This window comes from Triticum urartu, chromosome 5A (genome assembly GCF_056163025.1).
Source record: "Triticum urartu cultivar PI428250 chromosome 5A, HENAU_Tu73, whole genome shotgun sequence".
Taxonomy (NCBI): Eukaryota; Viridiplantae; Streptophyta; class Magnoliopsida; order Poales; family Poaceae; genus Triticum; species Triticum urartu.
The window spans coordinates 303,227,122-303,299,210 of record NC_141877.1 but is presented as its reverse complement, the minus strand read 5'-3'; positions in this window follow the sequence as shown (position 1 = coordinate 303,299,210).

Below are 72,089 nucleotides of genomic sequence, written 5' to 3'. Positions count from 1 at the left end.
ATCATGTAGTTGACATCGTATTTGTGGCAAAGCCACCTTCATAATTCTTTCATACATGTCACTCTTGATTCATTGCATATCTCGGTACACCGCCGGAGGCACTCACATAGAGTCATATTTTGTTCTAAGTATCGAGTTGTAATTCTTGAGTTGTAAGTAAATAAAAGTGTGATGATTTTCGTTATTAGAGCATTGTACCATGTGAGGAAAGTTCTTTGAAAAAAAAGAGAAAGGCCATAAAGAAAAGAGGCCTAAAAATGAGAGAAAAAGAGAGAAGGGGCAATGTTACTATCCTTTTTCCACACTTGTGCTTCAAAGTAGCACCATGATCTTCATGATAGAGAGTCTCTTATGTTTTTAGTTTCATATACTAGTGGGAATTTTTCATTATAGAACTTGGCTTGTATATTCCAATAACGGGCTTCGTCAAAATGCCCTAGGTCTTCATGAGCAAGCAATTTGGATGCACACCCACTTAGTTTCTTTTGTTGAGCTTTCATATATTTATAGCTCTAGTGCATCTGTTGCATGGCAATCCCTACTCCTTGCATTAACATCAATTGATGGGCATCTCCATAGCCCGTCGATTAGCCGCGTCAATGTGAGACTTTATCCCTTTTTGTCTCCTCACACAACCTCCATCATCATATTCTATTCCACCCATAGTGCTATGTCCATGGTTCGCGCTCATATATTGCATGAAAGTTGAAAGAGTTTGAAAAGGCTAAAGTATGAAACAATTGCTTGGCTTGTCATCGGGGTTGTGCATGATGGGAGCATTTTGTGTGACGAAAATGAAGCATGGCCAAACTATATGATTTTGTAGGGATAAGCTTTCTTTGGCTATGTTATTTTGATAAGACATGATTGCTTGGTTAGCATTGCTTGAAGTATTATTATTTTTATGTCAATATTAAACTTCTGTCTAGAATCTTTCACTAAACATTCATGCCACAATAAAGAGAAATACATTGAAAATTATGTTAGGTAACATTCCACATCAAAAATTCTGTTTTTATCATTTACCTACTTGAGGACGAGCAAGAATTAAGCTTGGGGATGCTTGATACGTCTCCAACGTATCTATAATTTTTTATTGTTCCATGCTATTATATTATCTGTTTGGATGTTTAATGGGCTTTATTATGCACTTTTATATTATTTTTGGGACTAACCTATTAACCGAAGGCCTAGTGCAAATTGATGTTTTTTTGCTTATATCAGTGTTTTGCAGAAAAGGAATATAAAATGGAATGAAACCTTCACGAGGATCTTTTTTGGAACAAACGCAATCTAGGAGACTTGGAGTGGACGTCAAGGAAGCAGCGAGGCGGCCACGAGGTAGGGCGGCGTGCCCAGGGGGGCTAGGCGCGCCCCCACCCTCATGGGCCCCTCGCAGCTCCACCGACCTACTTCTTTCACCTATATATATTCTTATACCCTGAAAACATCCAGGGGAGCCACGAAACTACTTTTCCACCGCCGCAACCTTTTGTACCCGTGAGATCCCATCTGGGGACCTTTTCCGGTGATCTGCCGGAGGGGGATTCGATCACGGAGGGCTTCTACATCAACACCATAGCCTCTCCGATGATGTGTGAGTAGTTTACCACAGACCTTCGGGTCCATAGTTATTAGCTAGATGGCTTCTTCTCTCTCTTTGGATCTCAATACAAAGTTCTCCTCGATGTTCTTGGAGATCTATTCGATGTAATTCTTTTTGCGGTGTGTTTGCCGAGATCCGATGAATTGTGGGTTTATGATTAAGATTATCTATGAACAATATTTGATTCTTCTCTGAATTCTTATATGCATGATTTGATATCTTTGCAAGTCTCTTCGAATTATCAGTTTGGTTTGGCCTACTAGATTGATCTTTCTTGCAATGGGAGAAGTGCTTAGCTTTGGGTTCAATCTTGCGGTGTTCTTTCCCAGTGACAGCAAGGGCAGCAAGTCACATATTGTATTGTTGCCAGCGAGGATAAAAAGATGGGGTTTATATCATATTGCTTGAGTTTATCCCTCTACAGCATGTCATCTTGCCTAATGCGTTACTCTGTTCTTATGAACTTAATACTCTAGATGCATGGTGGATAGCGGTCGATGTGTGGAGTAATAGTAGTAGATGTAGAATCGTTTTGGTCTACTTGACACGGACGTGATGCCTATGTTCATGATCATGCTTAGATATCATCATAACTATGCGCTTTTCTATCAATTGCTTGGCATTAATTTGTTCACCCACCGTAATATTTGCTATCTTGAGAGAAGCCACTAGTGAGACCTATGGCCCCTGGGTCTACTTTACATCATATAAGTTTCCAATCTACAATTCTAGTTTACTATTTATTTTGTAATCTTTACTTTTCAATCTATACAACAAAAATACCAAAAAAATTTATCTTATTATCTCTATCAGATCTCACTTTCGTAAGTGGCTGTGAATGGATTGACAACCCCTTTATCGCATTGGTTGCGAGGTTCTTGTTTGTTTGTGCAGGTAATAGGCGACCTGCGTGTAGTCTCCTACTGGATTGATACCTTGGTTCTCAAAAACCGAGGGAAATACTTACTCTACTTTGCTACATCACCCTTTCCTCTTCAAGGGAAAACCAATGCATGCTCAAGAGGTAGCAAAGATGAAGAGGAGGACGAGGTGGAAAGTGGCTCTCCCCTCAAGGGAAAAAACAAAAGGGCACAGCCTCCGCAGACCCGGAGGAGGGGGCGTCCAAGAGGGAGAAGATAACCCTCTCGGATGGTTCGGATACGGATGCCGAACACACCCCTAAGAGGCGCCTCAGGGAAAAGCCCGTGGCCACATCGTAAATGTCAAAGGATACTTTACAGAGACCCAGTTTTTTATGGTTTTAATATAACATATTGTGTTGTGTGTATCTTAGTCCGACCCGCGACCTCCCCCAACCATCGCTATCTGAGGGGAACTCTCTTGTAGGATCGAAAGTATGTCTAGAGGGGGGGGGGTGATTAGACTACTTGACCAAATAAACATCTAGCCTTTTCGCAATTTTAAGTCTTGGCAGATTTTAGCAACTTAGCACAAGTCAAGCAATCAACCTACACATGCAAGTCTAAGAGTATAGGAGCGGAATGTAAAACATTTGCATATGAAGGTAAAGGGAGGAGTTTGGAGGGAGCAAACGCAATGTAGACACAGAGATTTTTGCGTGGTTTCGATAGGTTCTACTATCGTACATCCACGTTGATGGAGATTTCAACCCACGGAGGGTAACGGCTGCGAGAGTCCACGAAGGGCTCCACCCACCAAGAAGCAACCTTGTCTATCCCATGATGGCCATCTCCCACAAAGGACTTGCCTCACTAGGGTAGATCTTCACGAAGTAGGCGATCTCATTGCCGGTACAAACTCCTTGGTTCAACTCCACAATCTTGTCGAAGGCTCCCAAGAGACACCTAACCAATCTAGGAGACACCACTCTCTAAAAGGTAATAGATGGTGTGTTAATGATGAACTCTTTGCTCTTGTGCTTCAAATGATAGTCTCCCCAACACTCAACTCTCTCTCTCTCTCTCTCTCTCAAAGATTTGGATTTGGTGGAAAGATGATTTGAGTGGAAAGCAACTTGGGGAAGACTAGAGATCAAGATTCTTATGGTTGGATTGGAATATCTTGGTCTCAACACATGAGTAGGTGGTTCTCTCTCAGAAAATGAATGGTATAAGTGTAGGCACGTTTCGATGGCTCTCTCCACGAATGAAGGGTGGAGGGGTATACATAGCCTCCACACAAAATCTAACCGTTACACACAATTTACCAAACTCGGTGGGACCGAATAGTTAAACTCGGTCAGACCGATTTAGTTCAAAATGTGAACATTAGGATTTTCGGTGGGACCGACATGTCAACTCGGTGAGACCGATTTCATTAGGGCTAGGGCATAACGTAATCTTGGTGAGACCGATCACATAAACTCGGTAGGACCGATTTCTGTAATAGGTAGACACAGAGTTGGTCAGACAAACTCGGTGGGACCGAATCGCTCATTTTGGTGAGACCGAAATGTTATGAAAGGGAAACAGAGAGTTTGCGTTGCGAACTCGGTGGGACTGATCGCTCATCTCGGTTGGACCGGAACGTTACGAACGGAAACAGAGAGTTTGCAATCCCATCTCGGTAAGACCGAAGTGACTAGGGTTTCTGGCAGTGGCTATGTCAAGTGAACTCGGTGGCGCTGGATAGATAATTTCGATGGGGCCAAGTTTGACTTTTGGTTTGGGACATATGTGGATATGATAAAGTGGTTGAGGGATTTTGGAGCATATCACTAAGCATTTTGAGCAAGCAAGACATTAAGCAACACCTCATCCCCTTTTAATAGTATTGGCTTTTCCTATGGACTCAATGTGATCTTGGATCACTAAAATGAAAATGTAGAGTCTTGAGCTTGAGCCAATTTGTATCCTTAGCATTTTGAGGGGTCCACATTTCTAATCCATGCCATGCCAATCATTGAACTTTCTGAAATGATCATCTTGAAATAGCACTAGTTCAATGAGCTATATGTTTTTAGGAATTACCAAAACCACCCAAGGATAGTTTCACTTTCAATCTCCCCCTTTTTGGTAATTGATGGCAACATATAGATCAAAGCTTCAACAAATGATAGTAAGATTCAAATACATGGTCACTTTGAGAAGTATGTGATAAGCAAGAGCTCCCCCTAAATTTGTGCATTATTTGAAATTTGCTTTTGAATGCAAATGCACAATCGATTTGGATCATGGGTTACTCTTCCATGTCACATACATCTTGGTGGAGCGCTCAAAATGATATAAGGTAAAAACATGCACTCATCACCAAGCAAAGTGAATGATCATATATGGAATATAAGAGATAATATCATCCAAGCGAACATTAAAGTAGGATATGATCAAACACAAGATCATACAAGTATCTCACACACAAACATAAAGAGTAATAAACAAATAAGTGCATGTGCCCATCTTGGAGTTTATGAGCACCTGAATATGTGGAGCATACCCACAAGATCTCTTCTGATATGCAGCTGTCCTTTTGATTGTTTCAACAATCAAGCTCATGACCTTGAATCTGAGGCACATCAAATATCTGCAGCAAGTTGATTGAATTCCCTCTGATCATCTTGCAATCTCCAAATTTGGGCAACAATGTATGCCTCAAGATTGTGTTGATAGTAGCTAGACCAGATAACAAGTGATGTACAGACCCAAGCTTATGTGTTTCCAATGCTTTGTCCGGGATCTCCTTGTACATGTTGTCCATAGAGTTGTGGTCTTTCTTCTTCTTGGCATAGACATCCAAGTCATCTTCATGCTCTTCAGGGGCATTTATCAACTTTACCCACTCCTCAATAGTTGACTGGTACCTTGTACCCTCAGACATCCATACAATTCTACCATCTGGATAAAAATAAGTTGTGGAATAAAATTGCATAATGAGCTCATCATTCCATTTGGTAAGCTCTTGTCCCACAAAGTTGTCAACACCACATGCTTTGAAGCTCTCATGAACACCTGGAAAGTAATCTTCATTCTCAATGTATTCCCAATCAACCCACTTCATATCACAGACTATGGGATTCTTGTCAAGCAGAATGGTTTCATAGAAATCTTGTTGTTCTTTGGTGTGGAACCTGTAGTCCACTGCAGTTCTTCTCCTTGAAGCATATGGATCAAACTGTCTCCAGAGTCTGAGACCTGCATCCTTCCTGATGTTCATGTCTTCTGCCACTGGATGGCTATCATTATGATCTGGAATCTTTGGCTTAAGCTTTCTGAGCATTTGGGCTTCAGCATCTTCTTCGTCAACTTCAGGCACTGGGGCCTTGTTCTTTTCTGCAGCTGGAATGTTCCTAGTGCTCCTCTTGGGCTTTGGAGCTAGAGCAGAAGCTTTGGGGGCAGTCTTGGGCTTAGAAGGGGTAGCCCCAGACTTAATTGCATCCCCCATCAGCTTTTGGGACTTGGGTGCTGGTGCAACATCCTCTTCCTCTTCCTTAGCTGGATCTCTCATCATAGAGGATCTACCAATGACTCTGGCAGTGGTCTTCTTGACCCTCTCTTTCCTTTTCTTACTCTCTCCAGTAGCCTCTTCAGTTGGCTTAGAAGTTTCAACAGTTGAGACCATGGCCTTTAAGGTTGGCACCCTCTTGGCAGGGGCCTTCTTCTGCAATCCAGGCTTTGTTACAGTAGTTCCACTTTCTTCAACACTTTCTTTTTGGAACTTACTTCCTCCTTAGTAGCCACATAGTCCTCATCCTCTGAGTCTGAGGTTCTCTTCTTCCTCTGTCTAGTAGCTGCCTTGGGAAAATTGCTTGGAGTGCTCCTGCTGCCATCATCATAGCTGCTAGAGGGACTAGTGCCCTCACTCAAGTTCACTTGCTCTTCTGATTTGTTCTGGCTATCACTATGGCCAGACATATTATCAAGGCAAACTGACAGCAGACCCTGTGAATAGATGTACATGAGATAGAGTGGATGAGCATCACAAAGTGCAGAGTTTTTGCAAAACATATGAGTCAAAAACTTAGTTTTAGTTTTCCCCAGAACGCATATCAGAGCTACCGATTTGTTAAACTCGGTGACACCAAAGCAACTTTTGGAGTCTAAACTAGTGAACTCGGTCAGACCGAGTCACAGTTCGGTGACTCCAAGATTGCTAGGGTTTCACAGAGAGTTGAACTCGGTCGCACCGATTTGCAACTTTTGGTCAGACCGAAAAGTGCAAGTGCTATGGCCTAGGCCAAATCGGTGAGACCGATTTCCACAACTCGGTTGGTCCGAGATGGGTTCGGCGGAAACCTAACCCTAAATTTTTGAATCAAACTAAATTTAATGGATGTTTTCTCTGGATAGATTGATCTCATACGTGGTAAAGAACATGGCATTGCATTGTGCTAAGAATCGGAGTAAGGCATTAGCACAAAAGGTCGAACTCATACCCTAGTTCGGCGGTGAGTTCGCTACGGCGGCAATGACGGCGTTGAAATCCGTTGACGGTGATGGAAAGCAGCGGCAGGAGGTCGCTGGCGACGAGGAGATGATCCGGAGACCCAAGGTGGCAGAGTAGGACACGCGCGGGATGAAGGGTTTTGAAGAAATTTCCAAAATCTCACCCGTCGGTAGTTATATCCTGACCCTGTCGGTGTGACTGAGCGGAACAACTTGGTGGCACCGAGATGCGGAATCGCAAGCGGTTGCTTCAATTCGGTGTGACCAAAAAGTTCAAATCGGTTGCACCGAGATTGAAAACCTAGATCAACTCAGTGAACTCGATGTGACCGAAGTGGATGGATCGGCCAGACCAAAATGCATAGAAAGGTTTTGGAAGTTTAAGTCTATGACGAATAGGGGACTCCGAGTGCTCCTCACACAGAGTGGTTCGAAACTGACTTGATCAAACTTTGTGATGTAGCATGAATAGAGTTTGAGACGAGAAAAGCATAGATAGCTAGAGGGAGTTGTTAGGCATTCTTGTCCATCCATTTGGCAAAAGAGAAAGAGCGAAACAATCAAAGCAACAAATGGATGTCCTTGAATGAGTAAAAGTATGCACTCAACATGCTCACATAATAAAATGGCAAATGAAATATGTGACAAAGCATGCACAAACACTCTAGCATCTAGCAAGCAATTGGCGATGACTAGGTCATATATATATACACATACATAAACACTATTCTAATCACGGGATCAGAATAATATTCTGATCACAACATGAACTTCCCGAGTAACGCGCCTGACCTTCCCCGAGTACTAGGTTGAACTTCAGCTAAAAGGTGTTCAAATGGGGCTTGCGATATATCGTTGGATAGCTATGGACATGATTATCATGACCCAAGTTAAATTTTTGGCAAAATGTAAGCGGTTTAAGAGCAGTTTTGAAAACCGTTATTTCTTCACATAAAAAACGTGAATCGTATTTTCGATCGCATTTTTAAACCGTTTATCGGAATGAGGCAAATAATATGGCGTTGGAAATCTGCTGCAAAACCGCTCCTTCCACATGTTAAAAGTTTTCTCTAATTCCCTACGGTTAAAGAGTAATTCGGAAAATCTTAAAATTTCGCAAACCGAACACCCGAGTTCGTATTTTCGACGCCATTTCTAAACGTCTAATCCAATTGAGGCAAATAATATGGAATTGGAAAGCTCATGAAAATGCGCTACTTTTTTATGTTAAAAGTTTTTTCTAATTTTGAATGGTTTAAAAGTAATTTAGAAAACGGTACAAGTTCCATCGAGTTCGTATTTTCGAGCTAATTTTTTAACCGTATGTCCAACTGCAGCAAATGATATGGCGTTGGAAAGCTTGTAGAAATGCGAAACTTTTTTGTATATATTGTTTCTCCTAATTCATTACGGTTTTATGTCAGTTTTGAAAATGGTTAAAAACGTATTTTTGCCGTAATTTCTACAAACTTTATCGGAATGATGCAAATAATATACCGGTGAAAAGCTACGGAAAATGCGAAACTTTTTCATGTTGATGGTTTTCTCTGATTCCTAGCCGTTTTCAAGTAATTTCGAAAACGGCGAGATCATTCGTTCTGCCCTTTTCGCGAAACAGATTGTCAAAAATGCACCGCGTGAAGAACCTGAACTTCTCGGCGTGCGCACCTGAACTTCACTCTGTTTTTCACGTGTTTTTTTTGCTCGTAGCTCTCCATCCACTGCTCGTAGCTCTTCATCCACTCACCGGAATTGAGCAAGTGATATACCGATGGAAAGCTGCTGTAAACACGCAACTTTTCCGTGTTGATCATTTTTTCATACTCGCGACGGTTTAAAACATTTTCATCCAAAATTCATTTAGCGTAGTAGTTGAACTTCTTGCTGTTTTCACGTTGAACTTTTGTGACGTATTTTTGTTTGTAATTTTTTCATCCATTCATCGGTGTTACACAAATGATATTCCTTTTGTACAAACCTCTCTCACAATAATTTTTTTAACAAACCTCAATGGCGAGATCATGATTTTTGCGTTCATCACGAATGGATATGCACTGCGTGAAGTAGTTGAACTTCTGGGGCATGCTTGTTTGAACTTCACTCTGTTTTTTACATGTAATTGAAGGTCGGACGTCTAGCACTAGAGTTCTCGAACTTCACTCGGAGAAGCACATGGACTTCTTGCAACAAACATTTTAGGCTTTTAGTTTTACATTCTTTTATCCTCACCTGAAACGCATTCCGCGTAGTAGTTGAACTCCCCGTTGTTTTTCCCTTAAACTTTTGTCACTCGCTTGTTGGCAGTTTTTGCTCTTGGGTCGTGATGAACTTGCGTTTTTGCAATTTTATTGCCTGATTTGTTTGACCTGAACTTCCTTCAGTGCTAGGTTGAACTTCCGCCAACATTGTCCAAATGGGGCTTGCGATATACCGTTGGAAAGCTATGGACACTAGTATCATGACCCAACTTAAATTTTTGGCAAAATGCAAGCGGTTTAAGAGCAGTTTTGAAAACCGTTTTTTCTTCGCCACAAAAAACGTGAATCGTATTTTCGATCGCATTTCTAAACCGTTTATCAGAATGAGGCATACAATATGGCGTTGGAAAGCTGCTGCAAAACCGCTCCTTCCACATGTTGAAAGTTTTCTCTAATTCCCTATGGTTAAAGAGTAATTTGAAAAAACGTAAAATTTCGTGAACCGAACAGCTGAGTTCGTTTTTTCGATGTCATTTCTAAACGGCTAATCCAATGGAGGCATATGATACGGCGTTGGAAAGCTTATGAAAATGCGCTACTTTTTCATCTTGAAAGTTTTTTTCTAATTTTGAATGGTTTGAGAGTAATTTAGAAAATGATCCAAGTCCTACCGAGTTCGTATTTTCGAGCTAATTTTTTAACCGTATGTCCGAATGCAGCAAATGATATGGCGTTGGAAAGCTTGAACAAATGCGGAACTTTTTTGTATGTATTGTTTCTCCCAATTCTTTACGGTTTTAAGTCAGTTTTGAAAATGGCGAAAAACGTATTTTCGCTATAATTTCTACAAACTTTATCGGAATGAGGCAAATAATATATTGCTGAAAAGCTACGAAAAATGTGAAACTTTTTTCATGTTGATGGTTTTATCTGATTCCTAGCCATTTTCAAGTAATTTCTAAAATGGCGGGATCATGCGTTCTGCCTTTATCGCGAAACAGATTCTTCGAAAATGCACCGCGTGAAGAACCTGAACTTCTCAGCGCGTGTACCTGAACTTCACTCTGTTTTTTCACGTTCTTTTTTTGATCGTAGCTCTTCATCCACTGCTCGTAACTCTTCGTCCACTCGCCGGAATTGAGCAGGTGATATACGGATGGAAAGCTGCTGTAAACACGCAAGTTTGCCGTGTTGATCATCTTTTCATACTCGCGACGATTTTAAAAGTTTTTCATCTGATATTCATTCAATGTAGTAGGTGAACTTCCTGCTGTTTTCACATTGAACTTCTGTGACGTATTTTTCATTTGTAATTTTCTCATCCATCCGTCAAGTGTTACACAAATGATACTCCTTTTGTACAAATCCCTCTCACAATAATTTTTTTAACTTCTTGCCGTTTTGAAATAAATTAGAAAATGACGAGATCATGATTTCTCCCTTCATCGCGAATGGAAATGCACTGCGTGAAGTAGTTGAAGTTCTCGGGCATGTTTGATTGAACTTCACTCTGTTTTTGACGTGCTATTTTTTGCACTGCGTGAAGTAGTTGAACTTCTGGGGCAAGTCTGTTTGAACTTCACTCTGTTTCACTTTATTGTATTTTTCTTATATGAAACACACACCATGTAGTACGTGAACTTTCGGTTGTTATCACGTTGAACTTCTCTCTGCTTTGAGAGAGTTATTTTAAAACACAAAAAACAACATATTTTTTTATGTATTTTGGACATCTAAATACACGGTGAACCTCTCTCACAAGAATTTTTTAACTTTTCCTCGCCGAGCACTTGAACTTCTAGCAACCATTTTTTTGTTTATGAGATTGTTTTTAAAAGTGCAAAAAATGGCGTTGTGTTTTTATTTTTTGAACAGGTCAATCCTAGGTTTTAATGAACTCCGAACTTCTCTGCTATTTCAATTTGAACTTCACATTTTTATATTTTGAGTAAAGAATTGTATTCAATTTTTATATGGGAAAAAACTTAGTTTTGAAATAATTTTGGCTATTTTTTTCACGCACTTCACCATTTCGAATGAGCAAACCCTTTGAATTCCTCGGACATCCGCCTTCTATCGTAGAAGATGAAGTGGAAATTCTCGAACATATTCTTTTTTTCTACTCTATAATGCTTTTCTTGATTTTTTTGTAATTAATTGCAGCCATGCTATGACCAAATTGAGATGAACGAAATCAATAGTTTACATAGGCATAAAAACAAAAATTAATAGTTTAGCATAAAAATTGAGGTTTTTATATACTACGAACTTCTCTGTTATTTTAAATTGAACTTCTTTAGTCCTATTCTTAAAAATATATTTTTAAATAAGCATCAAACTTTTTAAAATTAAACTTCATACTTTTATTTTTCCTAGAAACGAAAATAATTTAAGTTTTTCATATACATCAAACTACTCCATTATTTTAATTTGATCTTTGTCATTTTATTCTTTGGTAACAAGGAAATTTTGACTTTTTATAAATATTGAACTTCTCTATTTTTCTAATTTGGACTTCTTGGTTTATTTTCTGTTAGTAACAGAAATACCCTTGTTTTTTGTAGCAAAAATTTTGAACCGATTCGTTAGGAAGGTCAAGTCGGCCGTCGCTAGAAGGTCACAAGTTGTTGTTGATCCATAGGAGCACCAAGCCATCGCCAAACAAGGAAGAGTGCCATGTCGTCATCGTCACTGGGCGGGTTACTAAGTTAAACACCCTAACTTTTCTTTTTCTGTTCTGTAGAATGCAAGTGTGAATAACTTGACAACATGATGTACAAAGAGTGCCTGTGTTCCAGAAAAATATACTTAACATACTTTTGACCTTCACGAATAAAACATTTTGACCTTTCAGCCCCTTTTTTTGTTCCAACAACTGATTAAACTAGGCAAAAACTTTTTTTTGCAGTTGAACTGATACACCAGGCAAAGCTACAATAGTGGCCAATTTTTCAGATAGATATACACAAAACATATGTTTTATGCACTGGAGTTTTGCTGCGGACACTTGAATACTTTTTTCCTTTTGCACAAACTACTTTACGAAGAATCATCACATTTCACAAAGGTCATTTAACCACAAGATTGTGGGCACACAGACTCGCAAACGGGAGGTGCACCATATTTTTTAGGAACACCAAGCTTGAGTGATAGTGGAAAGAAAGAATCATAAACTAAAGAGTATATTGATCAAAGTGTTTTACGTACACACAAGAGTCCATAAGCTTTTCAGACAACAACATGTTGCCTTAGAAGTTATCTAATCAATTATGAAGAAGTTAAGAAATGAAGAACAAGAGAGGAAAAACATGTCTGAATATACTAAAAAAACATCTCTGAACCTTCACATCCACATCACTCTGAACTTCACTCCTCCTTCAAACCGCAAACTTTTTCCTGGTACACATATGTGACCTTCTCCTGTCTATTTATTTGAACTTATTTTCAAGACAAAAAGTTCTGGCGTCAATTTTCCTAACATATAAAATGGAAGACAAACAAAATCATTAGCAAAAATAGACGGTGGGCAGAATATTGTTCCCACGTTATCCACATAAGTACACAAGTTGCTGAATTTTCTTTGATGTAATTTTTCAAATACAAGCACACAAAAAACCATCGAAGCAACATATTCTTAGACCATTTTCTACTAAGTAGCTATACTAATGCATTCTTTTTCCATTTTATTTGACTCTTCAATTTTTTTCGTAAAAGAACAATACAAGGACTAAACTGACAAAATTAGAGTATCAGAACTAAACGAAAGTTGCAGCATGCTCCACAGTGGAAGTCTGATCTGATCTGATCAGATCATCCAAGTTTGTGTGCAGTAAAAAACAACTTTGCTTTGGCCTTCCATTTCAGAAGTCCTCTTCTCTTGGGTTGGATCAATCAGACCCAGAGGAATCATCCATCCATCCTCTCACCGAAACACAAGGCACGGATACACTAGTAGTCAAACATGGAAGCAACATTGACCAAAACCAAAACTAACCGTGCAGCCATGAGTAATTGCACCATGCCTCCCCTCCCAAGTAAGCAATTCTTGCTAATAAATTGCTCCGGCGACGCACGCAAGGGACCAAAAAACTTGGGACATCTCCTGCCCTACTACCACCATCAGTAGTAATTCAGTACTATGCTCTGCTCCGCTTTGCTCTATTGTATCACCGCTACTGCTGCTGCTACTCCACTTCCTTGACAGGCCGCCTGTCAACACCACCGCCACCCTGCTACCGGCGGCGACTATTGGCGGCGTCCGAGACCCGCTACACGATCATCACCTCCGCCGCATCGACCGCCTCCCGTGTCCCACTGATCACCACCTCCCTGCACCACACACACGCTGCAGGTCAAAATGACATACAGGCAGGACTGATTTCGTGGGTAAAGAACATGCAAACCCGGCTGAGACCTGTTGTAGTACCTACCTCTCGCTCGTCCCAGCTTTGAGCTCCCCCTTAGAGATACCGATCTACACGCCCGTAACCTGCACTCTAACGACGAACCATTAGTACAAACCATAGCCTTGTCGGTTAACCATTTGTGGCTGCGCTTCGTGGTGCGGGAGATATGTACGTACCCGTTCGATCTCATGTATGGTCCTCCCGGCATAGCCGATGACGGCGCCCACGTACTCGTCCGCGACACCCATGGTGAGGTCCCTTGCACGTCATTGTCGTAGTCAGGCGATCTCATGGGTGTGTTAGGCTGGAGGAATTCAAGAGAAGATGGTTCAGGTTTTGCTGCAGAGGCCAATAGCACTAGTTGGTAAACTAGGGATAGTAGATATTTTGCAACCACTACATATGGAAAAATAGCTGCTGCAGGGGAGCCATGATGGATATCTCCGGCCATGGCTTGATTTTGCGAGTGGGGATGACAGCATGGTGCAAGAAACATGGGCGGAGGGCAGGCCGCGTCGGAGGGGAGGGAAGGTCGCGGTGGAGTGCTGTTAAGGTCACGCCGGAGGGGAAGTTGGGGGCGGGTGGAAGGGAGGTGGTCAGGGAAGAGGGCGGTGGTGGAGGTGGTCGGGGCGGTGGTTGGAGGCAAGGGCGGAGGTGGCTGGGGCGGGGTGAGCCGCCAAGGTGGCGAGCACGGCCGAGCTCGGCCTCCTCGCGCCGTCGGCCTGAGGCGGGTGCTGCCGGGGGAGCAAGGTGGGAAGGCGGCCGGATCCAGGAGTGGGGCGGCGCGGGGGCCGGCTCAAGCGCGGGAGCAGCGAGGCGGCCGGATCGAGGAGTGGGGAGGCGCGGGGGCTGGATCCCGGCCCGCGGAGTGGCGCGCGGGTTAGATGCGACGACAACGGTTCTGGGGGCTGATGGGTCGGAGTGCAGGAGGTGGGATGGAGGGAGTGCGGGAGATGCGGGATGGATGGTCATAGTATTTTTTTACTTCGTTCCAGCGCGGTTCGGGAGTTCGGGAACCTATGATCGAGCCCTTATAGGGCCGGTGTGATCCAAATAGTTATTCTAATCCCAAGATTAGAATAGTGTCACCATATATATATATATATGAGTATATTGACTTAGGAGTCAAATGAGAACATTTGATCATAGGTCATACTCACCGTTTAAGCACAAATGGGGTTACCAATTTTACATAAAGCATTGTTGTGTTCACACCATTAGAGTTGCTTTAGCTCAATTGATTAGAGTAAAGCTCCCCCTAGATGTGATACCCCCCCTAAGAGGGATGAACTAACCTTGGGTTTTGTCGATGATGACTTCATGTAGATGTTGAAGATGTGGATGCTCAATGTTGATGTAGATCATTCGGAGCAATCCATTGGAGTGAGTTGTACTTTCAATACCTACACGGGTTAGTCCCACAAGGAACAAACAAGGATATCCATAAACATAGAGTGAATTTCACATAAGATGATGTCAATGAAAACATTAGGTTACCTCGTCCCTTGTCTTACTAATAAGAGGGTTTGTGACTCCTTGACCTAGTGCAAGATGTGGAAGTTGTTTGCACTTGTCCTCGCCAAAATGATGTGAGTGAAGTATGTTGGCGGAGTCACCCTCAAGAACTCTCTAGTTCTTCTTCTTCAGGATCCACATCATCTTGATGGGAATCCTTGGAGTTGTAGTCGTACTTGATGAAGTAGAACTTGATGTAGTCTTGGGAACCCACTTAACCAAGGTCTTAGGAGCTTCTTCAAATGCATCATTCTCCTCTTGAAGCTTGTCCTTGCCTTTGTGATTGTGGTCATGTGGTGGACGATCATCTTGAGCTTGTGTCCCTTGGAAAGAAGTAGGATCATACACTACAAAAAAAATACACTTCCATGATGATACGTGTTTGTCATAGTAGGTCACATTTTCTGTCATGCATGTACATCCATGACAAATTTACGACATAATGAAGATAGTCATACCTGTGCTGTTGTAGAAGTGTTCCATGGCGTTACCAAAATTATCATCACGGAAGTTGAGGGAGTCCTGGATTAGGGGGTCTCCGGACAGCCGGACTATATCCTTTGGCCGGACTGTTGGACTATGAAGATACAAGATTGAAGACTTCGTCTCGTGTCTGGATAGGACTCTACTTGGCGTGGAAGGCAAGCTAGGCAATACGGATATGTATATCTCCTCCTTTGTAACCGACCTTGTGTAACCCTAGCCCCCTCCGGTGTCTATATAAACCGGAGGGTTTTAGTCCGTAGGACAACATACAATCATACCATAGGCTAGCTTCTAGGGTTTAGCCTCTCCGATCTCGTGGTAGATCAACTCTTGTAATACTCATATCATCAAGAATAAATCAAGCATGACGTAGGGTTTTACCTCCATCAAGAGGGCCTGAACCTGGGTAAAACATCGTGTTCCCTGCCTCCTGTTAACATATGCCTTAGATGCACAATTCGGGACCTGTTGGGGATATTACTATCAGTTGAGACCCGCCCAGGAGGGGCCGGGTCAGCTTCAATGGCGGGTTACGCAAGAAGCCAGTAAACATTCAAAGATTGTAGTTTATTAAGTCTTATAGAAGGCCCAAAGGCCTGGGGCCGGTTTAAGGCCTGATGCAATAAACCGCCGTACGTAAGGAAATACTTGTACAGAAAGGCATGTAAAGAAGGTCACCGAGCCGGACACGATTATGAGCCGGCCGGGGCTCTGTAGGCCGCCAGGCATCAACCCGTGCATATAAGGGGACGACCCGATGGCGGTTTAGGGCAAGAAACAAACAAGTCGATAACCAAGCCGTCGAGTTGAGCCTCTTGGAGATTGAAACCTCAGCAATATCAATCCCAACTAGACATAGGCTTTTACCTTCATCGTAAGGGGCCGAACTAGTATAAAAACTCTCTAGTGTGTCCTTTGTCCCGATCAACCCCTTTAAGCTTCCTAGTGCGATGGCCCTACGACTAAGTCCTTGCTCTAGGACATCTGCCGTGTCAACTCCACGACAGTTGGTGCCCACCGTGGGGCCAGCGCACGGTGGATTTGAGTTCTTGAAGGGCAACTTCGAAGGGCTCAAGGGATACGCTGTGGGCCGGATGACCAAGAGTTGTCGCGGCAAACTATACATCGACGATGAAGGCTGGGCCCCCGAAGCCGGCTCGATCGAGTATGGGTACCAGGTCCCCTTCGGCGGAATTCACGTCTTCATCGGCCGAATCGGCGAGTCAGGCCCTGAGCCGGACGTCCACCCCAACCTCATCGAAATGGCTCAGCGCGCCGGGTCTGCCTGTGTTCAATCTGTTGTGAAGCATGCCTTCGTAGGCTACGTCCATGGCGGTGAATACTCTGAAGGATTGATGGAAGGCGGGGAGACAGCCATCTACTCTGATACGACATCATCAACAGGTGAGACAGATTTGTTGTACCAACTGCAAGACGACATGCTCGGGGGCTGTTCCGATGGCAGCAGTATTCCGGACCCCCTTGAGCCGCTGAATTGGGCCGGAGTCTTCATGGCAGGGACACAGCCTGGCCAGAACTCCACTGCAGCGACGGCGGCGGCCGCCGGGTCAGCAGCCGCCGGGTCAGGAGACCCCGCGCGCCCCCGGCTCAGGTTCTAATGGACCTTATGGATAAACTGACGGCTCTGTTAACCGCCGCGGTAGAACCGGTGGATAAAGCCCAACATGACGCAGAAGTGGCACGCGTGCAGGAGGAGATGGTGCAAACTAAGGAAAATCTAGCCGCGGAGGAAACCTGGATGGCAGCGGAACGAGCAGCTTTGGATGCTCGTGCTCAGCAGCTTCAAGCAGAAACCTTCCGGCTCTCCGTGGATCTTAATGCATCAAACAAGGTCATGAGGAGGAGGCATCAGAAAACTCAGTCGCGTCTGCCTCTAACGCTGGATCCGAGGAACCTGTTCCATACACCCGGGAATGGGGGAAGCAACCCGCCAGAGGCAAATCAGGTCACAACGCCCAGTGCACCAGTTCAGCCACGCACCATGGAGCCGCCTCGCATAAATCCAACTCCTCCTCGTTATGTGACAACACCTCCGGGTCACTTCTCTAATCCTATGGAAAACCTCATCGCAGCGTCGGCTCGTTTAGCGGCTCTCCCAATGGAAGGCGACTCGCCAGCAGCAATTGAAACCCGGAGGGTAAGAGAACTGCTTCAGACAACTTTGGCCCAATAGGATGCATACTCCTACAGTCGAGACCGGATTCATTCAACTCCTCGCCCAAGCCGGAGCCCAAGTTACAGTAGGCACATGGAGTCCGCAGAGATGTCAAGTAATGCTCAACGCCACAACTGGCCATATAGGCATGAGCCGGTGCGGGCTGGAGCCCTTAACTTGGCGGATCAGGAGAGGATTCGTCAAGAGGCGGAATGGGTGGCTCACCAAACCTTTCCGGCTTATCCAGCAACCTCGATTGAGGCAGGAGTGGCCACAAGAACCGGAGGCGTACCTTGCCTGGTCCCAGCCATACGCAATGAGCTGTTGCCCAAGGATTTCAAGGGGCCTCGTAAGGTGCCTAACTACACGGCTGACTTACAGCCGGGGGCTTGGATTGAGAGCTATGAGATGGCTATGGAGCTGTTGGAGGTTAGCGATCCTGCCATGGCCAAGTATTTTACCATGATGTTGGATGGAACGGCTCGGACCTGGTTGAAAGGTTTACCACCCAATTCTATCGGTTCATGGGCAGAGTTAAAGGCGCGGTTCATCCAGAACTTTAAGGATACATGTAAGCAGCCAATGTCTATTGTGGACCTGACCAATTGCAAGCAAGAGGATGGAAAATCTACAACCCATTGGGTGCGCTGGGTCAAGGAGATAATACATTCATCTGATAAGATGGATGCCGGCTCAGCAGTTTTGATGTTGGAGAAAAATTGCCATTTTGAACCTCTGAAGCAGAAGTTGGGGCGGCTTAAATGTGACTGTAATGACATGGGAATGTTGATGGCGGCTCTTGTCAAGTACGGTGATTCTGACACCACCAAAGACCCGGTGTCTGACGAAGAAAAGGCAACGAAGGGAAAGAACAACGGCAATGGCAAGGGTCACCAGCATAACCCGACGAATCAAGGAGGTAATAAACGTAAGGCTGATGAGTTTGTTGCCAATACCAATGCACAGGGCGGTAATCAGCGGTGCAAGGGCAGACAACCCCCTCGATCGGGCGGGTCAGGCCCCACCCTTGAGCAGTTGTTGAATGAACCTTGTCCAAAACACGGCACCCGGGAGAAACCAGCCACCCACTTGTGGAAGGATTGCACGATCATGAAGGCGTTTAAAAATTCAAACGCATTTGATGGGGGTCACGGCCCAGGTGGCGGCTCAATTGGAGGCGGCTTTCAGGCCCCGGGCGCCGGTTCAAGCAGAGGAGGTTTTCACGGTCAGGGGTACCCTGGTCACAATAAGGATATAATCAGCAGCATGGCCAAGGAAATCAGCAGCAACAGCAATCCGGCTATCAGAGCAACCCGAAGCAGTTGAGTAGTGGACAGTATCATGTCTTTACTACCAGTTTATGTAAGAGGGACCAGAAGCTCCACAAGAGGGCCATTATTGCCGTTGAGCCGGCAATCCCACGTTATTTACGTTGGTCGGAGCAGCCTATTGTGTGGAGCAGAGAGGATCACCCGCCCCGGGTTGATAATCCGGGTCACTTGGCTTTGGTAGTGGCACCTCAGGTTGGTGGGTACAAGTTTACTAAGGTACTCATGGATGGAGGCAACAACATCAACATCCTTTACTATGAGACGTTCCGCCGGATGGGATTGACGGATAAAAATCTTAAACAATCCAACACTGTTTTTCATGGTGTGGTACACGGTAAGTCGGCATACCCAGTTGGTAAGATCGAGCTGGAGGTAGCCTTTGGGGATGAGTATGACTCCAGAGCAGAAAAATTAACCTTTGAAGTGGTTAAGATCAAAAGCCCATATCATGCTCTGTTTGGGCGGCCGGCTTATGCCAAGTTCATGGCTCGACCGTGTTACGTGTATTTGCAGCTCAAGATGCCGGGTCACAAGGGCACCATTACAGTCCATGGGAGTCGGAAGATAGCCTTGGAATGTGAAGAGGGGGATGCTGCCTATGCTGAATCTGTTTGTGCAACAGAGGAGTTGAAATTCTACAAGGATCATGTTGACCCAGCGGATATGACATCATTAAAGAAACCAACAACAGAGCATGAGCCGGAGTTAAAGTTCAAGTCAGCTGATGACACTAAGATGGTTGACTTTGTGCCTAGCGATTCATCCAAACAGTTCATCATCAGTGCAAACTTGGATCCAAAATAGGAAAGCGCGCTCATCGAGTTCATCCATGAGAAGCGGGACATCTTTGCATGGAAACCTTCAGACATGCCGGGTGTCCCGAGGGAACTCGCTGAGCACACTCTTAATATCGATCCAAAGTTTAAACCTGTTAGACAGTTTCTCCGGCGGTTCAATGAAGAAAGGCGCAAGGCCATCGGAGAAGAGGTGGCCCGGCTCTTGGCAGCCGGGTTCATTGTGGAGGTCTTTCACCCAGAATGGTTAGCTAACCCGGTGCTTGTACTCAAAAAGAATGGCACCTGGCATATGTGTGTGGATTACACAGATTTGAACAAAGCTTGTCCGGCTGATCCGTTTGCTCTTCCCCGTATTGATAAGATCATTGATGCTACGACGGGTTGCGCACGGTTGAGTTTCTTAGATGCTTACTCCGGTTATCATCAGATTAAGATGGCAGTCAAGGATCAAGAGAAGAAAACGTTTATAAATCCTTTTGGGGCTTTCTGCTATGTGTCTATGCCTTTTGGGCTTAAGAGTGCCCAGGCGACTTACCAATGGTGTGTGCAGAATTGTCTTCACAATCAAATTGGGCGCAATGTTCATGCCTATGTGGATGATATAGTGGTGAAATCCAGGGAAGAGGAAACCTTGGTCACAGACATGAAAGCGACTTTTAATAATCTTCGGGTTTACAAGATGATTCTTAACCCGGCCAAGTGTGTTTTTGCGGTGCCAGCCGGCAAGCTCTTGGGTTTTCTGGTGTCTAACCGAGGTATTGAAGCTAACCCGGAGAAAATCAAGGCAATCACATCTCTAGCCAAACCAATCTGCGTCAATGATGTTCAACTACTGGCAGGTCGTGTGGCTGCTTTGAGCCGGTTAGGGGAAAAGGCTATGCCTCTGTATCAATTGATGAAGAAAACAGATGTTTTTGTTTGGAGTGATGCTGCGAACGCCGCTTTTGAGGATCTGAAGGCACAACTGGCTGAGCCGCCGGTCCTAGCTGCTCCAATTGAGAAAGAGCCACTATTGTTATATGTGGCTGCCAACTCACGAGCTGTTAGTGTGGCTATGGTGGTAGAGCGCAAGGAGGCTGGCAGAGAGCGTCCGGTTCAGCGGCCTGTTTATTATGTCAGTGAAGTGCTAATTGAGTCCAAGCAACGATATCCACATTGGCAGAAGCTTGTTTATGGGGTGTTCATGGCAAGCCGGAAGCTTAAGCATTACTTTCAGGGACATCCAATCACTGTGGTTAGCTCTGCTCCTTTGGGAGACATTATTCAAAACAGAGAAGCTACAGGGCGAGTTGCCAAGTGGGCAATTGAGCTTGGGTCTCATGGGCTGAAGTATGTTCCATGTACTGCGATTAAGTCTCAAGCCCTGGTTGACTTCATCAATGACTGGACAGAGATGTAGATGCCAGAAGAAAAGCCAGACAACACATATTGGACTATTCATTTTGATGGGTCTAGGCAATTGGAAGGCTCGGGGGCTGGAGTTGTATTAACTTCCCCACGAGGTGATAAATTTTGTTATGTGTTGCGGTTGATGTTTCCATGCACTAACAACGCAGCAGAGTATGAAGCATTGCTCCATGGTCTTCGAGTGGCAAAGGAGATGAGCTTGAGCCGGGTCAGATGTCTTGGTGATTCAGATCTAGTGGCTCAACAGGTGTCTGGCAAGTGGGATTCCAAAGACCCTCTCATGGCGGCTTATCACCGAGAGGTCGATGCTGTTGCAGGATATTTTAAAGGTTATCGGGTGGAACACATTGACCGTCGGAAAAATGAAGCAGCTGATGCTTTGAGCCGGCTGGGGTCTCAACGTAAGCCGGCACCACCCAACACCTTTTTAGATGTTTTGCATAACCCCTCTGTCAAGTTGCCCACAGAAGAAGATTTAGCTGTTCCTGACCCGGAGGCGCAGTTGGTGGTGGCTCTTCACGTCATCCCAGATTGGACATGCCGTTCTTGGCTTACATGACCCGGGGAGAGTTGCCGGCGGATGAGACCCTGGCTTGACAGATAACCCGGCGGTCTAAGTCCATGACAATTTCGGATGGAGAGTTATTCCATCGCAGTGTTTCCGGAGCGTTTCAACGGTGTGTTTCCCCCAAAGAAGGTCAAGAGATCCTTCGTGAAATCCATGAAGGCGATTGTGGTCAGCACGCCGGGTCAAAATCTTTAGTGGCCAAGGCGTTTCATCACGATTTTTACTGGTTGACGGCTCACGCTGATGCAGAAGGTCTGGTCAGTAGATGTGATGGGTGTCAGAAATTTGCACGACGAGCACATGTGCCGGCTCAAGAGCTCCGGATGATTCCAATCACTTGGCCGTTTGCAGTCTGGGGGCTTGACATGGTGGGACCTTTCAAAAGGTCTAAGGATGAAAAGACGCATCTCTTGGTGGCTGTTGATAAGTTCACCAAACGGGTTGAGGCGGAGCCTGTGAGTAAGTGTGATGCGGCCACGGCGGTTCAGTTCATGAAAAAAGTAATCTTCCGTTTCGGTTTTCCACATAGTATTATCACAGACAATGGTACAAACCTATCCCAAGGGGCTATGGAAGAATTTTGTCAGCGAGAGCACATCCGGCTTGATGTTTCTTCCGTAGCTCATCCTCAATCCAATGGTCAAGCGGAGAGAGCCAATCAGGAAATTCTGAAGGGCCTAAAACCCCAGCTTATGGTTCCTTTACAGCAAACGCCAGGTTGTTGGGTAGAGGAGTTACCCTCAGTGTTATGGAGCATCAACACTACGCCCAACAGATCTACGGGTTACACACCCTTCTTCATGGTTTATGGAGCAGAAGCAGTATTGCCCAGTGACATCCGTCATGACTCGCCCCGTGTGGAGGCTTATGTTGAAGCTAACAATGAAAAAGCCAGACATGATGCACTTGACTTATTAGACGAAGAAAGAGACCTAGCGGCGGCGCGGTCAGCAATTTATCAACAGGACCTGCGTCGTTATCACAACCGTCGGGTTAAGTCCAGGACTTTTCAGGAAGGCGACTTAGTGCCCCGGCTCGTCCAGGATCTGTCAGATGCACACAAGCTATCCCCGCCTTGGGAAGGACCTTTTGTGGTCAGTAAGAATTTAAACAACGGATCATATTACCTCGTTGACGTTCGAGAGCACAAAGACTCACGTAAGTCGGAGGAAGAGACCCGCCGGCCATGGAACATTGCTCAACTTCGGCTGTACTACACCTGAGCCACCAGCTCCCATCATGTACATACGTTCACATTGTATATATGATGATAAGCAATAAAGTAAGACCATCGGTCTCTTTTCTTTTCAAAGACTATGCATCTTTATTATTTTTTATTCACAAATGACTATTAAGGAGCTGATCATATTTGAATCAAGTTTAACCTTTTTAGTCCAGCTCATGATCGTATCCGAATCTAGCTGTAAATCTTATGGTCACTTGGGGGCTTCCTGTTCAAACATAGGTCGTATTCGAACCAAAGAGAACATAGCTGTCGTAACCCTCTTGATCGGCTCAAGGCCAAACTCACTTGGGGGCTTCTTGATCGTATCCGAATCATAGCTTAACCCCTTTTGAGTCCGGCTTGGATCGTATTCGAATCAGGGTCGTTAAAAACCTCTCAAGGTCATTTGGGGGCTTCCTATTCAAACATAGGTCGTATTCGAACCAAATAGAACATAGCTGTCGGTACCCTCTTGATCGGTGCAACGCCAAAGCCACTGGGGGCTATATGGTCGTATTTGAACCTTAGCTTAACCCCTTTGGTCCGGTTTACTGATCATATTCGAATCAGAAACCCCCAACTTTTGAATACAGAGTTCAAATTATGCTTGTTATCTGTTATTTGCCTTTGAGCTTTTGTTGTTTTTAATATGACAAATAAGATAGCCTGGTTTTCTTCGCCGACTCAATTATTAGACAACACAGCCGCCCGAGTTATTCAAGGCAGTGGTTCAAAGATGCAAAGGTACGAGCTACCAAGATATGATGATCATTGAGTATTCAAGGAGTATTAACTTTTCATACATATTGAATTATCAATTCATCATACGGGTTATTTAAACCGGCGATCTAAGGATCAACAAGGATAAGGTATGTTTTTTTACTTATACGCGCTTACCTGCTGCGTTAACTCAAGAGTTAGTATTAAACCTTATCCTTTATTTACATTTGTTTCTGTTTTCCTTATTGAGGTAAATTTATGGGTGGTACATTAGGTGTTTAAACCTAGTTGGTTCTAAACCGCCTTGCCAGTCTTTTCCTTGTGTTCACAGGAACAGAGTTCAACCATTGCAGAGACAAACATTAAACGATGCATACATTGACATCTGAAACACAGATTCACATAAGAGGTACTTTATGCACGATGGCATAAGCAAACATGCAGTGTTTTAACTAAAGTTATTACAAGGCTTTATAAGCCTAGGAAGATGATCACTGTCCCTCCCTCGCCGGTTCACCACCTTCTGTTTGCGGGAAGTTGGATTTTGACCAATCAAAGCCGTTCATGGCGACAAATTCGGCCTCGTCGTCAATCAGGCCGACTGGGTCAATCTCCGGAGCAAAGGTATCTTCTCTCACAGGTGGGATTAGATCTGCTACTTTATATGAAGGAGTGGCCATCTTCTTATTTTCATTATCAAAACCCGGCTGGTACTTGTCCACATTGGTGTCCTCTCCAAGACTAGTTGCTTGAGGCCGGACTTCGCATACACACGCTATGAAATCATCCTGATCAAACGGAGACCCGTCCTCTTTCACAGTAGGGTAACCTCTTGCCGCGTCCGCCGGGTCTAGGTCTGGCACCCAAGCCTTGGAGCGGCTTAGGGTAGTCAAAGCTCCGGCTCGCGCACAGGAGCGTTTTACCTCTTGGAACCGGGCAGGAAGGATGGACAGCTTCTTCAGGACATCGCTAAGTCGGCTGGGTCCTTGATTAGCAGGAGATATGGCAGCCAGAGCCCGTTGTGCGCCGATATATAATTGTTCAACCAGAGTGTATACTGCTTTCAGTTTAATCAACGGATCTTGGCTTAGATTCTTACTTCGTGGGCCTGCATATATTTTTAACAGAGTCAGTTGGCGGATTATGATCCGGTTTGGCATAAAATACACGAAAGGTCAAAACAAGGCAGCTTACCCGGCCCTTTAAACCGTTCAGCTCGGTTGATATTTCCTTCAGAACTGTTTCGGCTGTCTCAGCTCGCCAGGTTAGAAGTGTTTTCTCATCTTCCCAAGTTTTCTCTTTGGCAGCCAAGCTGGCTTTCAAATTCTCCATTTTAGAAAGGCTTATTTGCAATTTGGAGGTGGAAGACTTGATTTCTGACTCCTGACTCGCTAGTCGAGTCTTTGCGTCAGTCAGTTGAGAGTTTAGTTCAGACAAGGCATTCTGTGAAACATTCAGAAAAGTCAAGACTTGATTTTAAATTCCAGTATGCAAATTCAAGATTCAAGTCCCAAGTATTTTACGAATAAACCACTTGGCACTTGGGGGCTAATGTATGCCAAATCAAATTTTTTCGACTCTACCGACATATTTGAAGTCCCAAGTCCTTTACAAAGTAATAGCACTTGGCACTTGGGGGCTAATATACGCAGTTCAGCAAGTTTATCAAAGATAAACCGGAATGTTAAGTACTTTGCAGTTGGTTTCAAATTCTGAAGTACCGATTCATTAATGATCAAAATAAACCGGTCCTTGGGGACTATGGGTGAAGTCTTGTTCTATCAATATCAGGCAAAGATTCACAAGTAAAGGTCTCGACCTATATTTTAAGTCGACAGGTTATTACGTTTCTCTCATAATCTACAGACTTGGGGGCTGAAGGAATATTGATAAACCAGAAACTACGTACCTCATACTTCAATTGAAGCTGCTTGACCATCTCAATCTCAGAATCACGACTGGAGTGTACATGACTGAGATAGCCGGATAAGATATCACTGGCATTAAGACGGTCATAGTTGGCAACATCAAGACGAACCTTCTGCCTCTCCAAAGCTTCTTGCTTAGCTGTGCACCGTGCCAATACCGTCGGGTTCCCGGGCTCAACAAAGCGGCTCCTAGTAATTTGAACATCTTGAACACGGGGAGACGGTGGGTCGGTTGAGCTTGATGGACCAGCCGCAGAAGGGTTAATAGTGGTTTTTACAAGGGATGGCTCTGGAGGATTTGCTTCATGGACAATAGGCGGGTCTTCTGGGGCGACAGTTAATGGAGAAGGTGGCCTAGCCGGCTCAGATGCCAGTACTGGCGGGTCTTCCTCTGGTTTTGTTGCCTTTGCCTTCTTGGACTTAGCCTGACCACTAAAGAAAAATATTACAGGATAGTCAGTATTAAGATAACAATTGATCAAACTCGGAAGAAAAGAGGATTTTTAATTACCTAGGAGCAGTCTTGAAAGGCGGAAATTGTGTTTGTGATGAGTCGCCTGAGGAACGAGATACCTCCTGAAAAGGTAAAAGAAAGGAGTTAAAAGGAATGCAAGGAGCAGGATTCATTAAAACAAGTTAAGGACAGTAATAAGTAAACCTCGTTCGGACGTTTTCGAGGAGTCTATTCAAGGATGACAGCCGGCTCATCTTCAATCTCAACTTCATGGCGGCTTTCATGCTGCTGCTTTTTCAAATGAAAGTTGGGATCCAAGTGAGCTAAGGGGTTAGAAAACCTTACTTTACGGATCAATCGTCGAACTTTGTGTCTTGGTAAGGGCTCTGAGTCGGAGGAAATGATAGTTACCTCTGCTTCCCCGGCTTGGCTAGCCCCAGTGTCATCCTGGTAAGGATCAGTGTCAATAAGATTGTTAAAAAGTTGGCCAAGGGAATCAAGGGCTACCTCCGAGTCAGATGAGTCATCAAGTTTCATCAAATCTTCAACGGTGGTTTTCTTTTTCTTCTTCGTTCTTCGGGTCGATTTCTTGGCGTTCATGGCGGCAAGCTTCGCCTTCTTGGCAGCTTCGTGATCGTATTTCACTTTCCAAATGTCAGAGTTGGCCTACAAAGACAAGAGGAAGGATCAATAATAAACAATACGGCTGGACAAAATATAAAGGAAAAAGATCAGAATGCCCTTACTTCTGGTACCGGGTTAAATTTACAGAAAGGATTTAACCGAACAACACTGCAATCTTCGTACTTCGCATTCACCAAAACATTTGACATTGCGACAACATCTTCTTCGGTTAGCTGAACCAGGGTATGACGGAGAGAGTCATCCGGGTCTCCACCATATTCATACATCAACTTTGAACGACGGCTTAATGGAATAATCCGCCATGAGATCCAGCAGCGGGTTAGATCGACTCCGGTTAAACCGTTCCCCAACAAACCATTAATTCTTTTGATAGATGGAATCAGTTTCTTGCGTTCAGCAGTGGTAAGTTTATCTGGCAGAGCGAACTTGGTGTCAAGACGATCAGGGCGATAACCCGGCAGTGGCTTCTCATTGGCGGGTGAGACGTCCTGACAGTAAAACCAAGTTTGGTTCCAGTCCTTTGGGTGACTTGGTAAAACTATGAGAGGGAAAACTGCACCCTGCCAGCGCTGAATCGAGATGCCTCCAAGTTCTAAGCTGAGGCCATTGGTGCACTCATTTTGCCGGTTCAGATAGAAGTACTCTCTAAATAGTTCCACAGTCGGCTCTTGCTGAAGATATACCTCACAGAGCACTTGGAAGTTACAAATATTGGATATGGAATTGGGCCCAATATCCTGAGGATGGAGTTTGAAAAAGTGAAGAACTTCTCTGAATTTTTTTGAGCCGGGCGGTTAGAAGCCCCGGTTCATGTGATCAGTAAAGACGATCACGTCACCGTCTTTTGGATTGGGTCATTCTTCTTCCGGGTCAGGAGCACGATAAGACATGATGTTTCTTGAAGGCAGAAATCCAATGAGGAAGAACTCTTTCAGACGCTCCTCAGTTATGGTTGAGGGGACCCAATTGCAGATGGTGGGTGTCTTTGACGGCATGATGTACAAGGGACTAGAAAAGGAAAAACGAAATGCCGGCTCAATTAACAGTTAAAGGTTGAAGTTCTAAAACAAGTAACGGCGGCTTAACTAAGGGCTAATGACATATAAGGAAAAGGAAGCCGGAGAGATAAGCCGCCATGACTATGGACTTTCTCAGAAAGCAATTACAGCTAAGTGTTGGCATAAACAAGTTTCACCAAACTATCTTTATTATTTTGGATCAAATGGTTGTTCTTAAAAGAAAAATATTCTAGACCTAAATATCTAATACAAGCGAGTTCGTCAGTTCTAAACAAAGCCTCTGAACAGGAAAAGGAATTTGTTTGCATTTGAAGTGAGTGCGAAATAACTACCGCATCAGTTTTATACTATCCAAAGATCAAGAAATGGCGATGGTGATGAAATCTATGAAGAGTTCATGACGAATAGTGAAGAACACCAAGGAACTCGAAGGTCCTAATGCGGATCTGATGTCGAGGAAGAAAGAGACTTACAGATGCAGAGTTGCAGCGGAGGTTTGTTGCGTTTTCTTCAGGTCGAATCAGGTTGATGCGGTGGCCTGAGTCGATGAAGACAAGATCTGCGGCAGCGGCGGCAGAGCTCGAGCGGCAGAGAAGCAGCGAGAGGAAGAAGACGACCGAAGGGGGAGAATGGAAAAGACCTAGGTCATCCCTATTTATAAGGAAAAGACCGATAAGTGGGCGCGAGAAACGAGGAGACCAAAACATGGTTATCCAGCTACCTCGACGCCTCAATTTTCGGAAAGGCATTAAAGATAAAGATCTGTTAAAAGATGACGTGGTGGTGGTTTTCCAAAAAATCCGGAGATGACGTCATGGCGGGTTACAAGGAAATTTCAGAAGATGGATTTTTGGCTAAGTATGGAAGATTGACAAAGAACAAAGTTCAAAGTCAACCTGGGGCCACGGAGGCCGTATCCTCTGCGGCGACCAAGCCGAATATCGACCTTACCCTTCACGAGAGCCGTGTTGCCAAACTGCCGGATTCTTCTTCGGCCACAGACTCCGAACCGCCTGCGCCCGTTCCTGTCGAATCCGATTGGGCGCCGATCATGGAGTTTACCTCCATGGATATTTTTTAGCACTCGCCCTTTGGCGACATACTGAACTCATTAAGGTCTCTGTCCTTGTCAGGAGAGTCCTGGCCGAACTACGCCCTGCAGGATTGGGATGCGGATGACAAAGAAATTCGCCGCCCACCCACCACCCACTTAGTAGCCACTGTCGATGACTTAACCGACATGCTTGACTTCGACTCCGAAGACATCGACGGTATGGACGATGATGCGGGAGGCGAAGAGGAATCACTGCTCACAGGGCACTGGACAGCCACCTCATCATATGACATATACATGGTGGACACACCCAAGGAAGGCAATGGCGACAGGACAGCGGAGGATGACCCCTCCAAGAAGCAACTCAAGCGCTGGCGACAGCGGCGCCGCTCTAAGTCCCGCCAAGGCAAAAGTGGTGATACCGGCACCGGAGATAATAGCACTCCGGACAGTGCCGAAGACAACAACAATCCCCTCCGACAAGATTTAGAGCAGGATGATGGAGATGCCAGCCCTCTTGAGAGAGCGGCAGATGGAGAGGCGGAGGATGATAATTACATGCCTCCCTCTGAAGACGAGGCAAGCCTCGACGATGACGAATTCATCATGCCAGAGGATCCCGTCGAACAAGAGCGCTTCAAGCGCCGGCTTATAGCCATGGCAAATAGCCTTAAGAAAAAGCAGCAGCAGCTTCAAGCTGATCAAGATTTGCTAGCTGACAGATGGACTGAAGTCCTGGCAGCCGAGGAATATAAACTCGAACGCCCCCTCCAAGAGTTACCCAAAGTGCAGGTTTCTACCCCGACTGGAGGAGGAAGCACCGAAACCACATCCCGGGTGTATGACGCGGCTGATCGGCCACCTCGTGGCCGCGACAGAGAGGCATTCCAGCCAAAAACTCAGCCCGCACCCCGACGCCATTCAAATAAAAAGGCATGGGGAAATACGCCATACCTGTGAGACGTATTGGAGGACAAAGCAAAACACGCAAGATCGATCTATGGATCACGAGGGCGCACCACTATGCGAGATGATAATCGTCACGCCAGATACAGTAAAAGTAAGTTCGGCCGGGCCGAACACAGCGGGCAAGACTCATTTGAGCTGTGTGGCGATATAGCCCAGTACAGAGGCGCCGCACACCCCTTATGCTTCACAGACGAAGTAATGGATCATCAAATCCCAGAGGGTTTCAAACCCGTAAATATAGAATCATACGACGGCACAACAGATCCCGCGGTATGGATCGAGGATTTCCTCATGCACATCCACATGGCCCGCGGTGATGACCTACACGCCATCAAATACCTCCCACTCAAACTCAAAGGACCAGCTCGGCATTGGCTCAATAGCTTGCCAGCAGAGTCCGTTGGCTGTTGGGAAGATCTGGAAGCCGCATTCCTCGACAACTTTCAGGGCACTTATGTGCGACCACCAGATGCCGATGACTTGATCCACATAATTCAGCAGCCAGAGGAATCGGCCAGGCAATTCTGTACACAGTTCCTAACAAAGAAAAATCAAATCGTCGACTGTCCGGATGCAGAGGCCCTAGCAGATTTCAAGCACAACATCCGCGACGAATGGCTCGCCCGGCACCTTGGCCAGGAAAAGCCGAAATCTATGGCAGCCCTCACGACACTCATGACCTGCTTCTGTGCGGGAGAGGACAGCTGGTTGGCTCGCAGCAATAACATATCAAAGAACCATGGTACTTCAGATACCAAGGACGGCAACGGTAGGTCACGTCGCAACAAACATAAGCGCCGCATTAACAGCGACAATACCGAGGATACGACAGTCAATGCCGGATTCAAAGGCTCTAAACCCGGTCAGCGGAAAAAGCCATTCAAAAGAAGCACTCCGGGCCCGTCCAGTTTGGACCCTATACTCGATCGCTCGTGTCAAATACACGACACCCCCGACAAGCCAGCCAACCACACCAACAGGGATTGTTGGGTGTTCAAGCAGGCCGGCAAGTTAAATGCTGAAAACAAAGATAAGGGGTCACATAGCGATGACGAGGAGGAGCCCCGGCAGCCAAACACCGGAGGACAGAAGAGGTTCCCCCCACAAGTGCGGATGGTGAACATGATATATGCAACCCACATCCCCAAGAGGGAGCGGAAGCATGCGCTCAGGGACATATATGCATTGGAGCCAGTCGCCCCAAAGTTCAACCCATGGTCCTCCTGTCCGATCACCTTCGATCGCAGAGACCACCCCACTAGTATCCGTCATGGCGGATTCGCCGCACTGGTCCTAGACCCAATCATTGACGGATTTCACCTCACTCGAGTCCTAGTGGATGGCGGCAGCAGCCTGAACCTGCTTTATCAGGACATAGTGCGCAAAATGGGTATAGGCCCCTCAAGGATCAAACCCACAAAAAACGACCTTTAAAGGTGTCATACCAGGTGTAGAGGCCCATTGCACAGGCTCAGTCACACTGGAAGTGGTCTTCGGATCCCCGGATAACTTCTGAAGCGAAGAGCTAATCTTCGACATAGTCCCGTTCCGCAGTGGCTACCATGCACTGCTCGGGCGAACCACATTTGCGAGATTCAATGCGGTACCGCATTATGCATATCTCAAGCTCAAGATGCCAGGACCTCAGGGGTCATAACATTCAATGGAAACACAAAGCGCTCTCTCCGCACGGAGGAGCACACTGCGGCCCTTGCAGCAGAAGCGCAAAGCAGCCTCTCAAGGCAATCCACTAGTTTGGTGATTAAGGACCCGGACACCTTCAAGCGCGCCCGGAGTTATCGGCAACTGGACCGCCTAGCACGTTCCGAGCTCGCATAGCAATACGGCCCCCACCCCGGTCCTAGCCAAACGGCAAAATCCGTGCCTCGCGTACATAATTACGCATTAAAAATACCATGGGCACAGGTGGGGAGGGGGCACAACTACGACACGCCCCAAGACGCGGCTTAAACCGCACTTGGGGCTTCCTGCTTTGTTATTTTTCTCTTTCAGGACTTTAATCTCTGGAAACCCTGTCCGGTAGCATGATTGCCGAACACATGATGCAGCAACCAAGGAGGCAGAGAGCTACGTCACACCACGGAACTCCCAGGTGGATTACGATAACGAGTGAAATACTTGCTTTAATACTATTCCTCAGCTCGCCCTTGGAAGGGACATGTCAAATAGTCCTACTTTTTGCTTATCGCACTACTTGTATCATTCTGCTCTAACGCACCTTTTCGAATAAAACAATGCATAACATTAAGACTATTATTGCATTCTTCCTTTACATATATATGTTCATTCATGACATTTAGGACCCGTACACTCTGGTACAGCCAATACGCCAGGGGCTTAAGCATACCCCATAATGCGGCGTGAGAAGTCCGAACACTTTCGATAGTGCGGCACCCCGAACTTATAGCATTATATGCATCAGCTCCGAATCATGTCTTGGGTCAATAGTTGGGTTTGCCCGGCTCCCATGTTTTGGTACCTTACGTTCCGCTATATCGGCTAAGGTAGCACTGGGAGAACTACTGCGATTGTGCCCCGGTTCTGCTGGGCTAAGCACCTCAGTAGAGAAAGCTAAAACTGACTGTCATGATAAGGTGAGAGACTGGTCGCTGTTCGAGAGGTTTCAAGTCCCTAAAGACTTATGCCACTTAGAGCGAGGAGTCGGCCTTGTCCGGCTTAAGGTGTGTATCGCGCCCCGAATTCGGCCTTCTGAATACTAGGGGCTTCACCGAAATTTAAAATTATAGAATTCTATGGCCAAGTGAGAGTGATAACGCATTATAGTCCGATTGCATTGTTTGTTGTGCTGAGCACCTCCCTCGAAGGACCCAACAATGGGAACAAGAGTGCTCAGGTTTATCCCGAACACCCCAGCACTCGTGGCGTGGGGGCAGAAGCCGATGACTAGCCATCTCTCAGATTTGATAAACAGCCGAACAGAAGGCAATATTTTAAATTCAAACAAGCATTGCATAGCGCATATGAACAAGTTTTCATAATACATGATTACACGAGCAAGTTTACTCAAATATTACATCTTTCGCATACTCGCCGCTACAAGACGGGCACCCTTCAGGACACCCTCATAGTACATCTCGGGGTGGCGATGCTCCTTGCCCTGCGGCAGCCCTTCCTTCACCAGCTTCACGGCGTCCATCTTGGCCCAGTGCACCTTCGCACGGGCGAAAGCCTGGCGTGCACCTTCGATGCAGACGGACCGCTTGATGACTTCCAGCCGTGGGCAGGCATCCACAAGCCGCCTCACCAGGCCAAAGTAGCTGTTGGGAAGGGCATCACTAGGCCACATACGGACTATAAAGCCCTTCATGGTATGTTCGGCCGCCTTGTGCAGCTCGACCAGTTGCTTCAGCTGGTCGCTCAGAGGCATTAGGTGTTCGGTCTCACTATACTGAGACCAGAACAGCTTCTCCGTTGAGATTCCCTCCTCGGCCTGGTAAAACTGTGTGGCATCCGACACGCTGTGGGGCAAATCTGCGAATGCTCCTGGAGAGCTCCGGATTCGGGTAAGTAACAAGTAATTTACTTTCACATGATTGCTTTGCATATAGAATGCCTTACCTGCCGCTATCTTCTTCATCGCATCAATCTCCTGGAGATCCTTTTGGGCTTCAGCCTTGGCACTCTTTGCACTCTCAAGGGCCGCGGCAAGCTCGGACTCTCGCGTCTTCAGGTCAAGCTCCAACACCTCGTGCTTCATCACGAGAGGGTGGAGCTCTTGCTGCACCTCGCCAACCCATGCCTCTTGTTTTTCCCGCTCGGTGCGCTCCTGGGCCGCTTTGTTTTCGGCCTCGGATAGCGCTTGCTTCAGGGTTGCCACTTCGGTCGTGGCCCCTGGCAGATTAAAGATGATCCTGTCATTTTGCAATCGCATCACTTTTATATATATATATATATACATATCTACAGACTAGGTATTACTTACCTTTGTTCTCCTCGAGCTGCCTCTTGGCAAGGCCGAGCTCTTTCTTGGACCCTTCGAGGTCATGCTTCAGTACGGCGACCTCCGCAGTCAGTGCGGCAGAGGCCAGCAGTGAAGCCTGCATACGCATATAGACATACTTATATTAGACTCCTGCAGATATTAGTTGATCCTCTATTCGGCTTTTCTTTTTGAACACCAAACAGAGCATCAGGGGCTACTGTCTATGCGGTAATATTTTCCCTATATTTCAAATACTTACCTCAAAGCCTGTTAGAAGGCTGGCACAGGCTTCAGTCAGTCCGCTCTTGGCGGACTGAACCTTCTGGATCACCGCACTCATAATAGTGCGGTGCTCTTCATCGATGGAAGCGCTGCGAAGCGCTCCCAGCAGATTATCCGGTGCCTCTGGATGGACAGAGGTCACCAGCACGGGCGTCTTGCCCCTTTTGGAAGGAGGCCGCCTGCCCGAGTCCGGAACCACTGGGGGTTCCGGCGCAGTGTTCGGCTGAAGGCCGGACTCGGAGCCCTCGGGAGCCTTACCCCCTCTGCTCCCGGAGTCCGGAAGGTCGCCTTGAGGCGCCTTCGGGACTGTCTCCCCTCGACCCGGTGCCTCTCGAGATAGCACCTCAGCATTTTCCGTAGGGCAAGGGGAGGTGGCGGTCGGAAGTGGATCGCTATCCATATCCGACGAGTCCAAGGAGCCACCCGACGTAGATACGTCGATACGGGCTTGGGGCGGTCTGCATAATCTTATTCGACGTTAGGAGAAGCAGTGCGTCAAAGGTATGCTATGAGTTACTCTGGTATTCGAATACTTACGACTTCGCCAGGGGCTTGGCCCTGAGCAGCCACTCGTCTTCATCTTCAGAGACGATGGTGGAGCAGTCCGGAAGGAGAGTCCTTCCCTTCTTGGACCCTTCGGCCCCCCGGTTGGGGCGGCCTTCCTTTTCTTGTCTCCCCGGGATGAAGGGGGAGCATCTTCATCTTCCTCCTCGTCTTCGGGGGAGGAGTGCGTCGCGGAGTCATCGGACGATGAGCCCAATATCACCTGGCGCCGGGAACTCTTTCGGGTTCCCTTGGCCTTCTTCTTGGTATTCTCCAGCACCTTGTATGGAGCCGGAGTCAGCATCTCTGTCAGGAGAGCGTCCATGGTGTCTTCGGGCAGAGGGGCCGGACAGTCGATCTTCTCCGATGCCCCCACCCAGTCCTGTCAAAGGCATGGGAGCTCAGACCCCACGCATGGTTATGCTATGGGAAGTAAAAATCCTACCAGATGTACAAAACTTACCAGATTCACAGGGTGCTTCGCGCTTAGCCCGCGGTCCTTGGTGAGAGAGGGAGGGACCTCGGCACCCTTGAACAGCACCCTCCAGACGTCCTTGTGCATCGTGTCGAAGAGCTCACTCAGAGTCTGGTGCTGGGCCGGGTCGAACTCCCACAAGTTGAAATCCCGTTGTTGACACGGGAGGATCCGACGGAAGAGCATGACCTGGACTATGTTGACAAGCTTGAGCTTCTTGCTTGCCATATTCCAGATACATTTCTGGAGTCTGTCCAGCTCCACCGATGAATCCCAGGATAGGCCCTTCTCTTTCCAGGAGGTGAGCCGCGTGGGGATTCCGGATCGAAACTCGGGGGCTGCCACCCAGTTGGTGTCGCGTGGCTCGGTGATGTAGAATCATGCCGATTTCCACCCCTTTATGGTCTCCACGAAGGAGCCTTCAAGCCATATAACATTGGGCATCTTGCCCACCATGGCTCCACCGCATTCTTCTTGTTGGCCTCCCACCACCTTCAGCTTGATATTGAAGGTCTTCAGCCACATGCCGAAGTGGGGCCGGATGCGGAGGAAAGCCTCACACACGACGATGAACGCCGAAATGTTGAGGATGAAGTTCGGGGCTAGATCATGAAAGTCCAGCCCGTAGTAGAACATAAGACCACGGACGAATGGATGGAGGGGAAACCCCAGTCCGCGGAGGAAGTGGTGGAGGAAAACTACCCTCTCATGAGGTTCCGGGGTAGGAACAATCTGCCCCGCAGCGGGCAGCCGATGCGCGATATTCGCGGCTAAGTATCCGGCTCCGCGCAGCTTCTTGATTTGTCCCTTCGTAACGGAGGAGGCCATCCATTTGCCTCCCGCTCCAGACATGTTTGGAGAAGGTTGAGGGGAAGGATGTGGACTTGGGCATTGGAGCTCGAGTGCACAAGAATGGATGAGCAAGGAGGAAGAAGGCGTGGGTAGAGAAAGGTTAAACCTTATCCCCTTATATGGGCGGTCGAAACTATGCGCCCCCACTAGCCTGGTAAAACTCGCTTATCCCCCAAGTGCCGTAATTGATGGCGCGGTTGGGTTACCCACGCCCGTATTGATGAGAATCCCGTAATAAGGGGGACACGATCTCTGCTTTGACAAGACGTGTCAAGAATCTGCCTCGCGTTATGTGCGGGGCTAGTTAAAAGAAACGGTTCGAATAATCACCAGGCCACGGCATGATGTCATGTTGCCGAAACATGTCAGTAGATTAGATTTGTGGAAATATTATTCTCTCTACGGTGGTATGTGGAACTTATTTTGTAGGGTCGGAAACTATCCTTGTATTCAAATTCTTCCGTGGTGTATTCAGAGGAGGAACCCGCCTTGCAATGCCGAAGACAACACTGCGCGCCGGACTCATCGTCATTGAAGCCTGGTTCAGGGGCTACTGAGGGAGTCCCGGATTAGGGGGTCTCCGAACAGCCGGACTATATCCTTTGGCCGGACTGTTGGACTATGAAAATACAAGATTGAAGACTTCGTCTCGTGTCCGGATAGGACTCTACTTGGCGTGGAAGGCAAGCTAGGCAATACAGATATGTATATCTCCTCCTTTGTAACCGACCTTGTGTAACCCTAGTCCCCTTCGGTGTCTATATAAACCGGAGGGTTTTAGTCCGTAGGACAACATACAATCATACCATAGGCTAGCTTCTAGGGTTTAGCCTCTCCGATCTCGTGGTAGATCAACTCTTGTAATACTCATACCATCAAGAATAAATCAAGCAGGACGTAGGGTTTTACCTCCATCAAGAGGGCCCAAACCTGGGTAAAACATCGTGTTCCCTGCCTCCTGTTACCATCCGCCTTAGACGCACAGTTCGGGACCCCCTACCCGAGATCCGCCGGTTTTGACACCGACAGAAGTTGTCGGTGTTCTGGGAACGGGTGTCCCCAGACTTTCCTGCCTGCGGCCCACGGCGTGGCTCTGCGTGCGGGCCCATACGGCCCATCTTTACCAGCAAGGACTCAAGACCCTCATGAGGGGCCAAGCCCCGCAGGGCGGACGACACAAGACCTCCTCAGGAGCAGCCTCACCAGGCTGGCTCGCGAGGGGCAAAGAGTTCAAGGACAGGCGAACCTCACAAGGTTCTAGTGACGTGAGCCATGACGACCAAGGCCAGTTGGGCGCCAGGCGGGCGCCATTGCGCACAGTGTCCTTGTTTCCTCTTTGGTGCTAAGGAAGCAGGCACATGCGCGGAGTACCGAGGCGTCAAGCAAAGGTTTCCATATCAGTGCAACAAGACAAAGACCAGAAGGACGGCAAGACGGAGGTCACCGTGGAGCCCAAGACGGCGTCACCACCAGAGCCTTTTGCAGGCGAAGACTGCTTTTGTCAGTATAGGCTGTACTAGCTGTCCCCTTTCAAATTGGCCGTTGTTGGCTCCCTTCCCGCTCAATATTTGGGGAGAGGACCAGGGCCTCTATAAATAGCACTAGCCACCACCGTAGTAGGGGGATCGATCGATTGGTCGGACCAAGAGAGACCAGGACAACCACAAGTTCACCAAGCACAAGAACACCTCTCCTCAGGAGGCTGTTCTTCCCCCTGTACTATTCATCCTCAGCCCAAGAGGCAATCCACAAGAAAGAAGCTGCCAAGAAGTCCCTTGATCGTCAGAAAATGCCCCCGCGCTCCTTGCGCCACCGCGGCAAAACCAAGTGCCGCCTGCGGCGGTGGTGTGCGGACCCCACGAAGGACAAGTTCTCCACCAGCGCAGAGTCCTGGTGACCATGGCAGGCTGCCGCGCCTTCACCCCTGAGCTGCGTAGCGTCACTTGGCTGGGCAAGTTCAACCCGGATCTTCCTCCTCGGTATGACGGCACCCCCGACCCCGTGGAGTTCTTGCAGCTCTACGAGCTGAGCATCGAGGCGGCCAACAGCGACGAGAAAGTCATGGCGAACTGGTTTCCCATGGCTCTCAAGGATGGTGCCCGCTCCTGGCTCCTGAACCTGCCTCCAGGTTCGATCTCCTCCCGGGACGAGATGCGCGACCGTTTCATCGCCAACTTCCAGGGCACTCACGACCGCCCACTGGCTGCGGGTGACCTATGCTGCGTCAAGCAACAACCAGGAGAGACCCTCCAGAAGTACATCCAGCGCTTCAACAATGTTTGCCTCAAGATCCCCAAGGTGACAGACGAGGCCATCATCTCTGCGTTTTCCGATGGTGTTCGCGACGTCAAGATGAAGGAGGAGCTCGCCATCCACGAGGAGCTGCGCACGTCTCTGGAGCTGTTCAACCTGGCGACCAAGTGCGCAAGAGCTGAGGAGGGGTGCCTCTCCCTCCTCGAGCTCCTGACTGTAGACCCGGAGGAGAAGAAAGCCAAGGCCAAAGACGTGAAGCACAAGGGAGCAGCTGTGCTCGCGGTGGAGCCGGACACAAAGCGCGGCAGGGACCAGCCCGAGTCATCCAAGAACAGCCGACCGTTCTGCGCCTTCCATAACCTGCATAGCCACAACACCAGTGACTGTCAAGAGCTCAGAGCCATTCGAGAAGGACGCTTTGGTCGACGCCCCGAGCACAACGACCGGGGCTACGGTCGAGGAGGAGGACGTGGTGGCGGACGCTGGGATGACCGTGGCCCGCGCTAGGAGTGGCACGACCGGCCTCGTGAGGACCACTGGCAGGATCAGCCTCGCGAGGGCGCCTGGAGGGATCAACATCATGAGGATCATCCTCAGGGCAACGCCAGTCTCCCTCCACTGCCGCCACCACCAAGAAGGAACGACGACCACCACCAAGACGAGGGGGCTGGGGGCTTCCAGCCTGCATCTTGGGCGGAGCTCAAGCCCCAGCCACACAGCGTATCTTCAAACAGTTTACTCATGAGGTGAATGCAGTCCTCCCCAAGCTCGAGGCCACGCGCCCGCTCAGGTGGTCCCAGTGCGCCATCACATTCAGCTCAGCAGACCAGCTCAAGTGCGCGGCTACCGCCGACATCTTCCGGATGCTTTGTTCACCCGTCATCAGCAACGTGCAAGTCACCAAGACCCTCATCGACGGTGGCGCAGGGCTCAACGTCCTGTCCGTCGAGACGTTCGACAGCCCCCAAGTGCCGTATAATCAGCTTCAGCCCACCAAGCCTTTCTCAGGAGTGACCGACGGCTCCACCATGCCGATCGGTCAGGCCCACCTCCCAGTCACCTTCGGACAGTGCAACAACTACTGCACCGAGCCCATCAACTTCAACGTCGCCCACATCCGTCTGCCATACAATGCCATCCTCAGGTATCCGGCCCTGGCCAAGTTCATGGTCGTGACGCACCACGGCTACAACGTCCTCAAGATGCCAGGAAGCGGTGGGATCATCACAGTCCCCTGCGAAGAAAGAGATGCGGTGTGCTCCTCGAGCGCGCCTTCCAAGCAACGTCAATCAAAGACCCCGGCAACAATGCAGCTCGATACCCTCCTGAGGTCGTCCCCAAGAAGAAGAAGAAGCAGCAACTCTGTGCCGGACCTCAGGAGGGCAGCGCCGCGGGTGGCACCTCGTCAGGATCAGCGCCCGCACCTGGGGCGCCTCCCTCTATCGCATATGAAGACGCGCTCGGTGCCCTCCTAGGGCAGGGCTCGGGGGCTCTCTTCTGGAGGGCCTCAAACCTCGCCAACGTCACAAGGGAGGCGCTCGGGCACCACTTGGAGGCGTGTTTCGCGACACGTCTTCTTCAGGAGGACACTGGGCAAGGAGCGCCCGACGCTCAGGAGTTCATCACCAAGGTATCCCATGAGCTACAGGAAGCAAGAGCAATACACAGCGACCGCCGCCCACCTGGCGCTGCTCCACACCCAGGTGAGGGTGGTGAGCTGCACATTTGCATGGACATACCAGGGCTCAACCAAGCCGCATCTCAGGAGCGCTCCTGGCCCTCGCGTGTTGGGCGCTGTGAAGGTCCACCTCACAGCTACGTTTGCATGCCGCTTGGCATGCCGAGTGTGGTCGCTGCCTTCCAGCGCAACATGCGGAGCGTCATGGCGGGTCAGGAGGCCAGGCACCACGCAATCTTGGCGGAGATGGAGACGGTCCTCAAGGAACCGCCGGGACCCCCAGAGCCTCCCGAGGCTCTGGGCCCCGATGGCTCGTGAGGGGCAATCCCTTCGCCGCATACCTTCAGCTGCCTCAACACCCCTCCATCAATGGAACCAGGTGACATTTTCCAAGTTCATTTAGCTGGGAGAGCCCAGGGGGCTGCATTATTCCCAGGCCACGTGGGTCCGTCCCTGTGGCATGTATCTTTCCTTGTTTATGTCTTTAGCTTACCTTGCTGGGGGCGCCCCTCGGGCTGCATCATCCCCAAGCCGCTCGGGACGGACCCAGTGGCGTGTATCGTTATGCATTTACCTGAGCTAGGTTGCCTTTCATGCTTAATCTATCTATGACTATCACTTGCTTGATTGTCGCCCATCGCGGGAGCCGCAAGCCGGTCGTCTTTCTTCAGGACCCTTCGCGTGAGAGGATTAGGCACGGCGTCTGTGCTCGGGCCCGTCCCTGCAGCGTCGGTAAATCCAATGGCCCAGATCTCTCTAGCGGGCCGGTACCGTCCGTGCCACCTCCTGGGGCTGTTGGTGCTTGGCTTTCTCACGCGATAACTCAGGAGATTCGTTCAGTGCAGGTTGTCTAACCACCCCGCAGGACCAAGACAGCGAACAAGAATCAAGACCAGGCGCAACCCGCCTTGAGGTAGGGCCTCGTGAGTCCTGTGCTGACTCACGAGTGCCCAAACACACCTCGTCTAGCCCTGCCGTGCTAGCCACGTGTCAGGGCAGGGCTGTACACGCCCCGGGGGCTCTCCGCAGTAGGGAGTCCCCTCCCACGTACCAGTGGAAGCACCATGCTCCGTGCTGGCAGTCGACACTGCCGAGGAGCGGCTATGCCCGTGCAAATGCGGAAGCGCCATGGTCCGTCCTGGTGATAAACAACTGAGGGCGGTCTCACGGCCATTTCAACCTCAGGGAGCCTTCGGGCTCAGTGTCTGGCCTCAACGCAACGCCTCCCCTCGGGAGAGCCGCGCGAGAGGGCTGGGCACGGGGGCTGCGCTCGGGTCATGCCCGAGTGTACGCCACCCTGCCAGGTCCCTCGGACCTGGTCGTCGCGCGCCCTCCCAAGCGGAGCTAAGGTACGAAGGTCGTTTGAACGTCAAGGGGGACTCCTGAGCATCGTGACTCAGGAGCCTAACTGACCACGTAGCCCCTCACTCCTTGGTCCGTCCTGGTCTCCAGTCGGCCCAACGGCGGTTGAGGTATGTGCGGGGTCGGGCCCTGCCGACGTAGAACACAAGACCAAACCATTGCATCTCCTTTCCACAAGCTGTTTGCGCGTCAAGGGGGACTCCTGAGCATCGTGACTCAGGAGCCTAACTGGTCACGTAGCCCCTCGCTCCTTGGGTCCGTCCTGGTCTCCGGTCGGTCCAACAGCGATTGAGGTATGCGCGGGGTCGGGCTCTGCCGATGTAGAACATAAGGAAAATAGGAAGAAAATCGCAAAATCTCAAAGCAAATATTACAAGACATATTGTTCACCGAATACCAAACACAAGTTTAAACGCCTCCACGAGGCATGCTACATGCTGTAGGAGTTTCAACAGGAAAGAAGCTGCAAGCCAGTCATCCCTCGACACCGCCGGCACCTGCAAGAGGTGCCTCCTCCTGGGTGGCGTCGTCTTCACCTGCACCACCAGTCGAAGGCGTGGGGGCGAAGGCGTCGAACTTCTCCAGTAGGGCTTCCACCTGACCCTTCATGGCTGCGTCGACAGCCGCACAACGCTCCTCGTCCACAGGCTCCAGTAGCTCGTCAAGGCGGGCGGCAGGATCGTGAAGATGGAGGTGGCTGAAGACACGCGTGAGCGCGGCGGAGGAAAGGACGCGAGCCTCTGCCTCTACCATGGGGCTGATGCCACACACGACTTCCTCAAGCGCATCGATCTAGTAGGGAAGCAACTGGGCGGGGCCGTCCTCATTGGTGGCCAACGACTTCTCCAAGACCTTCTCATAGAGTGACTTCAGGGCCTCACGAGACCTCTTCTCTAGAAGCGTGAAGGCCGCGTGGTCCTCGGCCAGAACCTTTGCCTTGGCATCAAGATCGACCCCCTTCGCCTCCACCTTCCGCTCCAACTCCTCCAGCCGGCTGCGTTCAGTGGCCTGCGCCTTCACCAACTCCCCCAGCTCGGTGTCACGGTCCTTGATGGCATCCTCCCGGGCCTTCATCTCCTCCTCCTTCGCCTGACGGCCACGAGCTTCTTCTGCGCGCTCATCACGCAGGCTCTTCAGCTCGTCCTCCAGCGCCCGGCAGTGGTCGTGGGTGGCTTCGGCGTCCTTCAGCGCCACCTCGCGATCGACCGCAGCTTGGGCTACGGCCCGCTTCTCCTTCTTGGAGGTCGTCGCGGCCTGGCCTAGCGCCGCTCGGACTGCTGCGTCAGACTGAAGCCAGCCAGAGGCCAGCTCCAGGCGCCTGGCTACCAGGCGTGGATCCGCGCCCAGGAGATCTTCCCGCATCTGAGTCATCTCTGAAAGGGCACGCTCCAAGACAAGAGAGGAGGTAGAAGAACCTGGGAGTAGTGGCGCAGAAGGAAGAAGAGGTGTCGTCACCATGGCCTGAGAGGCAGGAAGGTCCTAAGCCTCTTGGACCTCAGCGCTCGAGCTGGATGCTGGCACCTCCTGAGTTAGCGACGCTTCGGGGGCTGACTCCTCCCGAGGATGCTCCTCCCGGCCTCGCGAGGATGATCGGGCTGGAGAAGCATGAACACCTTCCCCACCTTTGCTCAGGGAGAGGGGCGTGGTCGCAGGAGGCAACCCGGACTCAAGAAGCACCACCTCGCTATCCCTCCTCCTCTTCACCACAGGCATCGGCCTGGTTGTACAACTCGGAAAAAGAGTCGGAAACAAGCAACAACAGCAAAAACAAGGACGAACGTCAAGAGGCAGTAGTATAAGGGAAAACTTTGTTTTTGCCACTCTACCTTTTGACCACTTTGCTTATGCCACTCTAGAATTTGACATTTCACTTTTGCCACTCTTAGTTTTTGACAATACATCACAATTGCGATTCTGTGGCAAAAGCAATAATTTTAGAGTGGCAATTGCGATACATTGTCAAAATCTAGAGTGGCAAAAGTGAAATGAAAAGTTATTACTTTTGCCACTAAATGGAATTTGTGATGTATTGTCAAAAACTAAGAGTGGCAGAAGTGATATATCAAAATCTAGAGTGGCATAAGAGTAGGAAAAAGCTAGAGTGGCAAAAACAAAGTTTTCCCGTAGTATAAGCAAGAACAAGATGAAGCTCAAGCACTTACTGGTCCACAACAGCGTAGTCCACCCTCCGCTTGGTAAGCTTGAAGCCGGAGAGCTTCGTAACCCGAGGTGCGGGCGCGCCAGCTCCGGAAGCAGAAGCAGGGGTGGCGGTTGGGCCGGAAGCGGATCCAGGCGGCGTCAGAACAGAAGAATCATCCCGGGAGATCAACGTCGATCGGTCCCTCGTCGGGACGACGGGCGACTCTTCCCTCTCCAGGAGGTCGCCGATGTCATCGTCATTAGGAAACGCACGAAGGATGTCAGCTTTAGTCAAGGGGGAGGTCTCCCCCGTCACTTCGGGGGTCACCTCCGGGTCTTCCTCCTCCTCTTCTTCCTCCCCGTGGGACTCACCAGAAGACAACTCCACCGACGTCGGCACCGTAGGGGCCCTGGTGAGCACCGGTGGCACCAGTCCGCGCCCGTCAAAGGTCGGCCTAGAGGCAACGACCAGCTCCCCGTCCTTGTGGCTGAACAAGGGAGTGAAGACATTTGGCGGATACTCCTGATCGTCCCCAACCAGGAGGCGAGATCAGCGGTCAGCTCCTCGCCAGACAAGGCCTTCGAGCTCAAGCAAACCTTGTCCTCTTTGTCCCCAAGCTCCCACAAGGGGCGCATGCGGGCTTGAAGCGGGGCCACGCGCAGCACCAGGAATTCCCTCAGGAGCATGGCCCCTGTGATCTTCGCCGCCTTCGCGTTGCCCGGCTTTAGGTCGGACTTCATCTGCTCCAGCACCAACGTCGCCTGCTCGTCGGTGAGCTTCATGCAGGACCACCCCTTGTCAGACTGGGGCCTCTCCGTCAGCAGCATCAAACATGGGTGGATGCATTTAGCATCCATCATGGCCCACTTGCTCCAGAAGCCATCGACTTTCTTCCCCGTCTTCGAGATCGAGTTGGCCTTGCCGGCCGCGATGAAATTAACACACCCGGAGGCGTGACCCTCCTTGGCGCGTGATACGTCTCCGTCGTATCTATAATTTTTGATTGTTCCATGCCAATATTCTACAACTTTCATATACTTTTGGCAACTTTTTATACTATTTTTGGGACTAACATATTGATCCAGTGCCCAGTGCCAGTTCCTGTTTGTTGCATGTTTTTTGTTTCACATAATATCCATATCAAACGGAGTCCAAATGGGATAAAAATTGACGGAGATTTTTTTGGAATATATATGATTTTTGGGAAGAAAAATCCACGCGAGACGGTGCCCGAGGTGGCCATGAGGCAGGGGGCGTGCCTGCCACCCTGGGCGCGCCCCTGACCCTCGTGGGCCACCCGTAAGGCGGTTTATGCCCTTCTTTCGCCGCAAGAAAGCTAATATCCGGATAGAGACCATGTTAAAATTGCAGCCCAATCGGAGTTACGGATCTCCGGGAATATAAGAAACGGTGAAAGGGAAGAATCTCAGAACGCAGAAACAGAGAGAGACAGAGAGACAGATCCAATCTCGGAGGGGCTCTCGGCCCTCCCGTGCCATGGAGGCCATGGACCAGAGGGGAAACCCTTCTCCCATCTAGGGAGGAGGTCAAGGAAGAAGAAGAAGGAGGGGGGGGGGGCTCTCCCCCCTTGCTTCCGGTGGCACCGGAGTGCCACCGGGGGCCGTCATCACCTCCGCCATCTTCACCAACCTCTCCATCACCTTCCCCCCTCTATCTACAGCGGTCCACTCTCCCGCAACCCGCTGTACCCTCTACTTGAACATGGTGCTTTATGCTTCATATTATTATCCAATGATGTGTTGCCATCCTATGATGTCTGAGTAGATTTTCGTTGTCCTATCGGTGGTTGATGAATTGCTATGATTGATTTAATTTGCTTGTGGTTATGTTGCTGTCCTTTGGTGCCCATCATATGATTGCGCGCATGGATCACACCCTAGGGTTAGTTGTATGTTGACATGACTATGTATTGGAGGGCAAGAGTGACAGAAACTTCAACCTAGCATAGAAATTGATGCATACGTGATCAAAGGGAGACCAATATATCTTAATGCTATGGTTGGGTTTTACCTTAATGAACATTAGTACTTGCGGATGCTTGCTAATAGTTCCAATCATAAGTGCATAGAATTCCAAGTCAAGGATGACATGCTAGCAGTGGCCTCTCCCACATAATACTTGCTATCGGTCTAGTAAAGTAGTCAATTGCTTAGGGGAATTTCGCAACTCCTACCACCACTTTTCCACACTCGCTATATTTACTTTATTGCTTCTTTACTTACAACAGCCCCGACTTTTTATTTATGTACTCTTTATTATCTTGCAAACCTATCCAACAACACCTACAAAGTACTTCTAGTTTCATACTTATTCTAGGTAAAGCGAACGTCAAGCGTGCGTAGAGTTGTATCGGTGGTCGATAGAACTTGAGGGAATATTTGTTCTACCTTTAGCTCCTCGTTGGGTTCGACACTCTTACTTATTGAAAACTGTTGCGATCCCCTATACTTGTGGGTTATCAAGACCTTTTTCTGGCGCCATTGCCGGGGAGCAATAGCATGGTGTGAATATTCTCGTGTGTGCTTGTTTGATTTATCACTAAGTAATTTTTATTTGCTGTTCTTAGTTGTTCTTTATCTTTAGTTATGGATATGGAACACGAAATACCAAAAAAATTAGGTGTACTTTCTGCTCATGGAGATGGGGAACCTCCTAAAACCCTTGATGCTGGTTATGTGAAAGATATTATGTACTACTTTAATAATCCTGAGAAAACCCCATTCAATTATGTAATGGGAGTAACGTTGGATCAACGTGAATACTTTAGGGATTACCGCTTGACACAAAAAGGGAAACTATTATGGGATCAAATTCATATATTGAATTGGTATGCTAGGCAACTATGCTTGAGATATGGTTATACCTGTTGCTCTAGGATGAAGGATCCACACCTTCCCTTTTCATGCAAACTTAATGATAATAAGATCTTAGCTTCTTATGCTAATGGTATATATGATTACTATGATGTGGAACAAATAGAAGAATTTGTTGCTTTTATGGGTGCTTATGAAATTGAATCTATGTTTAAAGAGTTTGAAGATTTTGATGATGCTGTTTATAGACCTGAAAATTTAGCTATCCTGAAATATTGTTATGAGAATTATGAATACAATTAAAAAATTAATGCACTTATTGAGAAAGTCTTCGCTGTCCAAGAAGAGACTAAGATTTTGCAGGAGTCTATGGAAGAAGAAATTGATGAAACTATGAGCTCATTGGATGAGAAAGATGAGGAGAAGAGCGAAGAACAAAAGGAGGAAGAGCGGATTGATCACTCGTGCCCACCTTCTAAAGAGAGTAACTCTTCGACTCATACATTGTTTAATTTCCCTTCGTGCTTACCAAAGGATGAATGCTATGATAATTGCTATGATCCCGTTGATTCTTTTGAAATATCCCTTTTTGATGATGCTTGCTATGCTTGTGGCCAAGATGCCAATATGAATTATGCTTATGGAGATGAACTTGCTATAGTTCCTTATGTTAAAAATGAAATTGTTGCTATTGCACCCACGCATGATAGTCCTATTATCTTTTTGAATTCTCCAAACTACACTATATCGGAGAAGTTTGCTCTTATTAAGGATTATATCGATGGGTTGCCTTTTACCGTTGCACATGATGATTTTGATGAATATAATATGCATGTGCTTGCTGCTCCTACTTGCAATTATTATGAGAGAGGAAGTATATCTCCACCTCTCTATGTTTCCAATACGATAAAATTGCAAGGAACTATTTATACTATGCATTGGCCTTTACTTTGTGTGCATGAATTGTTCTTTTATGACATGCCGATGCATAGGAAGAGAGTTAGACTTCGTGGTTATATGATATATGTTACTTTGTGCTCACTACTAAATTACAAATTATTGTTAATTAAAATTGGCTTTGATATACCTTGGGATCCGGGTGGATCCATTACTTGAGCACTATATGCCTAGCTTAATGGCTTTAAAGAAAGCGCTGCCAGGGAGACAACCCGGAAGTTTTAGAGAGTCATTTATTTCTGTTGTGTGCATTTATAAAGTTTAGAAATAAAAATAATGTGCCAAGGTTTGCCTTTAGGATGTTTACATTTGCTTGATGGTTTGTACGGTGCAGGACAGAAACTTTGGATGTAGTGCGCAATTTTACATTTTTAGCTGGAACGTCAAATGGTTCTGATTCTTTTTGCACTGTCTTGCTATACAATTTTTTTATTTTTTCTAATTTTGGTATAATTTTTCATGTATCATAATTATGGTGAATGTTCATATTATTACAGACTATTCTGTTTTAGACAGATTCTGTTTTTGATGCATAGTTTGCTTGTTTTGATGAAACTATCAATTTATATTAGTGGATTAAGCCATGGAAAAGTTATATTACAGTAGACACACTGAAAAAATAAAATATGAATTGGTTTTCAACAGTACTTAGAGTAGTGATTTGCTTTATTATACTAACGGATCTTACCGAGTTTTCTGTTGAAGTTTTGTGTGGATGAAGTGTTCGATGATCGAGAAGGTCTCGATGTGAGAAGAAGGAAGAGAGGCAAGAGCTAAAGCTTGGGGATGCCCGAGGTGCCCCAAGTAAATATTCAAGGAGACTCAAGCGTCTAAGCTTGGGGATGCCCTGGAAGGCATCCCCTCTTTCTTCAACAAGTATCGGTATGTTTTCGGATTCGTTTCATTCATGTGATATGTGCAATCTTGGAGCATCTTTTGCATTTAGTTTTCATTTTTCTTTTATGCACCATGCTGGTATGAGAAAGTCCTTGGTTGATTTATAGAATGCTCATATGCACTTCACTTATATCTTTTGAGTATGGCTTTATAGAATGCTTCATGTGCTTCACTTATATCATTTGAAGTTTGGATTGCCTGTTTCTCTTTACATAGACAACCGCCATTTCTAGAATGCTCTTTTGCTTCACTTATATTTGTTAGAGGGTGGGCATATATTTTTTAGAAAGAATTGAACTCTCTTGCTTCACTTATATCTATTTAGAGATATGACAGGAACTGGTCATTCACATGGTTAGTCATAAAATCCTAAATAAACTTGTAGATCGCTGAATATGATATGTTTGATCCCTTGCAATAGTTTTGCGATATAAAGATGGTGATATTGGAGTCATGCTAGTGGGTAGTTGTGGATTGTAGAAATACTTGTGTTGAGGTTTGTGATTCCCATAGCATGCACGTATGGTGAACCGTTATGTAACGAAGTTGGAGCATGAGGTATTTATTGATTGTCTTCCTTATGAATGGCGGTCGGGGACGAGCGATGGTCTTTTCCTACCAATCTATCCCCCTAGGGGCATGCGTAGTAGTACTTTGCTTCGAGGGTTAATAAACTTTTGCAATAAGTATGTGAGTTCTTTATGACTAATGTTGAGTCCATGGATTATACGCACTCTCACCCTTCCACCATTGCTAGCCTCTCTAGTACTGCACAACTTTCGCCGGTACCATAAACCCACCATATACCTTCCTCAAAACATCCACCATACCTACCTATCATGGCATTTCCATAGCCATTCCGAGATATATTGCCATGCAACTTTCATCATCATCATATACATGACTTGAGCATTCATTGTCATATTGCTTTGCATGATCGTAAGATAGCTAGCATGATGTTTTCATGGCTTGTCCGTTTTTTTGATGTCATTGCTATGCTAGATCATTGCGCATCCCGGTACACCGCCGGAGGCATTCATATAGCGTCATATCTTTGTTCTAGATATCGAGTTGTAATATTGAGTTGTAAGTAAATAAAAATGTGATGATCATCATTATTAGAACATTGTCCCATGTGAGGTTATCAAAATAAAAATGGCCAAAGAAGCCCCCCCCCAAAAAAAAGAGAGGCCACAGAAGCCTACAAAAAAAAGAAAAAAATGAGAGAAAAAGAGAGAAGGGGCAATGTTACTATCCTTTTACCACACTTGTGCTTCAAAGTAGCACCATGTTCTTCATATAGAGAGTCTCTTGAGTTATCACTTTCATATACTAGTGGGAATGTTCATTATAGAACTTGGCTTGTATATTCCAACAATGGGCTTCTCAAATGCCCTAGGTCTTCATGAGCAAGCAAGTTGGATGCACACCCACTTAGTTTTAGTTTGAGCTTTCATATACTTATAGCTCTAGTGCATCCGTTGCATGGCAATCCCTACTCACTCACATTGATATCTATTGATGGGCATCTTCATAGCCTGTTGATACGCCTAGTTGATGTGAGACTATCTTATCCTTTTTGTCTTCTCCACAAACACCATTCTATTCCACCTATAGTGCTATATCCATGGCTCACGCTCATGTATTGCGTGAGGGTTGAAAATGATGAAGCGCGTTAAAAAGTATGAAACAATTGCTCGGCTTGTCATCGGGGTTTGTGCATGATGTGAGTATTTTGTGTGGTGAAGATGGAGCGTAGCCAGACCATATGATTTTGTAGGGATAACTTTATTTGGCCATGTTATTTTGAAAAGACATGATTGCTTTATTAGTAGGCTTGAAGTATTATTGTTTTTATGCCAAATGATAGACTATTGCTTTGAATCACTCGTATATTAATATTCATGCCATGATTAGATATGTGATCAATATTATGCTAGGTAGCATTCCACATCAAAAATTATCTTTTTTATCTTTTACCTACTGGAGGACGAGCAGGAATTAAGCTTGGGGATGCTGATACGTCTCCGTCGTATCTATAATTTTTTATTGTTCCATGCCAATATTCTACAACTTTCATATACTTTTGGCAACTTTTTATACTATTTTTGGGACTAACATATTGATCCAGTGCCCAGTGCCAGTTCCTGTTTGTTGCATGTTTTTTGTTTTGCAGAATATCCATATCAAACGGAGTCCAAACGGGATAAAAACTGACGGAGATTTTTTTGGAATATATATGATTTTTGGGAAGAAAAATCCACGCGAGACGGTGCCCGAGGTGGCCACGAGGCAGGGGGGCGCGCCTGCCCCCCCTGGGCGCGCCCCTGACCCTCGTGGGCCACCCGTAAGGCGGTTGATGCCCTTCTTTCGCCGCAAGAAAGCTAATATCCGGATAGAGATCATGTTAAAATTTCAGCCCAATCGGAGTTACGGATCTCCGGGAATATAAGAAACGGTGAAAGGGAAGAATCTCACAACGCAGAAACAAAGAGAGACAGAGAGACATATCCAATCTCGGAGGGGCTCTCGCCCCTCCCGTGCCATGGAGGCCATGGACCAGAGACGAAACCCTTCTCCCATCTAGGGAGGAGGTCAAAGAATAATAAGAAGGAGGGGGGCTCTCTCCCCCTTGCTTCCGGTGGCACCGGAGTGCCACCGAGGGCCATCATCACCTCCGCCATCTTCACCAACATATCCATCACCTTCCCCCCTCTATCTACAGCGGTCCACTCTCCCGCAACCCGCTGTACCCTCTACTTGAACATGGTGCTTTATGCTTCATATTATTATCCAATGATGTGTTGCCATCCTATGATGTCTGAGTAGATTTTCGTTGTCCTATCGGTGGTTGATGAATTGCTATGATTGATTTAATTTGCTTGTGGTTATGTTGCTGTCCTTTGGTGCCCATCATATGATTGCGTGCGTGGATCACACCCTAGGGTTAGTTGTATGTTGATAGGACTATGTATTGGAGGGCAAGAGTGACAGAAACTTCAACCTAGCATAGAAATTGATGCATACGGGATCGAAGGGGGACCAATATATCTTAATGCTATGGTTGGGTTTTACCTTAATGAACATTAGTAGTTGCGGATGCTTGCTAATAGTTCCAATCATAAGTGCATAGAATTCCAAGTCAGGGATGACATGCTAGCAGTGGCCTCTCCCACATAATACTTGCTATCGGTCTAGTAAAGTAGTCAATTGCTTAGGGGCAATTTCGCAACTCCTACCACCAATTTTCCACACTCGCTATATTTACTTTATTGCTTCTTTACTTACAACAGCCCCTACTTTTTATTTACGTACTCTTTATTATCTTGCAAACCTATCCAACAACACCTACAAAGTACTTCTAGTTTCATACTTGTTCTAGGTAAAGCGAACGTCAAACGTGCGTAGAGTTGTATCGGTGGTCGATAGAACTTGAGGGAATATTTGTTCTACCTCTAGCTCCTCGTTGGGTTTGACACTCTTACTTATCGAAAACTGTTGCGATCCCCTATACTTGTGGGTTATCAGCGCGGAGGAAGGAGAAGTGGCGTAGAAGGGCCACAGACGGCATCACGTCGAGGTACGCCTCGCAGTAGTAGGCGAAGATCGACAAGAGAAGGATGGAGTTGGGATGAAGATGCAGCGCCTGTAGCCCGTAGTGATCAAGGACCTCGTAAAAGAAGTCAGAGAAGGGGGGAACCAGCCCAGCGGTGATGCTGCTCGTGAAGAAGGGGTAGAAGGTGCTTCCCTCGGGCTCAGGCATGTCGGAGCCGGCCCGGAATCCAGTCTTCCCCTTCTCGTTGCTTTCCCCCGCTGTCAGCAAGCGTGTGGCGGCGAGGTTCTTCTCCGAAACGTTGGGCGCATTGAGAGCTGGCTCGTACCAAGCCGACGACGAGGTAGGCTTGACCCTCCGGGGCGCCATTGGTCGCCGATGCAGGAAGGATAGGAGTAGATCTGGAGATTTTGGAGGCATGATGCAAGAAAGGGGATCCGAGCAAGGCGAAAGGAAGTAGTGAAGGAAAATGCTGCCCACTCCAACCTTTTGACAGTCAGGCAGTTGCCGAGGCAGCATGGGGAAGCGGGGACGCCCACGTCCAATCAACCACCACGTGTCGACCAAGGCCGCAGGCTATTGGGCCCCGCGGCGCTCCGCCCTTGCCCCTTTGGCTTCGCCTTGAAGCCAAGCCCGAGTGCGCCTTGGGCCCGGGGGCTACTATCGGCGTTCTGGGAACGGGGGTCCCCAGACTTGCCTGCCTGCGGGCCACGGCGTGGCTCTGCAAGCGGGCCTGTACGGCCCATCTTCACCAGCAAGGACTCAAGACCCTCGCGAGGCAGACGACACAAGACCTCCTCAGGAGCGGCCTCACCAGGCTAGCTCGCGAGGGGCGGAGAGTTCAAGGCCAGGCAAACCTCGCGAGGTTCTAGTGACGTGAGCCATGACGACCAAGGCCAGGCGGGTGCCAGCGCGCACAGTGTCCTTGTTTCCTCTTTGGTGCTAAGGAAGCAGGCGTAGGTGCGGAGTACCGAGGCGTCAAGCAAAGGTTTCCATATCAGTGCAACAAGACCAAAACCAGAAGGACGGCAAGACGGAGGTCACCGTGGAGCCCAAGACGGCGTCACCGCCAGAGCCTTTTGCATGCGAAGACTGCTTTTGTCAGGATAGGCTGTACTAGCTATCCCCTTTAAAATTGGCCATTGTTGGCTCCCTTCCCGCTCAATATTTGGGAAGAGGACTAGGGCCTCTATAAATAGGACTAGCCACCACCATAGTAGGGGGATCGATTGATCGGTCGGACCAAGAGAGACCAGGACAACCACAAGTTCACCAAGCACAATAACACCTCTCCTTAGGAGGCTGTTCTTTCCCATGTACTATTCATCCTCAGCCAAGAGGCAATCCACCATACCACATCGGAGTAGGGTATTACACCACAACGGTGGCCCGAACCAGTATAAATCTTGTGTCCTTTGTGTTGTGAGTTCATCGAGTTAGCCCGTAAGATCTTAGTAAAGCTAGGACGTGGATCGGTAGGGGGGAGATCTTCGCACGCACCCCAGTGTTCGAACCTTGAGGGTTTTGCCGGAACCCGTGATCTGACATAAGTGTCCACTTCCATGACGATAAATCGTGCGTCATAGAAGTGCTTTCGTCAAGGGTGACTAACACGTGGCATCCACTGTAACGGGACGCCGTTAAGCTATTGGGTCCGGTTTTGGATCCGATAACCCGTTAACAGCCACGACCAATGCCGATTTTCCATGTGTAAAATTCTCATTGGCCGACGGAACCACGCGTCAGCTCCGCGTTGGCACAGGTGTCACTCATCCAACGGTCGAGATGGGCCTATGATATGTTGACACGTGGACGGGCCCAAAAGTGGCCCATAAAGTTTAAATGGGCCGGCCCAACTAAAGGCCCACAAGATTTAGCGACCATAATGGGCCGGCCTAGCTAAAGGCCCACAAGCTTTTGCAGACCTTAATGGGCCGGCCCAGCTAAAGGCCCACAAGATTTAGCGGACCACAATGGGCCAGCCCAGCTAAAGGCCCACAAGATTTTGCAGACCATAATGGGCCGGCCTAGCTAAAGGCCCAACATTCTTAGTTAAGGCCCGTATGGCTAGTGTCAAATCGGCCCATCAATGGCCTGTCCTAAACTTGTCATCATCGCGGCCCATGGTCACTTCTGGCCCGTTAACAGTCTGCTAAGTATATGGGCTGAATTACGGCTCGGTGTATTTCCGGCCTATTAAAGGTCCTGCTTCATTTGGGCCCATTTACAGGCCATTGAACTTTCGTCCCATAAACGACCGTGAAGGATTTGGGTCATATTCGACCATGTATGACATTCGGCCTGTTAGAGGCCCACTATAGATTTGGGCCACTTTCGACCTGTTGTGATTTTTGGCCTATTAACGTCGGACGAAATCCATGGGCCATATGTGACCCAATGTCACATTGGGCCCATTAACGGCCCATATAAAAATGACGATAATCTAGTCTGACCAAACTGCCGGCCTATTAAAGGCCCGTGTATTAGGTCGACACATTTACGGCCCGTCTGAATTTCGGCCTGTGAAAGATCCGCATCGTAAATGGGCCACCATTTCGGCCTGCTAAGACCAGTGGGTTATTTGGCACAATCAGGGCCCAATCTCACTTTCGGTCTATTAAAGGGCCATGCTTTTTATGGGCTCGAGATATTTACACCTGTAAACGACCTATTGTTACTGAGGGCCCAAATTATGTTTAGGCCTGTTAAAGGCCCACTATGGGCATAGGCCTACCAGAAAAATATGAAAGCTTATGCTGATTTAGGCCCAGATATTTTTAGTGGGCTACATGCAAATTTCGTCCCATAATCGTTTTTAGCCCAATTGGAATGGGCCCGACGAATGTTGGCATGTTGGGCTCCTATGGAGCTTTCGGCCGAATACATTACTAAGATAAACCTACACTATACAAAATAGCGTCGTAATTACTGCAGCCTTTGGCAGCATCATAAATGTTGTATCACAACAAAATAAATTCCAACCATACAACAAAAGGCCTGTTGGCATAAAGTTTACAGTCCTTGCAGATAAAAGCACCATCAGATGTATAGAAGCACATATCATTTGACCTGAGTGCTAATGTTTCAGGCTGTAGAATCTGATGGAGCGGCACGATCTTCACCTTTTTCCGCCATTGCTCTTCAACAACGAAGCGAATGTGTGATAGTCTGGTTTCAAAACCATTCATATCTTGATGACATTTGTCAACCACTATTCTTATTTCCAAAACGACGTCCATTAGGGATTGGACTTGTGTCTGGAGCACAGATATATCACTCTGTCTAGCAGGAAGATTTTGTTCAATAGGCGATTTGGACGAGGTTACCTTGACAACCAATCCCGAATTACGCAGGAAGGTGCTTTTTGCACTGTTAGTGGAGAGATACTGACACACTGCAGCATGAGGTGACATTGTGCCTATGGTAGCCTCGTCACCTTCAGGTGGTTGTGGCTGTTCAATCATTTGTTCCATAGCTTCCTGAAAGTTTGAACTTGTAGATTAGTGTACCAGATAAGTTACTAATGAGACAAAACAAACAAAGTAGGTTACATGTTTATACATAACTTATTTTGGTGAACTATTGTAATACATTAGCATGTATTGTAGTGCCAACTACATAATAAAATCACTTTTGGAACATATGTCCATGTAGCATGCCTACTGTATTGTCTATTTCCTCACATTCGTTGACATCTAAGGATAAAGAGACATGGTTTAAAGTAGGATGAACATAGTATGATATCATTCATATCATGGGCAAATAGATATAAAACAAACATGCTATTTTATCATTGTGTGCGCACATGAACATAACAACTAGATTATAGATCAAGACCAAAAAAATATCCTTCATCTCTTTTAAACCATGTAAGGTGAAATGATACGATAAGACAACTGTGTATAAAAGTGAACAGAGTAACTGACATTGGCTGCAAACCAAGTAGTTAAATGAACACATCATAGTACCAATCAGTTCTAAGGCAGGAGGAGTAAGGACTTAGAACATCGGCTTGAACTGGTGTGCTCATGCCCTCCATCTTGCTGGTGTGGCAATCCTTGAAGATTTGCACTGCATTCGGTTCAGGTTCTTTTTGGTCCGCACAGGCTTTCCTCTGTATTTGGAACAAGTCAATATAGATACGATAATATGGCACAGAAAAAAGAAGGAAGTAGCAGCTATTTACAAGAGCCTCACAGTGTGCAATATAGCTACGAGATCCTGTTGTCTGTTGGAATTTCACTTTAGAACGGTTGGTCTTGTTCTTCAAACAGTTAGCTTAGAAGAAGATACACTTGTAAGGCACATACATAAATACAAGTTCAATATGTGGTCTGATCAAATACATATAGCCTACCTGATACTTGGGATTAGACCAGTGTTTAACGAGGGCTGTCCAGTCTTCATCTATAATATATTCCACTGGAGATGTTTGGGCGATTTCATTGTTAGCCCTGCCTTCAAAGTGAGATTTTCTAAGGTGGTACCGATACTGTCGCAGAGCAGACTGAAAAACATGAGTGCATGCTTGCTTAGTTGCATCATCTTTCAGATTAAACTTGAACCTCATTTGTTGAAAAAAGAATGTGAGTCTTATTAGGAGGAAGCTAGAAAGTATGGCACATAGCAAGACAATATTACTAATTGCGATGAATAACATTACTTATGGATAAATGGTCAAGGAAGGTGTTAAACTGGGTATTGTCTTTCTCATTCCTGTACCGGATCCACGTTGGGAGGATACGTGCATGACACCTAACAGCAACGGTTGCCTCTGATACTAACTTGTCTGACTCTGTAGCATCACGTGGCCTTTTTAAACCTGCCTCAAAATGGATCTCCATTCTTCCTCCTTTAGATTTTGTTAATCTGTCAAGCATTATCCCTGATGTCTGTTTCCGCTTGCGCCATGGTGCTAGTTCAACAACGAATATGGAAAGTGTTAGTGTACATCAAACTGCGAGAGTACATATAAAGGAGCATGCAACTGCAACTTGACTCGGTCAGGTACCATCTTGGTGTTGATGCTCATGAGGTTCATCTGATCTTGCCAAGTCTTGTTGTGTTAGCAGTGCTTCAGAAGTAGTGTTAGGTGTGAAGGTAGCTTGGGAACTGGCCAGTTCCGAAGCAAACGAACGAGTAACTCATTGAGATGCTGGTCCAGTTGAAGCGGATGCTGCAGCTGGTGGAGCAGGTGATACTGTGTTCGTAGATTTAGCCGGTGGACTTGGACCTTCTACTACACTATAAGTACCAGCAGAATCTGGACGACAGATCCTTTTCCATTTCTCCCAATGAGTAACACCACTCCCTACTATATTATTTTCATTGCTCTTTTTTGACTTTGCCATGTCAAGCCGTACCCACAACACAAAAGAATAAAATCGCTCTTCAGAACTCATTGATGCATGATACAGACAAGAAATACTTTGATGTAAGACAACCATATGAGGATGGAATATGTAAGAAAAACAGGATGACATGACATATTCACAGCTACGATGTGTAAACTAAGCAGAAGGATTTTCAAGAAAATAGAAGTAATGCAAGCTAGACACCATATGAAAGATGCAACCAATATTACTCTGCCAAGTTAAAAGTGTCTTGTCATAAGTGGCAATTCAAACAATTAGAAGCAATACAACGTAGAAATCAATGCAAGATGCAACCACTATCAAACTGCCATGTTAAAAGCGTCCAATCATGAGTGACTGATGCGGGATACACAACATCAGTACTTTGATGTAAGAACATGGTATGATAGATAGACGAAGTGTATCCTAGACACAGAATGCCATGTCATATGCACATGTATAATGTATAAACTCAGCAGGTGCAATTTAAGCAAAAAAGAAGAAATACAGGCTAGACAACATATGCAACATGAAACCAATTATCACACTGTCAACTTAGAGGAAGCACATGTGATGGTGGAGTACGGGAGATGAACTCACCATGTAGACTTGGGACTTCAACTTCATCAGCAGTAGCAGTGGGAAATCTAGGGAGTCTCTGTTTGCGTCGGTGCGGAGGACCACCAACATCCCCTAACTTACTCTTTCCCTTCCTATTTTTTCTGATATTGCCTTATGAAGTCAAAACCACAAGAAGATGAATAAAATTAGCTCTGCATAACTGGTTGATGCATGATACAGACGAACACTACTTTGATGTAAGGCAAGCGTAGGATAGGAGGATGGAATATATACAAAAAAAGACAGTGTTTCATATTCACACGTACGATAGGAGGATGGAATATGTATGAAAAAACAGTAAGCGGAAGGCATTTCAACAAAATTAGAAGAAATGAAAGCTAGGCACCATATGAACATGCAACCAATATCACTCTATCATGTAAAAAGTGTCTTGTCGTAAGTGCCATTTCAAGAAATTAGAAGCAGTACAAGCTAGAAGACAATGCAAGATGCAACCTACATCACAGTCCCAAGTTAAATGTGTCTTATGGGTAAGTGATCGTTGCCAGGGGCGGAGCTACGGGGGGCCGAGCGGGGCCACGCCCCCCAACCGATGCGTCGTACCTAAGTTGCGTAGGCTACGTCAGGTAGATTAGGGGCTACGTCAGGCAGATTTAGGACTAATTGCCCCCCTAAGTGTGCGCTTAAGGCTCGAAGCCCCGGAATTTTGCATGTTAAAGCCCATGTACTTGCTAGTCAGCCCACACTACACGAAACAAACTACCAGGTAGTTTCGGAGGCTGATGAGGCCACGAGGGCATCCTCTATCGATTGTTTTGGCATAGACGCAATACGCGTGGCCGCAAGTTCAACTAGGGCATCCGCACAGCCGATCAGCGCCGGCAGCGACGACATCATACTCCTCGGTGAGTCCGTTGTTTCCTTTATTGATTTATACTGTGCAACAATACTGATGAATTGATCCACTTCTGGCTCGAGAAGGCCAGAAACTTCTTGTTCAGATGAAGTTAATTAAGGGTGTCAATTTCTTGTTTTCTTCTAAAAAATTGGTACACTAAATTAGGCATTCGCTGATTATGATTCTATCATCTAAGTTTCAAATTTCACCCTTAGGACAACACATTATGGCTCACGCCAGATATAAGAGCTAGGTGTATCATCGGCTAGAGGCTCATGTCTAGTCTATTGCAGTTTTTTATTATTAACAAACTGCTAGATGCTAGTTTCTGTTTTTCAGGCCGATTAGTTGATGTACAAACTACCGATCAAATACTCGGGCTCAAGTAAAATTTACACAACTAGCTAGAATAGAAAGCGCACCCTATAAGATTGTCAACTTTGTTCTATGGGTTTTACGCATAAGAGCCACATTAAACTAATGAAAAATCTACATTCTTATAGTTGCAACATACAAATTAATCATGTGTTTCTCTTTGTATGGTCATTATATGAAAAAAATGTTCATTGTCTTCATCGCCCCCCCTATGGTCAATTCCTGGCTCCGCCCCTGATCGTTGCAGGTATAAGTTGTAAGATACGTAGATGCAATTCAACATAATCAGAAGCAATACAAACTAGACATCATACAGAAAACACAACCACATATAACAGTTCCAAGTTAGAGCAAGCACCTGTGATGGTGGAGTAGGGGAGATGTGCTCATCATGTACACGTATGTTCTAGAAACAGGAACACGTGTCATATTCACATGCATTATGTGTAAAGTAAGCAGATGCAATTTAACAAAGTTAGAAGCAATACAAGATAGACATCATACGCAACATGCAATCACATATAATAGTGCCAAGTTAGAGCAAGCACCTATGATGGTGGAGTAGGGGATATGTGCTCATCATCTACACAACTACGTTGACTTTCCAGCCTTGTGTTGTCTTGCGAATCTTGTTGGGAGGATGGCGGAGTAGAATCTGTAGAGACCCCCTGTTTGAGTTGCTCCGAAGGACCACCATCATCCACCGCCAGACTAATTTCCTTCATCTGTAATGATTTTGCATTGTGAAGTCAAACCGATAAGAAAAAGGAATAAAATTCGCTCTTCAGAGCTCATTCATGCATGATACTGATGAACACTACTTGGATGAAAGGCAAACACATGATGCGAGGATGGAATATGTATGAAAAACAGGATGGCATGACATATTCACACCTATGATGTGGTAACTAAGCATAAGGTATTTTAACAAATTAGAAGCACTGCAAGCTAGACACCATATGAAAGATGCAACCAATATCACTCTGCCAAGTTCAAACTGTATGGCGTTTCAACAAATTAGAAGTAGTGCATGCTAGAAATCATATGCAAGACACAACCAATATCACAGTGGCGACTTAAAGGTGCCTTATCATAAGTGACTAATGCGGGATATGCAAGAACAGTAGTCTGATGTAAGAACATCATGTGATCAGATATAGTATGTTCTAGAAACAGGAACATATGTCATATTCACAGGCATTATGTGTAAAGTAAGAAGATGCAATTCAACAAAGTTAGAAGCAATAGTACAAGCTAGACATCATACGCAACATGCAACCACATATAATAGTGCCAAGTTAGAGCAAGCACCTCGATGGTGGAGTAGGGGAGATGTGCTCATCATCTACACAGCTACGTTGACTATCTACCTTTGCATTGTCTTGCGAATCTTGTTGGGAGGATGGTGGAGTAGAATCTGTAGAGAACCTCCATTTCAGTTGCTCGGAAGGACCACCATCATCCAATGCTTTGCCAATTTCCTTCAGCTTTATTGATTTTGCATTGTGAGGTCAAACCGACAAGAAAAAGGAATATAATTCGCTCTTCAGAACTCATTCATGCATGATACTGACGAACACTACTCTGATGAAAGGCAAAGTCATGATACGAGGATGGAATATGTACGAAAAAATGGACGACTTGACATATTCACACCTATGATGTGGTAACTAAGCAGAAGGCACTTCAACAAATTAGAAGCACTTCAGACTAGACACCATATGAAAGGTGAAATCAATATCACTCTGCCAAGTTAAAACTGTCTCGTCATAGGTGGCGTTCATCAAACTAGAAGCAATACATGCTAGAAATCATATTCAAGATGCAAACCAATATCACACTGCCAACTTAAAGGTGTCCCATCATAAGTGACCGATGCAGGATACACAAGAAGAGTAGTTTCATGTAAGAACATGGTGTGATAGACAGATATAGTATGTACCAAAAACAGGAAAGCGTGCGTATCATGTGTAAGCTAAGCAGATGCAGTTTACACTAATTAGGAGCAATACAAGCTAGACACCATATGCAACATGCAACCAGATATCACACTACCAAGTTAGAGCAAGCACCTTGGATGGTGGAGTAGGGGAGCGAAGACTTGGACCTTGTAATGCACTATCAGTACAAGGAGAATCGGTACAGATGCTCCGTTTACGTTGCTGCAGAGGACCACCATCATCACCTTCCTTACTCTTTTACTTCCTCTTTCTTGATTTTGCCTCGTCAAGTCAAACCCACAAGAAAAAGGAATAAAATTTGCTCTTCAGAACTCATTGATGCATGATACCGACGAACACTACTTTCATGTAAGGTAGCCGCATGATAGGAGGATGAAATATGTATGAAAAACAAGATGGTGTGACATATTGACATGTATGATGTATAAAGTGTAAACTAAGCACAAGGTGCTTGAACTTGTTAGAATCAATGCAAGCTAGAAACCATATGAAAGATGAAACCAATATCACTCTGCAAAATTAAAAGGGTGCCCTAACAAATGTATTTGACCAAATTAGAAGCAATACATGGCAACAAGCTAGAAATAATATGCAATATGCAACGAATAAAGGTGACTCATCGTAAGTGATTGAAGCAGGATACAGAAGAGAGGTAGTTTCATGTAAGAACAAGGTTAACACATAGATGTAGTGTGTACCAAAAATAGGAAGGCATGTCATATTCACAGGTATAATGTGTAAACTAAGCAGATGCAATTTACCCTAATTAGAAGCATTACAAGCTAGACACCGTATGCAACATCCAACCACATATCACGCTGTGAAGTTAGAGCAAGCACTTGTGATGGTGGTGTGGGGGAATTGCGGTCATCAACTAGAGAGCTACGTCGATTATCTTCATTTAGCCTTGCTATTTCTTGAGAATCATGTGGGGAGGATGACACTGCACTCTTTAAGTGAGTATGGCGTCTCACAGTAACCCACTGGGGTGACTGTCTCATCATAAGTGATTGACGAGGGATACAAAAGAGCATTAGTTTGATGTACGAACATGGTTATTAGACATATGTAGTATGTATCAAAAACAGGAAGGCATGTCATTATCAAAGGTATAATGTGTAAAGTAAGCAGATGCAATTTAACCAAATTGGAAGCAATACAAGCTAGACACCATATGCAACATGCAACCACATTTGATAGCGCGAAGTTAAAGCAAGCACCTGGGATGGTTGTGTGTGGCAATTCAGATCATCAACTGCAGAGCTACGTTTACTGTCTCCAACTGCTGACACTGCACCCTTTAGAGCACAAAAACGCTTAATGCTTACCTTTGAATTACACTGGAGTGACTTCTGTCTTTTCTTTTCTGCATTCATCAACACTGCGTCAGAGTCTGAAATACCCATGCATAAAAAAAAATAGTGTGAGTATGGGTGAAGTGTGTGCACAAATAGTACAGTGTAAAGGTAGCAGATAGCAGGTCGGTGAGAAATAAATGACGGGAGACATATGATAGCTCTACAACATGCATGGCACACTAAATTACTACAGGATTCTATGAAAATAACAGTCGACTAAAAACAAATAAGTTAGTCCATTTTTCTGCATCGTCTGATGTACAAAGAACGGGCAGATCGCCTTCATCTACCTCCAGCCAGTCAGTGTTGACGATCTTCCTCGAAACGCCAGCGACCACCGGCCCAGTCCCCTTCCTGCGCCATCCCCTCGACCTCAGCGCACCGCTGTGCTTGGCACCGCCCCCGGCCATCCATTCAAGCCTTGCTGACCTCCAGATCGGGCACAAGCAGCTCCTGCACCCCACACCCCTATGATAGACACCGATGCGCCGCTTCTCCGGCGAACAGGTGGACTAGGTGCTCCGCACGCCTAAGCGGCTGCTGCTTCTTTTAATTGCGATTCGACTGACCCTTAATTGAAATCCAGGCGGGCTACTGACCTCTAGCAAAGGTGAAATAGCAAAGGAAGGAAACCTTGTGCATTTAGTATCACGAAGAAGATGCAGTAAGAAGCGCTCAACTAGTTTCTTTCATGGGATGAATACGATGTGAGCAGAGACATAAGCTTTGCACGAATAAGGGAAGAGGAGTACCTCTTTCTGCTGGCAGTGTTGTGTCCTCCTTCTATTTTTCCAACGATCTTCTTGTGGTTCGCTAGAAACGAGAAGTTGTGGAGGATGGTGGAGCCTTGGACGAACCCATGGCCAAGTTGTTGAGTGTGGTGCCATGGCCGCCTGTCGGCGGCGGGGAACCAGATCCGAGGCGGCGAACAATGGCGTAGTGGGAACAGCTCCGGTGCGATGGACGGTTGCAACAGTGGAGCGGCAACAGTGAGGCGCAGGACGGCATGGTCGGAGTGGTTCTGGTACGGTGCACGTCGGCGTCGGCGTCGTGGAGGCAGCTCTACCTCGGCTTCGGCTACTAAGTCCTCGAGGGAGTTGCGGTTGCGGTTGCGTTGGACGGCGACATCGGGGTACCGGCTCCGGCGTGATGGAGGAGGGCAGCGGTGGATTGGGTGCTATTGGGGTGGAGGACGAAGGAGGTTGGGGTTTCGCGGCTGGTGGAGAGGGCGCTTTGGCGCCCACGGAGTATGAATGGGGAAATGGAGGTAGGCGGGGAACTAAGGGGGAACAATGTTTCGGTTTGGGACGCGCTTGTTTGAAATTTGGGGAAAGTTACAAATTTTGCCCCCATCTAAAATTTCGGACATATTGCGGGTTGGGGGTAGGACAATAATCTCAGGTGTCCCAAGTGTGGGCGGGATAGATTTCGGCCGAGCGCATGGGTGTTTAGGCGCCCACGGCGTATGAATGCTTCTCGGAGGCGGTTGAGACTGGCATCATGGTGAAGTTACAAACCTACCCCGGTTTAGACCTTTGGACATCGGGCCGATAGGCTACACGGGCCAGAGTCAGGACAATGATTTCCTACCACCAAACATTAGTCTCGCATGGTTTCGGGTGACCAGAGGCCTATTTGGCGCCTCGTTCAATATTTGGGAGCAGAAGCATTAACGTTTTCGGTTCTCTTGAATTGAACTTTCAGGATTTGTCAAACTTCACAAATCTTTACTCTTGAAAATCCTAAAGCTACGATTATTTTGGAATGGAGGGGGTACATTTGAATATACATTGTACACGAGTATATATTAAAAAATATGCAACTTACCTCTGTTCATGCATGGTTCCAGATATAATCTCCTTGGTTGCAAAAAAAAGTTAGACATGCGTATGAATATATATAGCATGTTCAAACGCACAACAAAGATTGATGCCCCCTTTTACATCTGATTTACAAATGCCATTATCTCGGGTTCAAATAGATGAATGCACTTCCTATGAATTCGAATCTTCGAAACCCCCTTTATGTTGAATTCGACATGTATTCTATTTCATAGCTAGCAATTTGGAATGTATCCATGCAAGTGACAAATGTATAAATTGCAAAAGCATCCATTGCCTGTATTTCAAACCGCTCTCACTCTATGGATCGATAATATGAAATAAACACATGCACATGCTAGAATTCAAAAGAGTATGGGTGTCTGATAGACCAATTTTCGTCCATACGCAATTTGCAAAATTCATGATCTCATCCAAAAATAATAATGCCATTTATATTTTAATTTAATGCATAGAACCGCCTTTTACACGTGGATGAACTATGCCTTGGCATGTTCTCACAAACGCACTATATATCTCTCTATCTACCGCATAAGTGCACACACTTTATATGCATCGGCATTTCTCTTTCACACATGCTCACAATCTCTCTCGGGGTGTTGGGGAGTCTCACGCACATGCTCTCTCTGTATCTCTCTCTCTCTCTGACTACTATGTACCACTCTTTTCACTAATCTCAGTTAGAAAACACTATTTCTCTCACATGCATATATACACACGCACGGTCTCTACTAGCCCTCTATACGCACATATATGTGCCTACATATCTCCCACACACACATTATCTTTAGGCCTCTCTCGCACACATTGCCCCCCAGACACACCTCTCTCTTAGTACTTGGAAGATATGATTCCATCATATCAGTCGGTAGGATATCCCTGACTGTTAGACTGGATGGTAATACAAGGCAAAGTTTTACCCTAGTTCGGACCCTTGCAGTTGAGGAAAAAGCCTACTCCTGGTACTATATATTAGTGATAGGGGTGTGTACAAAGTACACATGAATACCAGACATTGTGCGTGTGTGTATACTATCGACGAACTAGCCCCCAAGCTTCTATAACATACTGGGGGCCTAGGGTTACAAATCATATATAGTCGGCTTATCACCAGTGGGGATTGAGTCCTCCGCGACTCTGGTAGCTAGCTTCGTGTTGTACGCCGAGTCCTCCACATGGGTCTTCGTATAACGCGTCTCGGTCCAACCTATGTGGCGCAGGATGGAACCAACCCATGAGTCGTCATGTTGACCCACCACAACTAGAAATGATGTGCCCACCACACCACACACGCAATCGGCCACTAAGAAAATAAGCATATACAATAGTACAATGTTATACATGAAAGTTAATTGCATGGTGCATCCAAAAATATTTGTTCTGCATTGTGAATGTTTATATATTCTCCTAAAATATTAGTCACGGGAAAGAGAAACGAAGGGCATATCTCTCCTTGTCTCCACCGGACACCCCCTCTTTCTACACCACTTTCACGTACGCACACAAACTATCTCTCAGCCCTCTAAAAGTATGCATGCCCACGACACATTCACGCATGACGGTCACTGTATTTCAAGCTAAGGCACTATACGGTCACTGGACTTCAGAATATGCTCATTACGGTCACCGTATACATTCTTGTGGTGATCATACGGTATCTAGCTCATGATACGTCTCCGTATTTTCTTGATGACACTGACAGACTTTGCATTTGATGTGTGCTCCGTATTTTGTTGACGACACTTACGGTCATTGTATTTGAAGCGAAAGCACGATATATGGTCATTGGACTTCAGAATAAGCTCATCACAATCACCACATACATTTTGTCGTGCTAACCAACATGTGGTTGGATGGTTAGGAGGACAGTGATTTCTCGAGCCCACCGGGGTTAAAGTCCCGGTGCTCGCATTTATCCCGGGTTAATTTCAGTAGTCTTCGGCGGTGTGCATTCAGTGGGAGGAGACGTTCCACTCGACTACGAGGCACCTATGGTGACTTCGTAAAATCTCAAGATCATATGTTGGCTCACTCTCTCGAAGGTGCTCATAGGGGTAGGGTCTGCTTGTGTGCGCTTATAGCGGTGAGTGCTTGCGCGTATATATGAGCCCTTGCATCTGTACCATGTTAAAAAAAATACATGTCATGATTATACGGTCACTGGTTCACCCGTACAACTCTGTATTTTGTTGATGACGCAATCAATTGACCAGTCAAACGTTCCATGTGGCGCAACTAGTGTTGCACCATCGGGGCGCGTAACCATGGGGCCCACCTGTCAGCCTGTATATGAAAGAAATAAATGGTAGTTTGAGTCTGTACTATGTTAATAAAATACATTTTAGGGTGATCATACGGTCACTGGCTCACCATACAGCTCTGTAATTTGTTGATGACATGATCAATTGACCAGTCAAACGATCCACATTCAGCAGCGCACATTACCATACGGCCCACCCGTCAGCGCATATATGAAGGGCAGAAATGGTAATAAGTTAGTGGTCGGCGGGTACTACAAGTCATGAGACCTCTGGTTGGTAGTCGCCGGCGGTGGGGGGGGTGTTGATTGGGCAGTGGGGTGGGGATCGCCGGAGAAAAAGCTCGGCGCGCGCGAGGGGGGGGGCTAGAGGGATGGTCGGTGCGGCGGCGGACCAGCGGTGGGGAGTGGTTTCGGGGCGGGCGGGGCGGCAGGGGCCGGCGGTTCGGCCGGTGGTGGCTGGCGGCTCAGGGTGGTGGAGTTTGATGATAAACTGCAGGCCCTTGATTTCGTATCCAACGGCTGGAAAATCTAATGACCAGAGATGAAAAAGTCAGTCGACTGACGTGTAGCCTCACCTCGCACATACACATGCACACACGCAAGACACGCACGCATGCAGGCGTGCGACACTGACACGTACACATAACGAACACACGCACGCATGCAGGCGTGCAACACTGACACGTACACACGCACTCATGAACACACGCACGTATGCACACATGCATGCAACACTGAAACATACCCTTGCACGCACGCAACACTCGCATGCCTGCATGCACACATCACACGACGCAAGACACACGATCAACCTATACGTGCATGCACCCTTTGTTAAGGACATGGATTGTTACGGGTATTAATCAATCTTATCTGTGATAAGCATAACATTGATGTTTGCAGCGGTCTTTATGAATCACAACGTATCGAACGGGCTATCAACATAGTAGGCTTATCTACATGAAAAGGATGATGTCACACTCAATGAACAATCATCAGTTTTTTAAATGCCCGCTTCTGACCGCCCTGGCCCACCAATGGTTCCTCTGCTATGCACTGCCTGCATTGGGTCACTGACATGCAGGCCGTGTACCCAAAGATCCCACACGTTAGTGGAAGAACGGCGATGTGTCCTACGTCAGAGTCGAGGGCGCCACTCGCTGCACGCCCGGCTGAACACGCCTCCTTGCCGCATTCAAACGCCTCCATGAAATCCGCTCGTGTGGAAGCCGAGAAACCTACTCTGGGCACATGTCCGGCATTAAACGCAACGCCGGCTGAGCTCCTCCCGTTCGCCGTCTATTTAATCTCCTATTTAAACGAGGCCAAACGCCGACCAAGAATCGCACACCTTCGCCGCTCCCCTATCTCTTCCTTCACCATTTTGTCCACTCTTACAATGGCTTACGAAGAGTAGTTATTCCGCACAAGCCATTTTTCTAGGTTTGTATCTCTCACACACACCCACGTAGGTGGGGGATGTGCACGAAGAGAAGAGGTGCACGCACGGTGCACGTACTCCCGTTTCTTTCCCAACCACACCCGCGCGGGTACATGGTGGAGCTCATTTCTGTACGAAAAGGCAGCCCACGTGGTAATTTGACCGTGTACTGGTTGTCCACTTTGTGGAGGGAGGATCGTCTACCATGGGTGAACAAACAAATTGCGACTTGACGCGTTATGTTAAAAAAGAGGCAAACCATGTGGGGCCTACCTTAGAGGCAAGGCTCTATACACTGGAGTACTTTTGATGTGTCCCGTCAACTCGCAGAACGAGGAGAAGCTTGCTTAGTACGCCGTCTCCCCCGCCCACGGGCACGGTGGCTCGCAGGATGAGGTGAAGCTTGCTTACTAGTAGTAGTACTGTACGCCTTACGCCCGCTCCCTCGCCCACGTGCGTGGTGGCTCGCAGGACGAGGAGAAAATTTTACTACTCCCTCCGTTTACTCCTGGTCCCTACTACCTTGGTTAGAGAGATTATCATATTGTTTGGAATATATATGTCCTTTAGTACTCCCTCCATTTACTTATACAAGGCCACTATAAAAAATACATTTTGCATCTATACAAGGCCACAAATAGTAATCGAGACAAAACTTACTACTCCCTCCTTTCTAGTTTATGGCTCAATTTCAAAATCTCTCCAACCAAGGTAGACGGTGAGTGGTCGAATTAATTTCATACTCCTAGTTTGCACAAGTAATTAGTACGCTCGTTTTTCTCAAGAAGTTATGTTTACCGAGGCATTAATTAGAACGAATGCATGAATGACCACTAAATTTCCATGAACTTCTACATGCATTGGGGAGTTTTCTCTTGACACTGCTTGCATCGGGTGATCTAACGCACCTCGAAATCCAACATGTGATGGTACTACTACTACTAGTAGAACTGAGACTTATAAAACAGAAAAACAAAATTTTCTAGATGAGCCCTATAAACCCTAGTGGGTACGTACTCCGTAAAATCAAATTTTCCCAAAACTAAGTCGCTCAACCTTTATTTGCTTGTTTCCCTTCCTGCCTCCTTGCCTCGAACAGACTATGCCAAACTCCCCTGCCTGCCGCGCGGGAAAAGACCCACCTTTGCCCTTTTTTAGTCCGGGTTTGTATCGATGGATCGCGCGAAGCAGCAAAAACCCAAGCCGTGTCTTGTACTCCTCCGTCGATGCTCGTTTTCATGAATTCTGTACTTCCTGTCACCGACATGTGGGACATATAGCAACCGGGTCGACGTGTCAAGCACCAAATAACAGTGCAGAACAATAGGGGGACACACCCCAGTCGTACCGCCCAGTAATAGTAGTAATGAGCAATGAGACGTCAAATCACAATGCCGCACCTTCCTAGACGGACGAAGCAACCATTATTTCACACTTCGGTTCGCCATCATCTCAAACCATGTAGTATTGCTTCTGCCTCAAGAGGGACATGCACATCGCCTTGGTACATCATGACACGTGGGACTGCATGACAGGCCATGCTCCCCCGCCGATCGCTCAGTAAAATCACCTCATTTTTACTACTATACTTCCTCCGTATTGGTTTACATGGCATGCCTGTCGTTCTAGGTTGAGAATTTAACTGGCTATATATGTGATGAACAGTATATGTTTAGAAACTACATCCGCTTAATAATCCAATGATATACTTTTTGTGACATAGTAAATCATATTTAGTTAGTCAAATGGATGACCTAGAACCATGTGCACGCCCTATAAATCGAGACTCCTAAAAAAACGAGACGGAGAGGGTAGTTCAGTACATATCTTTTTAGATCAACATAGTCGGGATTCACCAAGGAGCAAAACCAAGTGGTAGGCTGCACCTGTCGTGTTGGCGTAGCAACTCAAGCAGGGTCAGTCCGCACACGAAATGGTGACACACTTAACAGGACCCTTTGGCCGACATGTGGCTCATCTACTGTCTTGTTCCACGTGCGATGCACCAAATTATAGTTCGGAGCAGCGGTTGGAATTGGAGGCACCCCAATCGTAGTGCCGCAGTAGAAGAAAAATGAGTGATGAGGGGTCAAATCACAAAGCCCCACCTTTCCCGCTTTAAGCTGGACGGACGAAGCAACCATCCTTTCACTCTAGGGCGCAAGGGCATGAAGAAAAGAGAAAACCAATGATGCATGCGACAGCTACCTAGGGCACCCTAGGGTAGGGGTCTCCAGTACAGATCATTTTTTTAAAGTGCCTCCACTACAAATCGGCTTCTCCCTCGTCCTCTTAAAGAAAACCGATGATGCGTGCGACCATAGGGTTTGTAGGAGTACTACTACGGCATGCGGGGCCACATCATAGTAAATGGGAGAGGGATTGAGTTCGAGTAGACGCCTTAAATATGTGTGGGCCGCTTGGTTTTAGGGGAACAAGGCATCATTTTGGGTTCGGGGACCAGTGGAGATATAGTACGTACAAAAAATTGTGGACGTAGGTTCGACCGAAAGGCAATGATGCATGCCCGGGGCCGCGTGAAGTTTGCTACTCTACTCAAAACTAGTAACATACACATGCATTGAACGCATGAGATTTCGAAACCAAATTATGAATAAATACACACTATAGCATGTAAAGCTTTGAGTCATATATGCATGATGTAGATGTTCGTTTAGTTCTTATAGTTCATCTCATTCAAAATCAATTAGTTTTATAAAAATGTTAAGATTCATGGGGTTGTGCATTGTAAAGCATTAAGTAAAAAACAAATTATGGCAATTCATTTAGAAAAAATATATTCAATTATGATACGAAAGATTCTAGAACAAAGGAGAAGTGCTTGTGTTTTGAGTTTTGTGCATTATGCTTAAGTTCAACCATGGAGTCTTCTAAATTGTACATGTGGCAGATCTGGTGGAATGTTGATGATATCCAACGGTCAGTAGTGCTTGGATTTGCCATCTCTGCACTGTCGGATTAGCTTCATCCAGTGACCATCTTTCAAAGTTATTCACACACTATATAGTTCTTGTGCCATAGTTGCATGTCTTGGAAAAAAGCTACTAGTGGGTTGTACTAGCTATTTAGGAATATAAGATGTATACATGGAAGTTGTAGGGAAAGAGATGACATGGAGTATCTCAATTCCTATGAGTACGAATTGGAAAAGAGATGCCATTTGGTTCACATCATAGGAACTTTTCTATTGAATCTAGAGATGACATGTATCGCAATTCCTATGAGGAGGGATTAGAAAAGAGATGTAACTTGGTTCATATCATAGGAACTTTTCTATTGAATATACGCTAATGTTTATTTTCCTTTGAAATTATGGGAATATAGGAATCCATTCATATGAACCAAGTGGCTCTAAAGCTATAGAAATGATATCATGTTTATTTCCTTTGAAATGTGGAGTATATGAATCTATTCCTATGAACCAATTGGCTCTAAAGGAAAAAAATCCTATAAAAATCATATCATATAGAGTTCCTATGATATTCCTCCACACCGAAGGATGGTTGAAATTGCTGCAGGTGAAACGATGGTCTTTCTTTGTAGACTCCTCCCCCATCTTTATAGTTACCCCTCGAGGATGAATGAAATGATATATACAGGGTATTCTACATGTGCAATTTGGTACACGAAAACTTGGTAAAAAGTTTGCAAGGTTCGAATTTTCAATAAAGCTATATGCACTGCATTTTGGAACGGAGGGAGCATACGGCAGTTGCTAACACTCATGTGGAAGATTTGTGTGTAGGAGGAGTGGCTGTTCTGTTAAATGACATGGCAAAACCGACACTGTTGGATGCCGATCTAACGGTTCTTACGGTGTTCGTCAGGAAAAGTCTTGTGGCGAATGTTTGTCGGATAATGATTTACAGACACATGCATTGCATTGATATGTGCCCCCTCTCTCTCACGCACACGCACCCTCACGAGTCACGACTCTCCCGAGTCCTCTCGCACCCACCGTCTATCTGCAGGTAGACGTCACACACATATGTGCTCTTCACACCCTACCCTTAGAACTTCTAAAAAACAAAAGACGTCCCGCACATTTTATTTTAGCTCACACGTCACACTTATACTATTACTCTTGTGGCGAACGTTCTTTGGGCATAGTATATTGTACTCTCATGAAGAGAAGCGGTGCACGCACACACTAGTTCTCTCATACCCACTCGCGAGTACATGTAGGAGCGCATTTTTTTTGAAGCTGGTACAACAAAATCACTCCACTATATATATAAGCAGGAGCCTTAGCGCTTGCTTTACTAGGGTTCCTCTCGTTCACTCTCTCATGCTCTCCAGATCTAAGCAAGACATAGGTGGCCACACTCTCTCTCTCAGCTCAAG